Source organism: Molothrus ater, chromosome 9 (assembly GCF_012460135.2).
Source record: "Molothrus ater isolate BHLD 08-10-18 breed brown headed cowbird chromosome 9, BPBGC_Mater_1.1, whole genome shotgun sequence".
Lineage (NCBI taxonomy): Eukaryota > Metazoa > Chordata > Aves > Passeriformes > Icteridae > Molothrus > Molothrus ater.
In genome coordinates this window covers 12,790,400-12,862,488 of record NC_050486.2, presented here as the reverse complement: position 1 = coordinate 12,862,488, position 72,089 = coordinate 12,790,400, and the positions used below count along the sequence as shown (strand labels likewise).

The 72,089-nt window shown below is 39.7% G+C and overlaps 1 protein-coding gene and 1 long non-coding RNA gene across 2 annotated transcripts; one reads left to right on the top strand and one right to left on the bottom strand.

Annotated features, from left to right (window-relative positions):
* Window positions 1–20,257: 20,257 nt before the first annotated feature.
* Window positions 20,258–23,254, bottom strand: LOC129046767 (uncharacterized). The gene is made up of 2 exons (XR_008508529.1): window positions 23,161–23,254; window positions 20,258–22,312 (listed from the first exon to the last, which is right to left on the bottom strand). It is a non-coding gene; the product is annotated as an uncharacterized LOC129046767 (long non-coding RNA).
* A 16,982-nt stretch (window positions 23,255–40,236) lies between these two features.
* Window positions 40,237–70,299, top strand: SNX7 (sorting nexin 7). Its single transcript, XM_036387389.2, has 9 exons — window positions 40,237–41,166; window positions 47,112–47,294; window positions 49,105–49,215; window positions 49,619–49,783; window positions 50,754–50,955; window positions 52,858–53,057; window positions 56,415–56,501; window positions 61,998–62,150; window positions 69,910–70,299. The coding sequence occupies exons 1-9, from the start codon at window positions 40,993–40,995 to the stop codon at window positions 69,988–69,990; spliced, it is 1,356 nt and encodes a 451-aa protein (XP_036243282.1). The 5' UTR covers window positions 40,237–40,992; the 3' UTR covers window positions 69,991–70,299.
* Window positions 70,300–72,089: the final 1,790 nt, after the last annotated feature.

Here is a 72,089-nt window from a genome sequence, read left to right as displayed (position 1 = left end):
TTTCATTTAGCAGCACTTTCACGTCTAGATTATTTTTCTCAAACATGGAGTTCCTTGAATTTTCCACATCCAAATTACTAAGAAAATAAACAAATTATATCAGCAACTCTGTCTGTAAATAATACTAAGAAGGCAATTCCAAGATATCCATACAGGTGAAGGATCAAATCTTAGCATATGTCTAACAGACTTTCAAGAGATATGATTTGTGGCTTTGCTTGCGTTTCTGTTTTCCTTACCTACTGAGGCCATACACCCAGGCCATTTCCAACACTGCAGTGACAGTCCAGCTGCCCAGAGCAGTTTGCATAGCTCAGGACACTCTACTGCATCTGCCACAGCTGAGGGATGGGCAAGGACACAGTCTGCCTGGCACAGGAACAGGCACTGAGGGGTCACAGGCACAGAGACAGGCACTGGGGGGTCACGGGCACAGACACAGGCACTGAGGGGTCACGGGCACAGAGACAGGCACTGAGGGGTCACAGGCACAGAGACAGGCACTGAGGGGTCACAGGCACAGGAACAGGCACTGGGGGGTCACGGGCACAGAGACAGGCACTGAGGGGTCACGGGCACAGAGACAGGCACTGAGGGGTCATGGGCACAGGAAGAGGCACTGAGGGGTCACGGGCACAGAGACAGGCACTGAGGGGTCACAGGCACAGACACAGGCACTGAGGGGTCACGGGCACAGAGACAGGCACTGGGGGGTCACGGGCACAGACACAGGCACTGGGGGGTCACAGGCACAGGAACAGGCACTGGGGGGTCACGGGCACAGAGACAGGCACTGAGGGGTCACGGGCACAGAGACAGGCACTGAGGGGTCATGGGCACAGACACAGGCACTGAGGGGTCACAGGCACAGAGACAGGCACTGAGGGGTCACAGGCACAGGAACAGGCACTGGGGGGTCACGGGCACAGAGACAGGCACTGAGGGGTCACGGGCACAGAGACAGGCACTGAGGGGTCATGGGCACAGGAACAGGCACTGAGGGGTCACAGGCACAGGAACAGGCACTGGGGGGTCACGGGCACAGAGACAGGCACTGAGGGGTCACGGGCATAGAGACAGGCACTGGGGGGTCACGGGCACAGAGACAAGCACTGAGGGGCCACAGGCACAGGAAGAGGCACTGAGGGGTCATGGGCACAGACACAGGCACTGAGGGGTCATGGGCACAGAGACAGGCACTGAGGGGTCACAGGCACAGAGACAGGCACTGGGGGGTCACGGGCACAGAGACAAGCACTGAGGGGTCACGGGCACAGAGACAGGCACTGAGGGGTCACAGGCACAGGAACAGGCACTGAGGGGTCACAGGCACAGAGACAGGCACTGAGGGGTCACGGGCACAGAGACAGGCACTGAGGGGTCATGGGCACAGAGACAGGCACTGAGGGGTCACAGGCACAGAGACAGGCACTGAGGGGTCACGGGCATAGAGACAGGCACTGAGGGGTCACAGGCACAGGAACAGGCACTGAGGGGTCACAGGCACAGAGACAGGCACTGGGGGGTCACAGGCACAGAGACAGGCACTGAGGGGTCACGGGCACAGACACAGGCACTGAGGGGTCACAGGCACAGGAACAGGCACTGAGGGGTCACGGGCATAGAGACAGGCACTGGGGGGTCACGGGCACAGAGACAAGCACTGAGGGGCCACAGGCACAGGAAGAGGCACTGAGGGGCCACAGGCACAGAGACAGGCACTGAGGGGTCACGGGCACAGGAAGAGGCACTGAGGGGTCACGGGCACAGAGACAGGCACTGAGGGGTCACGGGCACAGGAAGAGGCACTGAGGGGCCACAGGCACAGAGACAGGCACTGAGGGGTCACGGGCACAGGAAGAGGCACTGAGGGGTCACGGGCACAGGAAGAGGCACTGAGGGGCCACAGGCACAGAGACAGGCACTGAGGGGTCACAGGCACAGAGACAGGCACTGAGGGGTCACGGGCACAGAGACAGGCACTGAGGGGTCATGGGCACAGACACAGGCACTGAGGGGTCATGGGCACAATGCCACTGTCTCCTCCCTCCTCCAGGAGCAGACTCAGCCAGCTCTACACCACCAGGAGGGCTGAAGGAGTAAGACAATAAAAGTAAAACAACGTGGCACTTCACCATCATCCATATTGTTCATCACCCAAATCCAAAGGTAATATCCAAAGTTATTATCTTGAACATGTCAGTCCCATGCGAAGGTTTACAGATATCTGCAAACATTCATACTTCAAGGAACACAACAGTTATGCACTTTGCTGGTGTGATATAAATTAGCAGTTTCCCACTCTTCATTGCCACAATAAATCGACACAGAAAGAACTGCTGGTATATACAACAACATCAAAGAGACTGGAATAGAAGTAGTGAATTGCAGTTATAAAAATAAATTCCTATAAAGAAGAGAGAAGTGAAAAGGAGACGAATGTTCTAATCTTACCTTCATCATAATCTTATTAGCATTTCTCAGTGAGTAGTTCAAGTATCAGTCTATACTCTTATGAATCTGTCTCATAAATATGTCAAGTGCAAAGTATAGTTATTTTAATAGTCTGTGTTGGTGGGCTATCATGGATTTAATTAAGAGACAACTAGTGTATGAAATATGACACAAAAGCACCAAACTAAATGGATAAATGTTTTACTGCAGATTTAAATCAGGGACACAGAAGTAAGGATGATCTGGCCTTACAAACCTACCTACATTTAATTAATGCAGACCAGCACAGACCTGTTCATATAGGGGAAAAAAAAGAGGCATTAAAAATAATGATTTAAGCTATAATATGTTATTTATAAAGACATTTGCATTATCTCCAACAGCATTATGTTATTCATAAATGTGTGTTGGTTTGTGGCTCTTAAATAAATTTCCAAAAGCTGGAAATGCTTCTCCAATAAGAATTAGTAAAATACTACTTTCAGCTATATGTTTTTCCAAAATGAAGCCTTTATTAAGCTTCCTGCCTTCCTTTGAAGGGTCTCAGAACACTCAAATCATTCTGTTACAAAATTGCCAATATTCTTCTAAGGTTGCAATGAAAACTGCTATTTTCCATCCAAATCTGCTCTTTCTCCATCTTTCTCCCATCTTTCCCCGTCTATTCAAAAAATGAGGGCATGCTCAGCACTGTGAGTATGCAGGATTAGATGTTTGAGCACTGCACAATCCTTCCTGCTATCATTTTGGTGCACTGCTTTGACTTGATAGGAGATTTGGCAAGATACACTAGTTTTAAGAAGCAGTGCAAGTGCATATATTTTCACGTTTAAATTCCTTAAATTCCTACTTACAAGTTTAACACTATTTTAGAAAGAAAGAATCCACTAATTCCCTGAAACCATTCCAGTATCTTGAACTGATCTTGCAAAATCATTGACTGCCAACAACATCAGCTGCACTGAAGTTGAAAGCAAGGCTTACTATTGATTTGTAAGGGCACAGAAGCAGACTCTGACAATAAACAGTTAAGAATTCGCCTGTCTGGCTGTAAGAGTAGATACCTGGGTCAACTACAGGAACCATATTTATACATGATTTTCATGTCTAGGACTGCTTTTTATTAACCTGATCCAACAGGTACTAGCCATTTCATGTTAACTTTTATCAATTCAAGTAGCTTCCAGTCATTTAGAATAGAATAACCTTTAATTGGTTGGTTGTTCTAACAGGCAGTTATAGTATTCAGTGATTTTATTAACCTTTTATTACTAGAGAAGAAAAAAGACAGTAGCCAGAAAGCATCATTAAGTGAACTTAGTCCTTATTTTTAGAAAACTTAGAACTGTGGACTCTAGATGCTCTCTAAACACCATAATTTGGACTGCCAGGAATGTAATAAAAACTGTAAAATGACACAAAAATGAAAGTACTTGGAAGAAAGAAATTAATAACTAATTTTATTTTTTGGTGAAGAAAACATCAAAGGTTTGCAAACTCAGCCTGGAAGGCAAAAATGGATAAAAGGACAGAGGCTATAGTTTCAAAATATTTTTCTCTTTAATGAACGGTAGAAAATATCTATAAATCTCTTCCATTATCACTGTATTTAAAAAGCAGTCAAATCTTTTGTGCCTGACATGTTTACAGTAAATCTATTATCATCTGTCATGTTTGCATAAATTGTCCAAAAGTTCATCCTGTCTTGGCTGTCTTTCAGTATTCATTAGTACTAAAGTAATTTTTGGAGTAAATGAAGGGAAAAATGCCCAGAAATTGAGATAATGCATAGAAAGAATGAGATTTCATATAACTAACAGGAACAAAGAGAGCTTTTTTCAGCTAAATTCACAGAAATTTGGTTTTTTATTGTATTTTTTTATTATTATTTTTTCTTTTATAACCAGTATATAAGTGTGTAATAAATAACCACAGACAATCAGGATGAAATTCTAAATAATATATGATAAGGTAGTAATATAGTCTCAAATAGGTATTTATATGGACACCTAACTTATCAAATGGCTCTTGTCACAGGTCTGCTGTGAGCTGTCACCTGAATTTAGCATACCTTTGCACCTTCTCTGATAGTAAGAATTACTGTGCAAAAACACAATGTGAGTCCCAGTCTTCCACCAGCTTCCTCAATTAAGAAGACAAATATAACAAAAATGGAGAAAACACTGACAAAGAGCTGCCATGGGGGTACAGCCTGAAACACGGGACTGGCTGAAGCTCTTGTCTGAGGGGGGGCACTGCACAGCTGAGGGCCCCTGGCTTCCCATGGGACAGAGGACTGGGGTGCCTCCAGCCTCCAGAGCGTATCCTGGCTTAGCCATCCGCTCCACCCAGGATGTTCCTCCGTGTATCCTGCCTTAGCCATCCACTCCATCCTGGATGTCCCCAGTGTGTCCTGGCTTAGCCATCCGTTCCATCCTGGATGTCCCCAGTGTGTCCTGCCTTAGCCATCCACTCCATCCTGGATGTCCCCAGTATGTCCTGGCTTAGCCATCCACTCCATCCTGGATGTCCCCAGTATGTCCTGGCTTAGCCATCCACTCCATCCTGGATGTCCCCAGTGTATCCTGCCTTAGCCATCCACTCCATCCTGGATGTCCCCAGTATGTCCTGGCTTAGCCATCCACTCCATCCTGGATGTCCCCAGTGTGTCCTGGCTTAGCCCTCTGCTCCATCCAGGATGTCCCCAGTGTGTCCTGCCTTAGCCATCCACTCCATCCTGGATGTCCCCAGTATGTCCTGGCTTAGCCATCCACTCCATCCTGGATGTCCCCAGTGTGTCCTGGCTTAGCCCTCTGCTCCATCCAGGATGTCCCCAGTGTGTCCTGGCTTAGCCATCCACTCCATCCTGGATGTCCCCAGTATGTCCTGGCTTAGCCATCCATTCCATCCTGGATGTCCCCAGTGTGTCCTGGCTTAGCCATCCACTCCATCCTGGATGTCCCCAGTGTGTCCTGGCTTAGCCCTCTGCTCCATCCAGGATGTCCCCAGTGTGTCCTGGCTTAGCCCTCTGCTCCATCCAGGATGTCCCCAGTGTGTCCTGGCTTAGCCATCCACTCCATCCTGGATGTCCCCAGTGTGTCCTGGCTTAGCCATCCACTCCATCCTGGATGTCCCCAGTGTGTCCTGGCTTAGCCATCCACTCCATCCTGGATGTCCCCAGTGTGTCCTGGCTTAGCCCTCTGCTCCATCCAGGATGTCCCCAGCACCCATGCCCTGCCTTGCAGTGCTTGGCTGTGCCATGGGTGTTTGCAGGAGGCAGCAGAAGCACAGCCCCCTTCCCATCAGGGAGGAAGGAACAAAAACAGAGCTTTCAGCTTCTCAACACACACTACCAAATTCAAGAGCTTCCTCTCAGGAATAATTAGAGGCACTTTGGGTGGCATTGTAACTGGAGCATCTAAACACCTTTTAGGTTCCCTGTAGCACAAGGTAGTGACTTGATAAAAAGGGCTGAAAATCAAGGACATAATCTTGCTGAATTATTCAGGTAATAAAGAGGTGAATAGGTAAGAAATAGCTGTATTGCTTCACTGCAACCAAAGGAACAAGGAAACCCAGAGCCTTCTAGTCTAGACTCCCATGGAATCAAACCCGAAGATGTGCAGGAAGAAATTTACCCTGGTCTACACTCCACACAATGTGTTCATTAGATTTTAAAATAATGGGGCACTATATCTCTTCGCCTCAGGGCACAGTTGCTTGTGATTTCCATTAAAAGTCTTGTTGACAGCAGGGTTTGTTCAATGAAGTGTGAACATAACAATGGTTTTACAGAGTTTTACAAAGTCACTTACATTCACGTAAAGCTCCCCACACCTCTGTATCAAAAACAATTTGTAGAATTAAATATTTAACAAACAAGTTTGAGATCTACAGTGATTAAATTAGTGAGATAATTAGCAAGATATTTAAGGTTAATGTTTACAAGTAGGTTAATTATATCCTTTCCCAAATCTCTGTTTTCATTTCATTTGACACATGTTGCAATAACAGTGAAAGTGAGGCCACACTTGCAGAGGTGGCAGGCAAGGCAGCATGTGTCACCAAAGGTGACTAAATGTACACTTCTGAGGGAACTTTTCTCCAATATACAGTCTTATAGCCTTATGTTCTTCATGTCCCAGCAATTCTCCATCTTTTAGGGTGAATTTGTTCGAATAACACTTCAGATCTGTATAAAGAAATGTTTTCTGCAGGACTTAAGGGATTTCATAGCTTCAAGGCTTCATATAGCTCTCTAATGTTAATTACAAAAGTGACAGCGTTTAATGTTCTGTGCTGAATTCAATCTACTTGAACAGATCCTGTGTACAAGACTGTAGACCCAAGGCAATGCAGAGAGCTGAAATTCCCTCTGACTGGATGTCAATGAGGTTACTTCACGTTTATTGTAATGAAAGTAAGAACAGAATCTGCTACAATGACCACCAAGTTGGTTGTAGAGAATCAAGAAGGGAATCAGGTGCTTCAATAAAGTTTTAAAAAACTATTTAGAAGGTATTGGTGCAGAGGCAACAGAACATGCCATCTGGATTAACTTACATAAAGCTATTCTGAAAACATGTCAAGTCACTGTGGCCGTGGGCTCTGAGAATCCAGGGAACACAGCCATACATGCAGTGAGCTCAGCTGCAAGCTGATGCTGTTGAAGGAAAAGGTGGTGAAGTTTTCCAGTAGCAGAAGAAACATTTTTCAAGCATCTGAGCACTGTTCCCTCTTCTTCCTGACGGAATGCATTTGTTGTCTTCTCAGCACACCAGAGCCCAGGACCAAACTTCCCAAACTCTGATGGGACTAAAATCTCACATACGAGGATGAGCCTCAAAATTTCCACCTCTAAAACAAGGTTAAGTCCAGAACCAGATATTGTCAAACATTACAATATTTGATATTCAGATCTTATTTAGACAGCACGTGATTTGTAACTACTACATGTGCCCCAGCACATTTTACAAGGTTTCCTCCTTGGTAAACATACAACATGTAGTCTGCTGAAGGCCTCTCAGTCCAGCCGCCCTCCTCCAGGCACTGGCAGCCTCAGAAAGAGTTCATTTTTCATTCATTGCCAGTTTTTGAGTCTTCAATCTGGAAAGACAGTTGCCTCTTCCATAGGGTCAGGGCTGCTGGGGGACCTGTTCTCACGAGCCATGGGATCCTGTCCTGCCCAGTCCCTCAGAGTGAGTGCTGTAGGCTGTCACTGCACAGCAAGGTGAGCTCCTGGAAAGGCTGAGTTACTTCTCATTCAACACAACTCCAGTGCTCCCATCCCCTGGAATCACACCCATTCCTCCCCAGGAAGAGGGTGCTTTCTGGCTGTTAATGACACCTGCTTTCCCTCATGGGGCTCATGGCCCAGCCTTCCCTTGGGAGCAGCACAGGCCCAGCCTGGCCCTCCCCTCCGGAGTGGGGTCATAAAGCTGTTATTGGGAAAGCAAAGTACACTCGCCATGGCCCAGGGGAGGAGGGAAGCCAGGACTGTGGCGCACAACTGGATAAAATCGTTTGTGTAAAACTTTCTCCAGCTACCATTTTACTGAGGAAAAGGATGGATCTGGAAATCTTATCCCTGTCTAGGGAGGATGTGTTTTCCTATACCTCTGCAGCTATAGGAACCAACCTTCTAAGCAAAAGGAGACACCTTTTAAACTAGAGGGAGCCACAGCAGTTGGTTCTTGGGTTCTGCATTCTAAGAAACTCACTGCACTATGTTGAAACTTTAATTGTTTTCTGAATTTTTTAAGCTGCAAAATTTTATTCAGTGTGGTTTTATTTGGTTTTATTTTTTATTTTTTTTTTGTTATATTCTAGTATGGTGCTGTTATTTGATATATTATTTTATCATTTTGCCATACCATTATAAAACATTAACATGCCCATGCCTGCTGGACACTGCTGATAAGGAGGCTCACAAGACAGGAGCTGGTGCAAATCAGTCTCTGTCCTTTTGAAAAATTAGTTGAAGTAATTTTACATTTTTACTTTCCCAAAGAGACACTGCAGCTATTTCTCTCCCTTTCAAATTATTGGTTCAAATCACTGCAATGTAAACATTTATTTCTCTACCCTACATTCCTACTGCCAGAGACAAGCCCTCACCTGCAGTATTTCAGGGGCAAGTACAGAGGTGGGGATGCTCTGGGCTGCACTGCATTTTCACAAGTGACTACTGTGAGTATACATGCAAGTAGAGCAAGGGATTTTTGAAAGGCAGTTAGATACCCAACCAGTAATTGTGTGCACAATTACTGTGATTACACATGTAATCATGGTCATTGTGCTTTTAAATGATGCATGTGCTATTGTAAAAATCCACTGCTGTATTACTAAAATTAATGGGAGCTTTGCCATCAATTTAAACTGATGGAGGATCAAACACTATGCATTGTGGCAATATCCAAGATATATTGAAGAGCAAATGCATTTTTTGCAACACAAATGCTAAATCCTCAGTATATTGAAACAGTAAAAGAGGGGTGGAGACATAGTTTTTTCGCATATGTAGGTATATATTCATTATGCATTCATTAATAAAGTATAATTTTTTAATAGAGTTCTGGATTTGATTCAAACTACACTGACATGAAGAGAAAACCATGGCTCTGGATCAAGGCTTCTTGCTCTAATGTTTCCAATTAGCTCAGGTTATAGAGCCGTGCATGCACTTGCTCATGACAAAATCTTTGGCTTTTGACTACCTTGTCTTTCAAGAGTTAAACAGGAGTTGCAGTGAAGATGCTGTGCAATACAGTAGGTATAGTGATATGTAGTATTTCACATCTAGTCTTTGTCCACGTTCTAACAATGTGCATTAAATGTGCTACTATTGTCTCTTTTTCCGATTAGTTTACAGCCCTGTAGTTCCAGCTGTTTTATTCTGAAACTCTAAAACCCTGTCACTAGGGAGTTCTGTGTAATTGCCCATAATATGCACCACATTATCCATTTCAGGAACTGTGCTGAAAGACAGCAGCAATAAGGGGTTTTCTAAAGGCAGTCTGGTTTACACTAATGGATCTAACAGGAAGGAAATGCAATTTGAAAGAAGCTGATGCATATGTTCTATTGTTGAATATAATGTTTGATTTAATTATTAACTGTCTGTGATGGAAAGTCAGATCCTGCTCAGTTCTGCTTACAGTTTGGTACTCTGCTACCAGTAAAAACAGATGAGATTCAGTCTTAGGATTTAAGAGTTCTTTGTAAAGTACTGACATTTAATTGTGCTTTTATAAAATATCAGCTGAGGAACTTCAATTGCACACTTCTTCCATGCAGACTGGCTTCCTTTTATCAAGCTAAATATACAATATAGAAGCCAACTCTCTTTCATTTTCCCTTGCATAAATCAGGAGATTCTCAAAGTTAACAATCTGCTGTAATTATTTAAATAAATATGATCCAAATTGAGTTCATATTCACTGCTGTTCATGACCTATTCATTTTTATTTTATTTTACTTTCATGTCATACACATAGCACTGCAGTCAATCTACTGTATCACTGAGAATGTTCACAATGGACCCAAGTGAATTTTTAGGAAGGAGTTAAAATGTGCTGGCATGACTATACCTATCCTTCTTTTATCAGGAACAGAGGATTTGGCAGCTCATTTCAGTCCAATTCTATAATTGGTGTTTTGTGATGTCTAGTAAATTGTTGCATTGTGTTACAAAGGTCCCTAATTCCATGGGTGGGTGTTAACATGCTGTAAGGAATGAATTCATTATGGAGAACTCTTACCTGAAATTCCATTATCCTTTCCTCACCATGGTGACTCCTATCAAACTCATTCATATAACGTAATCTGGAAAAAAATAGGTACTGATGCTAAAGCTGTATTTTCAGAGGAGCTTAAAGGTAAAAAAAATCACAGCTCTTCTGCATGATTCAGACAAAAACAGTGGTTTAACACCACTAGTAAACAAAATAATTGAGCAACGTAATTTCAGTTTTGTATTTTGCATCTGTCTGGTGAGATTATTATCTTTGAAACTATCTTAAACAGATGCCGAACTGGAACTGAAATTAAACAATAGTAATGACATTTGCAGTGCATCCAGAATGCAGCTTTTGTTAAACATACCTTTCTACAAGTATTGCACATAGCATTAGCTCTGTGGGATGCACCTTACTTTGCAAGCTCCAAAGAGATTGGTTAATTTTGTCAGGAGGGTAATAGAAAGAAATAAAGTTCCTAGGAAATACACCACCATGCCTCAGATCCCTAACTGATTTTGACAGCTTAAGAAGAAGTAGAGACCCTGTCCTTGGCATATTTGCGTTCTTGGTGTCAGTCAGTGAACTTCAGGCAAAGAGTATGAAAGAGCCATTAGAGCAAAATCCATCTCACATTTATCTGAAGAGTTTTCCTTGTAATCTGTTTTCTGCTGTAAGGATCTGAGGAGATTTTCTGAAAATCCAAAACATTTTGAATATTTTGTTTTAGAGAAATACCTAAGAGCTTTGATCAAAATATATCCACACACCTTTAGCCCATGGCTCCCATCACAGCAGATTTCTGCTGGATCTTTCCTAGATCAAGAACACCATAAAACCATTCATAGGCTGTTGCAGGACTCCTTTAAAGAACTTCTTCTGAAAAGCCTTGCCAGAAACCAACAAATGTCAAGGTGTGCAGCCTCTTTAAAAAAGTTAACAAACCCACAAAACAGGTATGAGCTGAGGTCAGCTCATCTTGCCTAAAGTTTTCCCTTAGTTTCACTGTTACTCCTACTCCCAATTAAAAGTTTATTGAAGCACTTTGCATACTCTAGTGTATTGAAGAAGCAATTGTTGGAGTGAAAAGGAAAACTGTCAGTTCTGAAAATAGCTTGGACTACTCATGTGTCATTCTCAGTGTATGCTGAAATATCCAGAAAAACGTGGCTCACACTGCGGATTGCATCAGATACCGACACATGTATAAGCAACTCTCTCCCCACTTTCTCCTCCTGAGGCTCATTTTTACAAAACACATGGTTAGAACTAAGCTGTGCTTTCTGCTATTGGAGTAAACTACAATGGAGCAGAGCACAAAGGAAATTCATTCCCCATGCGTGTGTAGGATCTGTCTGTAGAGCGCAGTGTGAGAATTAAGGCAGACACGTGTAACCAGCACACTGCAGGGGAGGGGGGAGACAGCCTACTTCATTCTCTTCAATCTCATGACCAGACCTCAGGTGAAACTCTGTATGTGCCAAGTGTCAGATCATTTGCAGTGACAAACACAAGGCTCTTGCGCAGGTCCTGGGAGCTCATCCTCCTATCTCAGCCATGCCAGAACCCATCTGGTCTGAGCATCCCCAGTGCACCCCCAATGCACCTGTGTGACCAATCCACCCACTGATTCCTGCTTCCCTTCTCAACATGCAGCACTCTGCACTGTTCGTGCTTTGTCTCCATCCCAAAGTACCTCTCTGTGTTTGCTGGCTTAGGCGTGTCCAAGAGGGGGATTGAAAAGGGTCTCAGTGGCTGCACAGAACAGCAATGGAATAAGGGTGGAAATCATATTCACAGGGAGACAGAACTGAACTCACGCAGGTGTTCCTCCATGTCTGCTGTGACTCCTTTAGGCAGCAAAACAGGTGAGTTTGCTGCATGCTAATCAGGAAAAAACCATCTGAAATATGCATCTGCACATGAGCATCTGTGCAGAGTTTCTCCAAACCAGTTCTCAAGTGCATTTTTTCCCTGTATGGGCCTCTTTTGTACTTTGTTGTGCCAAGAGGCTTATTTTGTATAGGTGGAGAGACCCCTACCCACCAGTCATCAGGGAGTGCTATTAATATGCAACATCTTGAATGCATGAGCTGAATGACAAGCTGGCAGTGTTTGAGAATGTGTGGTCCAAGTTTATGTCTCTCCCTGAAGAGGCAAAAAGCCCCTTCCCGAACTCTCTGCCAAACTGTGCAAGAGATGAAAGAAAGGAGAAGGGGCAACCTATTTTTTTTGCCTCCCTCTTCCTAATACCTTGACATTGTCGTTTCCTTCCTGTGGCCACAGTTACTGTGAATGGCCAATTTGAAATAGTTTGCTACTACTTTCAATGTTGAAAAAGAACAGGACAGCATAGCTGTTAATTTTTTTTTTCTTAAATGCTTGTGGAAGAAATTGGAAACATTTATTATTCTTTTTATACAAAAATTGTCTTTTGGATTCATATGTCATTATCGTGTCTGAAATGTCCCAACAAAAGTGAGTTAAATTGAGGTCCTGAATTTTAGGCATTTTTGCAATTTGCTTTTGGTCACACAATGTCACTATGCAAGCCTCAACTCAGCAAGTTTTTAAGCCTGGAAAAACTTGCTGAGTGTTTCATGTGCCTGAGTAGCAAGAAAGGATACCAGCATGTCTCATTATGGTTTAGCTACAGTTTGATCTAGGAAGAATAAATGGGTATTTCTTGTACTTCTGACCAAGAAGATGGGAAAGGATGCAGAGGGAAGAGGAAGAATCAGACAGTCACCATTCCTGGCCTCTGAACCAGCCTGTGGCTGTTCCCAGACATTCCATGGGGCTCAGGAGCTGGACTTTGCTTGTGCAATTTAGCTGCATCCTCTGAGATGTTCATCTAGGTCCTCCTGCACAAGAAATGTGCTGGATGCTGTTATGACATGACATGACAGAACCATGCTGTGGTTTGTTTGCAGCACTAGTTCCTTAAACGCGTATCTTTGGCCTTCACCAGCTGTTCAGCTTTGGGGTGATCAGAAAGAATTAGAGAAACAAAGGCCCATGGATTAAAACTTTGCTTCTGAGTCTTGTGATAGAAGAACCAGAAGTACCCATACATGCCCACCTATATCATATATATATACCATATATACCATGCTAGCAGAACTGAAACAAGCCCACCCCAGGGACCTTTCCTTGGTACAGTCACTCCCACTGAGTCCATGTGGTCAAGCAAGAAGCTGGTTTTACAGTTCTCCATGGCAATGTGGAGTTAGAACCTGGTTTTGCCGTACTCGATCCCAGCTGGCTGGGGCCTCCCAAGCCACGAGTTCCAGACCAGCATCTCCCCAGCAGTATCCTGGCTGGAGCCTGGCCTGATCAGCAAAGGGCTCCACCCCAGCCTCCAGGCAGAGCAGTAAGGGGAACAGCAAATTGGGCTTTTCAGACACCAGCTGTTTCCCTGGCATTGCTGCCTCCCTCTCTGCATGTGCCTTTGTCATTCCCTGAATCTCTGCCCGCTGCACAACTCTTGGAATCAGTTAAAATGACTTTTGGGATGTTTTCCTCTTGCCTTAAAGGACTCATGTGCTTTGTTTTTCCCTCAGTCACAGCAGAACATAGAAAATGGTCTACACGGAAAATGTGAAAGACGGTTTCTATGTAAATGCAAGGTAATGTCAGCCAAATTAATTTGTTCATTCAACGTCTATAAATAATTTTGTATTCTGCATTTACAAATTTATATTATTTCTTATAGGGAATCTATTTTCTACATATTCAATTCATTTTTTAACTGCTCCAACCATTTTTCACCATTCCATAAAGCAGGTTCATTTACAAATTATGCTTATCAATCATAAGGAAAATTACCTCTTTTACTTCTTATTATGAGATTGAAGTTCCATCCCTTTTTGGTGAAGATTTTGTAGTATCTTACCAAAAATTTTCAATTCAGGGAGCAGGGGAAGGTAGGGAAGGTCAGACAAATACTGCCAAAGGCTAGCTACAATTATCAGCTTGAGAAAAAACCAGCTACAGTTTGTAGAGTGACGTGGAACAAGTACAAATACATAATTTTATAATGTTATGACCTTCCTTAAAATTCATTAATGCAAATTGGTTAAAATTTAGATGAGTTATTAAGAACCCCATAAAACAGACAATCTATTAATGCAGAAGGAGCTACCAACATTGATACTTTAAATCTAGGAAACATGGATTTTTATCAGCTTGCCCTCAGAATGAGTGAAGAGATTTTCCAGGATAAGAGACATCTGAGTGATTTAAACTTTCAGGCTGACATAACTCTGTTGTTGAGTGCATGTAACCTCCCCAAGATCACAGACAGGTGCTAGGCACAGGTCTTCCACAGAAGAGAAAATCAAAGCTTTGAATCATACATTCAAGGGTTTCTCACTGAGACAGAAGCGAAATAATTTTAAACAAAATTCTGGATATTGAATAAACACCACAGCAGCACTGATGGTGGCAGCAGAAGCTGGAAGGGTACCTGGGCTGTTCCCCAGCTCTGGCCCTGGCTTTGCATAGTGCTGTGTCTGGGATTGGGGCAATTCCAGCTGTGCCAGAGCAGGTGTGGGAGTGTCCCCACAAGCAGATGGATGAGCCACCTCCTGTGTGAGCAGCACCAACCTCTGCCCACTGGAGAGGCCATGCCTGCAACGTCAAGCATTCTTTCTCGAGGCACACTGTGGTGCTTTCCAGTTACAACCCTTCTGTGTATGGCCAATATCCTTACAAACATCCTGTTCCTTCTGTGAGTCATAGTGGCTTTACTCCAGCAGGCAGCAGTGGAAAGAAAACATCTCAGAGTTAAAATGCACCACCTCAGCCTCCTGCTCTACTGCCCCCAGAAAATACAACACACTTGGGGCTGTTTTAATGACACCTGATAGACTCCACTTACCCTCCTAAGGGTATCCTCTGATGCCACTACAGTGAAGAATAACTTCTCCCTACACTGTCAACAGGACAAATGTGGATTTCTTCAAAATAATAGAGATCTGAAAATAAAAGAATATTGATTTAGGCCATGTTGTCAATCACAGGAAAGAACAGTCCAACAGGTATAGCAGAAAGGGAGTTTGTAACAAAATGTGCTTTTGTTTCTGAAGAACAGCAGATATACGTGGTTTTAATGTTCGTTGGATGGACTTTAAATTTCCAAGCATTTCCTCTGAGACAAAGTATTTTCCTGGAGACAAGCAAGACCAAGAGAATTTCCACTGGACCAAAAAAAAATTATTCAACTAACAACTTCATTAGCACCTTAGAAAGGCAACAGCAGGAAAATCTGTAGCTGAACTTGGCAAGCATCTGGTAACTCTCACCTTGTGCAGATCCCTCAGCCACTGTTGGTACTCATGTATTGCCCAGGTTCCTGATACCTGGCTGTCTTGAGGTGCTACTGACACAAAAGCCTCCACCATTTGGATCTTGCTGTGTTCCCCCTCATTCCCAGCAGGAAGGATGCTGCCAGCCTCGGGCATGCTGCTCCAGGCCGTGAGTAACCCCAGATCCTACGGTCAGCAGGCATTTGCTACTAAAATGCACAGGGAGGCAGCCCAGGGTCTGACTGCACAGGCCTGCACAGACAGACCCATGGCATGGGACACAGCCTTTATATTAAACAGAGCTTCAAAGCTGAAAAATATTAACAGACACCAAAAAATAGAAGCATAAAGGTCTTTAATAGCCCTATGCTGCTCTTGCCATGAGCTCAAGCGCTTAGTGAGGAAGTGACCTTTACAAAATTATTGTTTATGATCTCTGTGTGTGTGCCAGTATAGGCACAAAGAGTATTCCAATTTATTTAAAAGGTTACATATCAAAACTGAATATGCAGTACAACTGTGTTATCACACTGTATAGCTTTTACACAGGAAATCCAATCCTTGAGTATGACTTCTAGGCACTGGGGCCAGATTGTCTCTCACTATTCAAACTAGAGATGAAGATGCAATATAACAAAATAATTTATTCATCCTACATTTCTTGTTTATCTAAAAATCACTGAGAAATTTCACCCAATAATTCCTGGCTTTAAATTACTCACAAATTTCTTCCAATAAACAGTATTTTAGCTTGCAAAATATTTGAACATGGAATTCAAGGTACTCAATATCCTAACAAGCCAAGGCTGGTCATGCTGAAAAATTTGGTTGTCTCAGTTTCAGAACCTGATTCAATTTCTTTTGAGTTGTATGGTATCTCTTATGGTATCTTATGCATCATAAACAATTTCCCCTTCCCCTGCTGCTTGTTAGAGGCACTGGCTGTGCCTGATGAGGGAGACTGACCCAGTATTGCCTTACCTGCCCTCAAGCTGGCTCCAGTAACTAGGTGGGAAACCACTCCCCTGCTCCCAGGGAATACTTGTGTGTGTCTTTTTCCTTGCTCCACCAGTAAGAAAGTGCCTTGAATCAGCCATAGGGAATACTCTGTTCAGCTGCCAAGGTGAAAGATGAAATCACGACACATTTAGCCCAGCAAAATAAGTGATTACACTCCTGTGCATAACAATGGATGAACCCACAAAATAAAAACTAAACTGAAATTTAAAATTGCGTTCCTAGACTGCTGTTATTCATGAGGACCTCTCCCCCCATGTGAGACTGGTAGCACAGGGGCTGCTAAGGCCAGGTGCAAGCATTGCTCAGGCTGCTCCCCGTGAGCAGCCCCTTCCCCTTGTTTGAGCTGGGTGAGCTCACCTTCCTGGGCTGGCCCATGGGGTCCCGTGGTCACCTCTGCAGGCTGCCAGCAGCGTCTCCTCTTAGCCTCCCCACACATCACAGCTCTGGCCAGAACTGATCCTACTGCATCCATGGAGGTGTCAAGCATCGTTCCTGCTTCTTCTTGTTCCTAGGAACACAAAACTACCTGTGCCAAGCAGGCCCACACCCCATCCTCTCCTCTCACTTGCTGGTGTTGATTTCTCCTCCTGATATGGAAGACTTGCCAAACTAATTTCTCTTATGTCCCTAAGTAAGAATATTATTTTCACCATCAGTTCTTCCTGCAAGTCACTGGGCTCTAGATAATGTTTAAACTTTATACACCATAAGAACAGTTCTATACAAACACATTATTAGATCTAGGACTTCTTTTGTGAAGTCAGCTTCTAATTGAAACCACACATCCCATGTTGGAGCTCCAGTGACAGTCATTGCATGTACACCACTTTTTCTAAGGTACCCCAAACTATCAGCCATTCAATTTATCATGACTCTTGTCTTCAATGGTTAAAAATCCAAACAACCACTTCCTTAAAGTTATTCTGCTTGGACATAGTCACTGAACTTGGCCATGATCATGGCCTGACAGCACAAATGAGTAGAAATTGGCCTCCAAGATTCACTTCATGCTGAAGTTCAATATATTTTTTTTTAAATCCTCAAATGGAAATTGGAAATCTGCAGAGTTTTTTATTTTATTGTTTATTCTCATTTGTTTCTGCTTCTTGATGAATCCTGTAATTCACAAGGTAAAGGTTTTCCAAAGTGTTCCATCCAGCTAAAACCTTCCTGGAGGCCTTCAAATATGCAGTCCCACAGAACAGATCACAAATATCAGGCAGCATGAGATAAAATCCAAATCTCACAATTAAATATATCACTGAAAAATTATTTTCTGCAAGTATATGAAATATCTAATTGAAAATTTGCTTTTTCAAATATTCATGAAAGGTAATTTCAAGTGCAAGTATGCTCGTAGAAAGTAAATTCACAAAGTCATAGACAAGATCAATTTGGAGTTAATTTTTGAATTTAAATGAATATTCATAGACATTTTCAACTATTCGTTTAACTTCAATACAGACTCATCAGCACTCATTTGCACCTAGTTTTTATTAGTGCAAATCAGGATTAAAAACACTGAAATCAAAAGTTGAGCATGTCTGAAAAATCCTTAAAAATCACAATTAAAACAGCCTTTCTTATCTTCAGAATGGAATAAATCTAGCTCTCTTTTTCTAGCTTCCTTTTCTATCAAAATTTGAGAATGATTTGTTAACTTTTGAAGTTATTGTTCTGCTGTCAGCTAAAGCTATTTATATGCTTTGATACTAAACATTCCTTTACATAATGGTGTCTCTTCCTCCCAATTCCTTAAAAATTACTCATCTGCAATACTTTTTTTTCCAAATTTCCTAGGATTCAGTTTAAATGAAGTTTATAAAACTCTCATAAAATTTTCTATTTCAAGCTGATTTCAAAAGCTACCAAGTTCAATATTAAAAATTCTTCCACTTACAAAAAAAAAAATTGACAATATCAAGAAAAAGGAGGATTATATTTTAGGCAGTAAACCTAAGCAATGGGAGGTCAATGAATTATTGAACAATTTTCCTAGAGAGCAGCAATAGTCATGCTTAGGTTACCTACATGCTTTGTGTTCTCATGTGACTGAAGAACTAATAGGATATGATATTACAGTAAAATTGCATTGTTTGAAAAGCTTTAGTCATGAAACTTTTTTTTTCACATCGTATGATTTATTCTTTCTCAGTTTGATGAAAACTCAGCAGTTCCTTATTTTATATGTCTTCAATTTTATCTGGAAATGCTGGGATGACCCTGAAGCTGTTTAGAAAGATGGGACTATATTAAAGGTCATATTTTCAAAGATATTCTAGGTAAGTTAGAAGTGTAAAGGTCTATTCTCCTATAAGATTTAAAATGTCCTAGTCTCTTCTAGAAAGGGCATAAATCTGTGACTATTTGGCTCTTTTGACTGTCTCCCTAATGTTCCTTGATCAGAGCAATGCACAACAACACAGAGTTGCATCACAACAGCTAACAAATTACATTAGAGCTAATTGAGTTTGTGCTCTATGATATCAAACATAAGCCTTTGCAGAAAATCTAACAATGAACCTGATGCCCATCATTCTTGAAGACTAACCAATCCTTTTTTCCTCCTTTCTCCTGGAAAGACGAAGAACAGATGTAGAACAACATCTCTTAAGAATGTTATGGCACTTTCTGTATGTCACAAATGCAATATTTGCAGTTATAGTTTGGATTTATATGGAGCTAATTACTTCACTACAAAATAATTTTCTGGGAAGTATTTGCAACAAATGACAAACCTGAAAAAAAAAAAAAACAACAAAAAGAAAACAGTGTTCCCCTCCCCTTTTATTTTTGAACCATTTTTCTTAGATTATCCTAACATCTAAAATCAATATTTTTCCTTCTACTTATTTTCTTCAGAATCCAGCTTCTGGGCATGTTTTATACAAGGCAAAGTGAAAGGCTTAGCTTTGAAGTTACAGAAAATTCACTGGCCAAGTGTATCAACAATTCATTGCAATACATGTGAAGGCATAGAGCAGAGAACTGGTACAGATCAGAGAAACTAGCCAAGCTGCTGTATCAGTTCAGCTTCATTTATTAAAAGGAACTGACAAGATACTCTGTATAGGAGTCTCGGATATATCACTTACAGAACAACAGGTCAAACTTTATGAGAAATTTCTGGTGCTGCCTTTTGAGGATGCAAAGGTCTTACTGCAGGAGGATCATTTAACACCCCTGAGACAAGACATTCTCGTTCCATCCTCTTCACCTTTATTTCTTAGAGGATATTCACTCTTCTGCAATAATCAGTAATTATCTACAGTTCTGAAAATACAAACAAAACATGACATTTCCTTAAATCCTTTCCTATTATAAGAATACTGAGACAGTCAATGCTAATTGATTAGCTAAGACATGTCTTAGGGAAGGTAACTGGTTTAACACAGGTTTTTATTTCAATTGCAGAATTCTGCAGTATTCTTCCCCATTCAGCAGAAAGAATTTTCTTCCTTGTTCTCTTTGCTTTCTTATTCACCCCACAGTCATTTATTCAACTCTGTGGTTGTGAAGACTGCAGTAGCTGTTAGTCTACATGAAGAAACTGTTACAGGCACACCAAATAGATGATATGCAAATATACCATTGTGATTCATATGTTTCTTTAGGCTAATTTATATTTTAATGAATTTGGTCATTGGGAACTGAAGTACTTTAGCTTCAGAAATAGAGCTTGTTGAAAACCTTTCACTGAAATACATAAATTTCAAGGATGTTTTCAGCCAGCTCAAATCATTGTTGAGATCCTTTATTTAGTGAACCAACGCTTCAATAAATAAGACAGAGATACAACTTTTGTATAATAATCCATAATTTGATATATGAGAAATAGGGATAGCAGAGAAAGCCATGCCCACTGGGACAAGCTATTTCTGAAGTACAACACAGTTATAAACCACAATCTGAAAATTACTCTAAAATCACTTCGCCACTGTTTTGTGGCAGGTGTAGCTTCTTTCAGGAGATAATTCAAAGTAATTTGAAAGATGCCATCAAGATTGAATAGACAAGTTCTAGTCATAATTGGGAAACACAGGAGTGGCTCACGTGCCAGACAGGCAGGAATAGGCTGATGGGAGCACTCATAAGGTGGAAGTGGTCAGTGTTGCAGCCTTGTGCCACTAGAGCTGATCTGAGGAAGATCACCCACACCAAAACTCCCACAGATCTGAAAGAACTGTAAAACCAGCAAAGTTCTGACATTAGCATGCAACACAGAATTTTGGTGGGAAAATCCAGAACTCAGGTTGGTGAAGAGAATTCAGGTATTAATGAAACTGCTTTGGGAAGGGGTGCAACACACTTGCCCACACTGGGTGTCACACTGACTAGCCACTGCCTTCTGAATTAATATTGAAGCTTTAAGGCATGCATTTTCCTTGCAAAAAAAGCATTGAATTTGAATTTTACCTAGGCTGGATACAGTCCAACATCTGAAAAATGTAGACTTCCATTGTCAACACTCAGCTACAGAAAAATCTGAGCTTTTAAAGAAGCCCCTTGCACAACGGACATTTTGGAGCTCTGGCTCATTAGCTGTGGATTACTGAGCTCACTGCTGCTGGAAAGCCTGTGCTGTCATGGTCAAGCCAGAGTCATCTGTGGTGGCCACTGTTGGCTCTTTAAATAGATTACTTCAGTTTGGATGGGAAGAATATGCAGATCTAAGACCACAATCAGGAGGACAGGGAAAGACAGAGTGAGATTAGGAGAGATATCACTAGAAAACCTCACACGCTGAAAACAATGGCAGTAAAATCACAATGACAGAACAATCATTTATGTCATACCAGTTTGAGAGAACATCGATTTAAAAGGTGTAATCAGATACATTTATTGCAAGGACTAAAAAAATATGGAAACTGTGAAAGTGAATACAAATACATCCTTTGCTGTATTCAAACCAGTAGCATAGCTTTACCCAATTAGAATGAAATCCATCTTATAAGAAATATCTAATTAGATATGGTAAACTTATTTTATTTTAAAAGAAAGACATTGATGACTCCTAATTATACACATACATGTTCTCTAAGTAAATTACTCATTGTCTAAGGCATTACGCCCAACATGTCCTTATACAACAGTGGCATCTAGTGGCCAGCGGCCAGGCTCTGCTCCAGCTGGAAGAGGGAGACGGTCAAACGCTGGAGTAATGAAAAACAACACCGGGGTTTTTGTTTGTTTAATAGATCGCATTATTTCAGATAACGAAATACGATATGGATTATTATGCTCATGTTAATTACAGGCGCTTTAGCATCCTAGCAGAAGGCACGAACCGATTGATACTTGGACATTGGGAGAGGAAAGGGAAAGCCCATCCACTGCCAGTCCAATGGACACTAGGCTGTGCCAGGTGCTTTCTGCAATGCTAGCAACACCGACACATGTAGTCTCTTTCTGTACCTCCAGATTTGTTCCCTGTAGTCCATTTGGTCCAGGTTTATCATTCAAGTTGTGAGAATTTTTGCCGTCAACTGGGCGTTGAGCAGGGAGTGGATGAGACGGCCCCACAGCAGCACCGGCAGCAGCGGCAAGAGCGGCCCCGGGCGCCCCGGCAGCCCCGAGCCACCCCTGCATCCTCGCATCGAGCTGCTGTGCTCCATGGCCGCACCTCGGCTGCAGTCGGGAAAGCCTTCTGCAAGCCCCTTTGCTTCCTGTTAGCCACCCAACAGCACACCGGTGAGAATACAGCAGCATGGGCTGCCTCTGATTGCAGCACTAGAGATAAAACACCCACTGGAATAAATAATTACATTCTACAGACCCGCATCCTGGAAGTATCTGTAATTAATGAGAAACAGAAAAAAATAATGACAACATGTCCTAAAAGCAATGCATCACCATGACCCTGACTAACTTGCCATCAGCTGAGCGCTGCGTTTACCAGTAAATCTCATTTTATGAAAAATAAGAACTTTATATTCTAGAACTAGCTGTATGTTCTGGATAACAGCATTGTGAGTATACACTCTTGCTATAGATGACAACTACAGGCGTCAGTGAAAGCCGTGTTTTAAAAAGTATATGCCTCTGCGATCTTGTACTGATCTTATTGGTCAGACATGCAAACCCAAATAGTATTTCTCACTCCTCATTGTAACAGGCTACTCCTATTCCCAGAAAAGCCTTGGGGCTTGATACCAGAAGTCCTGAAACATCAGACATCATTCAATTGTCAGATTGGCAAGCTGTGATCTTGGTTATCTGTGATAACCAAATAAAATTCAGATTCCACCTCAACTCACAGGAATGCAGTACTATTTTTGAGAGTCTGTAAACTCAAACATATTCCTGGCAGATTTGAGCCCTTATTTCTTAACAAATAAATATCATAGTTGAGATAATTAAATAAATTTGGAATGTCTTTTTTTTGTGTGTTCTCAAAAAAAAATATATCACAATACATTAAACACGGATTTTCAGCATCATCCACTTATTACAACTAGTATCATCTTATATTTAATTTCTCCTGATCAATGACATTATGGAAAGTCAGAATATCTTGTAGAAATCAGCTGCTTTGTCCAGGTTTTTTGGAGGTAAAAGACAAGTCAAGGATTTCATGCACCAAACCTGATCTCTAACCAGTCTGGGATTTTCCCAATTCCCTGCTGCTGGGTCCCACTTACCCGGCTTTTCCTCTCAATCCAGCCATCCTGCGAAGGGCTGCACTAAGTCAGCATTCTTCGACTGGATTGTTCCAGTGATCAATAGAGAAAGGACAATGATTTATTTATAAAGCAGCAATGCAGCACTGCAAGAATTAGTTCTCTTCTGGAAACGTTTCCCATTTTACACATTTCCTACATAAAAGAATGCACAATAAACTTCAGCATGAATTGCAGTGCAAACCACATTTTAACTGTACTCCTTCATTTGCTTCTTTTTAGGAAGTATTGTGTGGTTTTGTTGTTTGGCTGGTGGGGTTTTTTAGGGGGGTGGCATAGGACTGTGTATTTATTTATTTATTGATTTATTTAAAGCTTGTTGTGTATTGATTTAGCAAGGAACAGGTAATAGCCATATCAATTTTCTCACAGTGAGATGTATTGGTAGAAAAACAATTTTATAACTAAACAGAAATGACTGATTTATTGGCTAGTATGAGCTATTCTATTATACATAGATTATAGAGCTGATTTATATAAATAACTTAAGCAAGGTCTGTATTTTAGATATGCTTCAACTAAGATAGGCAGTATTGTTAAAAGCAAAAGGGCCACATCAGCAGTATAACATACACTAGAAGCTGATATTTTGCATAGGAAATGGGATATATGTCTCTGAGTTCCTTATTATGTTGATTATTACATTTGGGAGAAATAACATTGAGTATTATTATGGCAGCTTGAGAAATAACAAGATATCCGAATCTGCAAAAAATACAGCTTGTAACAATCTGGGCACACACTCAGTGTTTCAGAAAAAGTAAATGTGATAGAAAGTACGTTTTATATCTTCAAGAAGAGATTTCCCCCCCACACCCCCCTTTTGGGTTGTATGTTTCTTCATAATCATCATTTTGCAATCTAATGTCAGAATGAAGCACAAAAGAGAATTTTTTTCCAACAATTGGAATTGCCATGGCAACACCCCAGATCTCAGATAAAGTTTGGTCCTGTACTGATAGTCACATTAGCATTTGTTTTTGTGCTAAGTGCAATACCGCATGTGAAAAGCACCTCAGTCTCTCTAGTTATGTATAAGAAGATGTAATTTGATTATTTCAGAAATGTGAAATATAAAATTTTGAAAGCTCCACAGAAAGCTTCACCCTTAAAATCATGTTTTTGAAATGACACAAATCATCAGAACATTAGGTACAGCTATCAATATTAAATGCATCTCTAGTCTCACTTATGATGAATCTGAGTAATTGTCCACTGTCCCCTTTCCAGCAGCTCTTAAGTTTCCCAAACATATTGATCTTCAGTCTTTGAATTCACATACATAGATAAAGAAACTGATGAATTTAAGCAATACCTACTAAAGAATCAAAGGAGACTATTTTACCAGACATATTTATAATTGCCTTACACTACTGCAAAAAATCAGCTGACGATAAAGACAGACATTTCTTTTCTGACACACAAAAATCCTATCCAAACTGTAAGGCAACTAAAAACCCTGAAATTACAAATATTCTATGCTGGCAAATCTACATATCTATAAAATATATACACGTGAAAACATTTAGGATGTATTCAGGAGGCTTTTGTTCTGTATCATTAATCTGCAGGTTTGTAGAACAACCTACCAGAAACAAAACACAGAGGGACAACCATGACCATTTGAGCTGAAATCTGATTCCTCCCCAAGCAGAAAACGAAACCAGGATATACTGTCTATCATGGTAGCATACAGTTCAGATTTCAATCACTGTTTTTTTCAAGTACTGTAGAGTCAAATGCTGTGTTTCAAAACAACATGATGGAAATATCTAGGAGATAACCATAATTGTTCCCAAATAAACTGCCTAACAAATAGACAGAGTGCCAAATCACTTATTATGAATTTTAACAGTTCTGATGACAAAATAAATAATAGAGAATGCAAGATGTGACTGAAATTCTGTTGCAATAATAAGCTTTGAGTGTAAATCATTGGGCAAATGTCATGTCACAATTTTTTAAAAAAGAAATTCAAGTATGTGGTTTTGGTATACTCAAGCAGGTACCACATATTCTGTAATAAATACAGCAAAGAATGTGCCACACTACATTTCCAGCTGGAGAGAGTAACTCAAATTCAGGATCTGTGTCTCCTTTCTCTTTAAGGGACAGAGAGGTAAACAGCATTGGCTAGGAAAGGATCTTTCAGAAGCCTGACATTAAACAAAGCAGTCATGGCTGTCATTGGAAAGACCCTAAATTCTAACATTTTATGAGTATACAGGGTCTGCCTGAAATACATGCTGGTGTTTGAAGTGTTACTAGTCTCCTGTTCATATTATAGATACAACTTCATGGATCCAGGATGACAAGCTTAGCTCCTCAAATGAAAAACCTGACAAGCTGCAAACTGTATTTAAGGGCAGAATAAGCTAATGACCAAAGCAGGAAGCTATGAAAATAAAAAAGCCTAGGACCAGATGCTGCTGGCTGTTGTGGGGCTCAGTTTCTAAGCACCCAGAAGAACTTTTAAATCCCCCTTTACTTGTCCCCAAGAAGCGTACATTATTCTTTACCGGGTATCTCAATACCTTCACTCAACAGCATCCCACCCTGACACACAAGCCCTTAGAGCAAGGTGAAGATTCCTGCACCACTTTTGAGATCAACAAACTCCACACTTGCAAACTCCTTGGCAGATAAATTCTGCATGTCCTGGATGAGGTCCTGAGAAGCCCGGAACACATGCTGCACCAAAGTCAACTTAAATTTGATTCCTTTTTAATATTTACTGTGGGATACTAGAGAAGAGAAGAGAAAGGAACATTATGCTACAATTCCTCAACATTGATTAACTTTTTTCTTTATCCTATTAATGTCTATCCTGCAGAACAGGCTGTGAACTTTACAATCATCATTTGGGTTTACCCCTGCTTTAATGCACAAATTCTAAATTAAGAGACCTTTGTTAGGGAATAGGCAAAGCATCTTGTTAATGCACATCATATTGCACTCTCCTAAGCAAAATGTTTACTTTGTGCAGGTAAAAATTGGGACCTTTTTTAAGACATAGGCATAGTTTGAATCAGCTTTTCCATATTTGACATCGTTAGGCATTCTCTGTGATGTGAGGCAAAAAAATAAGTTGAGCTATGAAAACTCAGTATTTTGGAGATCATGAGCTGAAAAAGAAAGCTGGGAGGGAGATGGGAAGACAGGCAGCAGTAAGACTACATCACTAAGCATCTGGTTTTTTCACACATTTCCTTGCTGCCCTGCAATTTTTCTAGTAGCTCCTCTTTGAAGGGAATAACACATAGGTAGCTGTGTCACTGCTGCAAGCATGCAGTTGTGATTTGCTTATGCAGTGCTGTGTTTTAGCAGCCATTTGAAAGCATGACTGAAATATCCTATTGCACATTATGATGCACCAGTAACTAAAGATGTAGTCCCCAGGAAGTGCCATTTGTGTCAGTGGAGCACAGCTGCTCTGGAGGAAAAAGCCTGGGGCACCAGCAGCAGCCATAGGGAAGCAAAGGGAACCAGCAGCTTTGCTCTGATTTGAAACAGGATTCACCTCCTTTAAAGTATTTATTTGCAAACACCTTGCCAAAATCTTTAGAGGAGTCTCCATTTTTTCTATTCTTACTTGTTTATTTCTTCAGGTGTTTAGATTATTTTGCTAATCCTTCTCCATGCAAATATATCTATTCCTTTTTATAAAGTCTATCAGTTCTTTTTTTAGCATCCAGTATGTTTATACATGGAAGTTACACATTGAAGAACATATGCCCCTTTTCAACTTGTTCTTGAGCTCTAATGGAGGAAAACCAGAAACCTTTGAAATGTCTTTCTTTCTTCCTATGAAAAAAGTTTTTTGGTTTTTTTTTTTGATTTTAGAAAAACATTACAAAATGACAATTGGAAGCAGTAGTTTCTGAAAACATTTCAAAGAGGTTTACAACAGCCACTGTATGTAGTTATAATTATTTTGGTAGAGAGGCACAAAAATGACAAAAATAAAATTCAAGACAATTCCAAGCTCCTCACCTCTTTCTAATAATCAGGACTACATTTCTGATGACTCCTTATTTAGTAGGCTGGGCTAGGAATCTGCTTCTCATGCTGTCAAACTCGTGTGTTGTGATATGGAACAGGTCACTCAATCTGTATCTGCTGCTCTCCTTCTCCCTTCCTTAGCTGTCTAATTTATACAGTGAAATATCAGGACAGACTACAACACTGCTGCCGACACAGCACACAGAAAAATGAGGCATGATCTTTTAAATATAGTATTCATTATAACACTGGCACTGGAAACACTTTACTCTTTTACAATGCAAATAAGCACATCTTAGTTATGGAGGTTACATATCCAGATGTCACAAAAGCACATTTAAAGACAGGCAAATATATGAAAAAATCCAGAAGAATCTGAATGAAGATTAAATTTCAGGGGGTAGAAATCTGATCATGAAGGACACTTTCTGCACAGTGCATAATGGAGGGTACAGTGTATTCTTTTTATATTCCTCAAATGTGTACATTTTCAGTGCATACAGTTTCAGTAATTAGAAAAGAAATTTGGATGTTAGAGTTTACATAAATAACAAAAACCATCAAGATGCCTTTTTCTTGTGATATTTTTTTCTTTTTATCTGCTTTATAATTTTTTAATTTCCTTTATACTATCTCAAGATATTAAAGTCCAAATCACCTAGCTATATCACTGGCAAAATAAGTCATATGTCATGCTCAATTTTAGAGTCATTAGCTATCTGTAGACACTCTCTTATGCAGTGGAGTTAAAAAACCTAAAGAGAGAAAGACAGAATATATCTGAGGGTAAAAAGCCTCTGTGGGTGTTGATGGGAGTATATGGAAGAAACCAGCAAGAACAGTGGATAATGGAAGATTGCTAGTGCAGGTAGTAGGCTTATCTATATGACAAATTGATGAAGAATGAGGAGGAAAACTATGTTGATTTAATGCTGGCAATTTGAAGCATAGGCTGCACAGCTGTTTCAGACAGAAATACTAAGATAAATTCAGAAGCAACCCCTGCTCTGACAGATTAATAAAAGACCAGGAATTATTTGAGCTTCTTAGAGGAAGGGATCACTAAAGAGCCCTTCAAATACCCAAGATATTGCACATAAGAATAGAAGAACAGCTCATCCAGCCCTTGCCTGTTATCAAGAACAGGCTTTAAACTGAGAGTCAAGCTTTTCCAGCAGCCATGAAAAAATACATACTACAAGTGAAAAAGTAAAGAACAAAGTGAACACTTGCTACTGATACAATTTTAGGAAAAAAAGTCATTGGTAGAACCTTCAAACAGGCTACCTAAAAAAAGGCTTACCTAACATAAATTTTTTAAAAAGCTGTACTGGGTCTTCTGTTTCACCTTGTTTCTTAAAATCATTGCTAGCAATATGACCATTTATCCAGGTGAAGATACAGACTTTTTGCACTTCAAAAGTCAGACAAACCAACTCCATGTAAACATTTTCCCCAGTGCTTTAAACACACCTGTGGACACTGAGCCCTCCATTCTCTGGTCAAACACAAAAGGGCTCCTTCCCCTGGCTCTGCATGCTCACTGCTGGCAATGTAAGCCCACACAGTCATTTCAAACATATTTTAGTACATTTTACGAAACAGCCAGCCATGCTTCTTAGCTGAATTTCTGACAGTTTGATTTACTGGCATTATTGTCCAGTTCCAGAAAACCCAGCACTATCAGAAAGGTTATACTGCATCAGCAGCCTTCCACTGCTCTGAGCCAGAACCCTTTGGAAAAATTATATGGACTAATTCACAAACCAAAGGATCAGAACTGAGAGTTAGCTCTATGTTAGGAGAGAAGGTGCCTGTGGAAGAATACTTCAGAAGTGTTAAGACTGCAAGGTAGCACTTAAAAAAGCAAAAAACAAAAAAAAACCCAAACCAAAAGTAAGTAGCTTTGGTATCCCTCCTTTGCTCCCTCAAAAGAAGGGAATACTTCAGTATGATGGCTCACTAATGAATTATTCACAGAAAGGTAGGGCTTTCTTTCCCAGAGGTTACAGCAATGTCAAGTGAAAACATGTCAGTCTGCCAAGAAACACCAATGGTGTGGAATATTTCAACAGAAGGTGACACAATCACCCCGCTAATGATGTGAGCTCTTTTGGTGAGTGTATCTGAATTACATTCCTATAAAGGATGCCAGACATTACCAATAATTTCATATTTAATTTTGGGAAAATTTAAAGATTAACAAGCTCCTCTGAACAAATTCTAAAGCCAGGTTTTATTTTTAATTTATCAGCATTGCCTAAGCTTATTATTCATCACACAGTCCTCTTCCAGCACTCTTCATAAAGAATAAGCACTCTAAGTAATAATTTTAATACTAAAATTACCTAATGTAAAAATGCCCACCACTATCTCATCTCATCTCAGTTCTGGAAAGAACTTCTCAAACTTCAGTTCAACAGGCAGTCTTAAACTGTGGGGAAGACCCACAAAATGTGACTTTATCCCTGATATTTGGGTTAAGCCTATTTTTCTTACAGTCTCTGTAGATATGGTAGAGGAAATGTGGTATTTAGGATGCTTTTTGTCAAGCTGTTAGTTCTGATGGCCAAGAAGAAAATTCCTTTGTCAGGAAACCTATTGGCAAAAGATCTGTGGGTCTTTTCACCTCTTAAATGCAATTTAGAAATAAATTTAATTTTTCTGAACAGATTACAATTCACAATTTATGCCTAGTGCTAATAAGAGGTCTAAAGCCCTTATGGGACAAAATTTGAAATTCATCCAGTGTTCTTGAATCTTATGGGAAAATATTTGTAGACTCAAGTGTGTTCTTCACAATCTCTCTCATCCTCAAGAAGAAAGTTAAGATCATTTCACAGAGTTCACTGCACTCATAAGTCAGTGGGAGGGGAATCTCACAAAAACTCCACGATCTCTGTTCTGCACCTATATTAAGTTTTGGTACATTGTATGAGACAATTTTAGCCTATAACTGAAATTCATGTTTATGCAAATCTGCCCAGTATGCATGAAAATTAAGTTACAGGCAAGGAATCAAGAATAATTTCTAGACTGAGCCATGTTCAGGCACTTAAAAAAAAAAAGTCTAATACTACTTAAAGATCCAAATTGTACAGAAGTGTTCCAGCCCAAAGCTGGGGTAAAGTGGCCCCTAAGAACATGCGGTGTCTGAGGAGGCGTGTGTGTGTGCACTGCCTGCAGCGCTGCCGTCCTGTGACAGCCCACGCTCACAACCAAAGCTGGAATCAGTCAAGCATTTATTTGCAGGTACAGGAAGGATTTCCTTTAAAAGTTGTTCTCAAGCCTCAAGGTAGGACTAATGCACCCATAACCAATTGGGTGATAATTCCTGCTCCCTAATCACTGTGTATTAGCTGCCATATGGTCAGATATGAGACTTCACGAGCCAGTATCTTTCTGGCCAAGGAACTGTTGGTCACCACCCTTCACCAAACTGCTTGAATCTCAGTTGCAATGTTTTTTATTAAGATTGTGGACTTACTCCTACTATGCAACCTCCATTTCTCACCACAATCAGCACCAATGCCTCTAATGAAGACAGAATAAAATATTTCTTTTTTTTTAGGGCAATACATTTAATCCCTGAACAGTGACTACATGTTGTTCTTAGGAGTTTGTTTCTAAAACTGCTTGCTTAAGGCTGATTACTTTTATCATGTTTAATATCCAGTGCAAGGTCTAGCTCTGCTTGACTTTAATTCACCTTACTCCTATCTTTCTCTAACTCTTTTGCATACACTTCTATGCCTGTCAGTCCTTTCTGCAATCTTTTTACATTCTGCTAATTTACTTTTGATTATGTGGCTATTGATCCAGTTACATTATTTCTAGAATGCTTCTTTCTTTTTTCCAGGTATTAATGCCATAGAGTGTTAAAGCTTTTGAATAAGAAAGTTCCAGACCTTTTCCATGTTTAAGTTTCAAGGCTTCTTTGGTAGATTGATTCACATCTGTAGAGTATTGAGCTTTGAAATCCTCAGTTACATACAAATTTCTTTTCCTCTTGTCATTTAATTTTATCCAAATCACACATCATACATTCCTCAATCAGCTCATCTAGAATATCTTCATTACTTAAATGAAACCTTATTGATGAAATGAAAAAACTGTCAGCTATTATCAGCAGAAATAACCAGTACTATCAGCATTTGTTCTCCAAGCTATTCTGAAGAAGTTAAATACTTCCATATGCAGGGCTGCCCACCCATCTGGTCACAACTCCTAGTAGTACTTAAAAGCTTTAACCACGCACAGAATGTTAAAACATAAAATGCTTTAAAAAGATCCCTTTTAATATGCAAATTCAACCCTACAATATCCTACAGACTCACCAAACTAATAGACTTTTGCTATCATTCTCTGATTTTGAGGTTTTTTGATTCAAAAGACATAGCTACACAAGAGCTATTGACAAGAATTTGTGCAATTCTACCTTCTGTGATTACCACATCAGATTTCTCACCTGTTGTTCCACTACATGCCTGCAATCCGTCTAACCTAGAATCATTAAGGTTGGAAAAAACCTCCAAGATCATCTAGTCCAGCCTTTGACCTAATGCACCATGCCCAATAAAGCCTATCTCAGTGCCACATCCCCTCACTTTTTGAACTGTTTCTGCTCATTGTCAGCTCCATCATCATTGGAAAACACTTGAACTGTTAACAGAAGTTAACTTGGGCAGTCCAAAAATCTGTTTTACCCTGTTTCTTGGCTTCAGACCCATTATGTCCATCATGCCAACCTCAGCCCCCAGAGGCAGATTACCAAAGCTATTTCCTGTTTCCAGCTTCTTCAGTATGCAGCAGTACATACCATCATCTACCAGAGAATTTGTATCCATTCTGCTCTGCATTGTGGTTACCTAAAAACTGACCGATTCACTTTTTAAATAGACATAATTTTGTTTAAGAATCATTTGCATTTCAGGCCATACTTTTACTGGAGACTCATTCCTCCAGTAACATGCTGATCTGCATGTTACTACATTACCTGGCTTTTCTGTACTAAAAATAATGAGCAAAAAATTATTAATTAATTAGATTATACATTTAAATAAATCTCATAAACATGGGATTGTTGAAAACTTTTTTCATCTGGGTTTAAGTTCATAACTTCCATGTTTGCTTTTATTGTGTCCTTTCACCTCCTTTCCTTACTCCTATCAGGCATGTTTCTGTGTTCCAGTGTGCAAGTAAAATTGAAGTTAAAGCATCCTAAAAGCAGTAGCATCTTTTCATGGAAACCTTCAGCTAATTTGTGGTCTCATGAATAATCTGAATTGGTTCTGCTAAAGCACAGGAATTAGGAATCTTCTTGGGGGATGCTCTTAAAGCTCTCAAAAGGCACAGAGATATCAAAGGAGATTTGCTCCAATCTACTCAATGACTCTTTTTAGCAGAGGGAATAGCTGGAGGCAAGAATGGCTGCAGCACTATATACAAAACCTTCTGTATTGCCTTATCAGCATAGGGCTTCAAACAGAATCCATACAGCTTATAGGAAATTATATGAGATATTTTTGGTGGAGTGGGAGCCAAATATAAGTCTTCCAAGCCTTGTATCATTCCTCCTGGTGGCCTGAAGGGCTTTCTGAAACACAGAGATACAAATTCACATGAAGGCACTCCTAAAGTATTCCAGCCTTCTAAAGAGCTGGAGTAATTCCCAGCTAGTTCAAAACCAGAGGAGTTTACCACTGAGACCCTTCCCCCTACACTCAGCTACTGAGTCTGGCCTCAACAAAATTTGCCCATCTAAGATATAGTCTCAAAGGTGCTAGAATGGTTAAACTGGAATGTCTCTTGAGCAAAACCAAAGGTGCTTTCAGAGATGTTGCACATGGAAAATGTACCCTTTCCAATAGTTGTGCTCTGTTCGTTGCTTTTTTCCCTCATGTGTATCACATGAGAACAGAAAAATCTAAAATTCTAGTCTGTTTCAATAGTTTCATATACAGTTTAGAAATGTGAACAATTTGGTAGCATAAATCATTAAGTCAGTTTGAAGAGAAATTTTTACAGAACACCAAAACAACTATTATGGTATATGTGGCCACAGGCTGAGAAATGCAATCTAGCAGATGGTCATTTGCTGCCTTAAGTGATAGGGCATATAGAAAAGAAAATATTATTCTGTTAATGCCTCAGAAGCTCAACAAAGCCAAAAATAGCATGCAACCTGGTTTCATGGATTAAAAAAAAGCACAATTACATACTTATGGCAGAAGGAACTGACGTCTCTGATTTCTGAACTTTTTCAGAGTATGGAGTAGGTAAAGTGTAAATATTGTGGTAAATGCCTCTTAAGTTCTCATATAGTCCTTCCTACAGTCTTCCTTTTTGAAGTCTACAGCACCCTTCTAGCAATTGCTTATTGGAAAGATGAATAAAAAAGAGAAATTTAATGTATTTAAGCTTTCATGTAATATGATAGGGATTAATTCCTAGGAGCTGGGGAGGTACACCTACTCTCCCCTGCAGTTTCATCTTGCCTTACAGCTTTTCTCTTTCTCTCAGTGGTAAACAAGTACCAGTGCTAGCTACAGAGCTCACTGCAACTCACCAGAACACAATATTTCAATGCCACAGTCTATCCACCAAGCTCATTTCAAACAGAAGTTCTCTTGCAAATCCACAGGGTCAACATCATCAGTGCCTTGCTATCACATCATCCCTAAGTGAAAAATCTGCTGGATGTAATAATGACCTAATTAATCCCATTGTTTTCCCTCTAAGACACAGACCAATCTGGTCTCTTTCATTTGCTCACAAAAGAGAAAACTGCAGGAAGCAAATGACTGCTTGTGTTGCCACTGTAAATCACATCTGCTGGAATACTTCCTTCCCATCTGATCTAGAGCTCTTGCAGCTGCAGTCTGACCATACTGTCCAAAGTCACTCTATTCTTGGACTACATCATGGTATAAAGTCTTGAAATTTGTTTCCCCTGCTATTCTTTTCTAGAATTTGGCAATAGGTCTTAGTATCTGAAGACAATTCTCAGTTTTCAAAATTGTACACATTGCAAACACACTACGATATGCTAAGACGAAATTAAAAAACTCCAATCTACAAAATTACTGAAGTCTGCTCCCCTGTGCACTTGTGCTCATGCACACATTTGCTATATAGCATTCCCACCAGATACACCAAAAACCTTAGCTAATTCCAAGCATGTCATGCAGTGGTGAGGGAACAGACAGTAGCTGGTTTGTTGCTTTTTATGTGTTCTGAGCAATGGGAAATACTCTGTCACTTGACTGTCCACCAGCAGCAACAGATATTTTTAAATCGTGAAGACATTTGGGGGGGTTAAATATAAAGTTAGGGCACATGAGTAGAACAGTTATCTACTATACTGCCAGTTTTATATGTGTGTATCCTGGCAGAAAAATTTTGAGGTTTCCTGTTAAGTTTTACCTAAGGGGTAAGAGATTTACCTAAGGCACAGTGTAAAAAACATTAATTCTTCTATAAATCTATCTTAGCTCTTTTTTCAGATTTAGGCATCTCTTTTAACAGTGTTGAAACTATTTTGAGCTGTTTAGCAACTTTTTAACAAATAAAGTTAGGAGAGGAAGAGGATGTCAAAGGGAAGAAGAATCTTAGACCAACTGCCAAGTTTTCCCACAAGGGCTTTTCCACATTAATCTTTGATAAGAAAACTATCCTCAAATAGTGCGAACACAGCTGTTCCCATTTAAAGCTTGACAACTTCTATGCTGGGTAAGCTCAGTCCTCACAAAGGACCCCAATATTACTCCTTTGTATTTTTAAATTATTCATATGCCTGCTTCCCATACCAATCAGATTGTCTGATAAGATACATTGTTCTTTGGTCACTTCGGAGTGACCAGTTTCCAGACTTTTAAAACAACCTCCACTATTAACTAAAATGCATCATTTGTTTGCCAGGACCTAGAAACAGCTCTTCATACAGTGAGAACAGTTTTTCCCTTACAGATTACAAAAAATAAAAACCAAAAAACCAACAAACATTTACAGTCTGTGCAAATGACAAGAAAGCTATCCAAGAAGTAAATTCAGAATTTATAACTGAAGACACTTCAGGTACCCTGTCAGGCTGTGTGGATTTTCTTCCAGCTCTGGCAGAGTGTAATTGTTTACTTAACCTGGATATTGATTGTAGTTAGACTGCTGGCTCACTTCCTTCAGCTGCAATTCTCATTTTGGCAGTTTCACATACATCACTTAGAATTCCTCTCTGCAGCCATGCTGTTCACATTCTTTCCCCTGGGCCATAATCTAGTAACATGATCATACTTTTATTTCTGCATTATGATGATGGGGCTTTTTAAAAATTTTCTGATCTCTGTAGAACAAAAAGTGGAAGCTTTTAGCAAGAATGACCTTGAGTCACTGTCCTTTACAATTAGTATTATACTACAGAGTTTTATGGAAAGAGCTCAGATAAAATGGAGAGATTCTCCAGCAGTATAGCTGCAATATGAATTTTCTACATGTTTATGAATACCAATATACATGTCACTTTCTATCAATTAGTACGAAATTGTTAATTAGGTTGCGTGCTGTTCGAAATTTTATGTCAGTAGTTCAGATGTGAATTTGAGGACTAAAAAAAATCTCTTATATAAAACTTTCTTAGTAGTCATCCTGGTAGTAATAAACTAAGGCAAAAGGCACATAAATTTGCTATCTAAAAAATAAATCTATTAAAACATTATGAATATGGAGTGTTAATTCAACCACGGTGCATCTTCTGTATTGGTTTAAGTACTCTCACCTACTACAAACATACTTAGGCTTACCTACTACTAAAAAGTTTTGAGGGTCACTGAAAGCATGTGCAAACATTAAGGATTGCTAAATCCATACCAAGCAATTCTGTAAGGGCTAATTAACCTTGAAATGGTGGCAAAACCTGTGCCTAAAGGTCAAAAAATGATCACCAGTTTGCACAGTGTTTTCAGAGCCATTACACTGCACCAGCTGAAATACACAATCCTTCAAGTGAAATGGATTATAAACAGACATGAGAAAAATTAAAACCAGAGAGAATTCCAACTCCTGTATCAAATTACTTCAATAAGCCTTGATATGTATTTAATGTATGAATATTTTTGCATACTTTCTGACTAGGAGATACTCTAGTATTTCATGCCATACAGTAAAGATTGCTAAATATACAGTTCCTCAAAAAACTAGGACAGCAGCATTTATTTGAAAACAGGAAACCATTTTTTCAGCAGAAAAAACAATGCTATATTAGAACAGATAGACTCTATTTCACAACAATGCAAAGTATTACACCCCTTCACCCCACCCTCCCCAAAAAATGATGCTTTCATATCTAATGAAGCATGATAACTGGTTCTAGATATTGTAAAATATATGTGATACAGTGCTTCACCTGGAATATTTTCATGTCTAAAATTTGACAGTAACATAGCTTAAAAGGATAGCATGTCTCCAGATATTGATCAGGGGTTTGTACAGCTGCAATGCCTTAAAAATCATCTGCAGCTATAAAAGAGATAATGTGATTATGAGTACACTACATTGTAATTTCCTTTGGGCAGTCAGAAAGGAAAAACAGTCTGATAGTCTCTGGAAAAAAATAAGCTTGCAGGATATCCACCATCTGACAGATGAATCATTTTACAATATTCCAATTAAAGAATCTTCCAAATTTAAATTAACAACAACAAAAATATCACAATAACTTAACAATTACCTTTCAACCACAAATCAAAAGGCAAGTTGAAAAGCTAAGCAGCTCACAATGTAGAGAGTTTTAATGTTCCAACTTCCTTGTGAGTCCAGGCATGGAACATAAATAGTTAACCTTATTCTAAGCCATTAAATGGAGCTTACTAAAAAGCTTGCTCTAATAAATGGTATGATATGAAGGTCAGCCCTTAATTCACCATCAAAATATCTTCTGGGTGTAAACATAATGACTTCTGCTTATGCACTACACAACCCTGACAAGAATGCTACTTGACAATCCATTTCAGAGCTAGAAAAACGTTCTCATTTGCGTCTAGGTGCTGAATGTCAGCAGATTCACTAACACGCTTATTTGCACTGCAGTGGTGGAACAGAGTAAAACACCAGGAGCCCTCCATGCCCCGCTGCTGCATGGCTAGAGAGATGGTGAAATAAAACAAGATTTAATCCTGTCCATATCACTGTGCAGTTGGTGAAACTTGACAAGTCAACATTAAGTATTCAACGTGGTATTGTGGCCTAAAGGGATAACATGCAGCCTGCACATAAGAGTAAAGGAATAGCTTGGTTCTGCTTCGGTGTTTGTAAATTTAATTTGTTCAAGGAAAAGCAACTCTGGGATTACTAGCTAAGATCAACACTCTTACCAAAGAAAAAGAGAAAATGCAAGTAGGAATAATATTGACGTTTTTGTAATACAAAATAGCTTTTTGGATTTAAGTGAATAAATAAAATTTGGAGGTGATTGCAGCTCAACCCCAGCATATGAGAATATTCCACTTACTGTTCCTGAGTAGGAGTGCCTGGGAAGGTAGAGTATTTCATGAAAATTGCATAGGAATTTAGGAAAAAAACCCATATTTTGCAAAATGTTACAATTTCTTTAGCAAAATATTGTCAAGTATTGTTTCAGTGCAATACCTATTTCTTTAGATAAGTGGGGCAACAATACTCACGGTACAACATCTAATATATTGACTTAATTATTGCCAAGATCTCATTCCACAGGTTCAGTAAAGGTTATCTGCAGTAAAATGTGTAAATCCCTGGTGCCCAGGAAACATGGAGCCTGTGAATATACACACATGGAAATAAAGAAAAAACAAGATCTACAGCAATGTAATTCTGAAATAAAAGTTCAAGAGAAACCTGCAAATCCCCTTTGCTAAGCGTAGCTCTGTATTTACGCTATCTGCAATATCTTTGAATAGAACAACTATTCAACTATTTTAAGTCATCAAAAGGCATGAACCTGTGGTCCTACAGCAGGAAATGAGCACAAAATCCCTGAGTCTGTAAAATGCTCTCTTTGCTAAACAATGCAGGGGAGAGGTGCTGGCAAGCCCCTAGGACTCAGCTTGGGTGGGAAGGTGCCCTGAAGATGCATTTGCTTACTCAGCCCTTTTAACAGAAATTAGGGACAACTGGCATAGAGGGTGGGGTAGGGAGCTGAAAGTAATCACAGAACAGTCTCCTATTTTGTTTTAGCGGGGGTCCTTTTGATGATTAAACCTCCAACTGACTGTTAAATGCAATGCATATTTTTTCTAGAGTGAAGGACAATGAATACCTTTTCCTTACAGACTGATACTTCAAATATGAAGCACAGAAAGATAAGCACTGCCAGCAAGGAATCTAAAAATATTCTTAAGCTTGATTAATGAGCTAATAAAAAGCTATAGTAAGAAAAAAGTCCAATTAAAGCATCTTGCAATATTTCTCTCAAACAGAAATAAAAAACTCCAAGAGCACGGTAAAACTTTGGAAAATTAGTATGACTCAGACAACAGCCTTAATATTCAAGCCTACAGTACATCAATTTTATCCTTTCTTTGACTGGCTGTCCTTTATTTACCATCTCTGATGTGTGTTGTCTGAAATTGAGGTCCTTGAGTTTGTTATTGCCTCACAAGTATATAATCTAAATTTAAATACAGACATATTAAAAACTTGGGCATTATACAGGTTGTAGGTACTTATTCTATTCAGAAAACCTGCAGGCCTATAGCAGAACATGTGGAAATAAGGGCAAAGCCACTGGAAACTATATACTATCAGCTATAGACAAAGTCAGAAAACAAAGTAGCTACACTTCTCACAGATGGACAGGAGACAGAGTAGAAAATTTATATTGTAATAGTCACTTTTCATCAGTCTTTGGTACCTGAAGGTAATCAGAGGGGACAGGAGCAGCGACGACACTAGAAAGGAGCCGTAAAAGACACAGAGGTAGGAAGAGCCGGAGATTTGACACCAGACGAGAAGCACCTGCACCACAAGGAGCCCCAGCAGGGCCCTTGCAGCACCTGGAGGCGAGCAGCGCTCACCTGGAGGGGAGCAGCGCTCAGGCCAGAGCCCGTGGCAGGCTGCGAGGAACGCAGCGCCCCAAAGAAACCCCCGGGCCCCTCAGGGGTGCAGAGCGGAGGCACAGCAAAGAGCAATAGGGCAGGGACAGTCTACACAGGGTGGGAAAGAAAAGAAGCCTGGGCATCTCGTACCAGGGGCAGTTGTTATTTTAATGCTACAGGAACCGTTTATCTGCACTTACTGAAAGGTCCTCAGGCATCGGCGGGTGTGCGAGGCTCCAGGACGGGCGCATCCCACCTCCCTCTGCCGGCGGCTCCGGGCGAGACCCCTGCAGCAAACGCTGCTGGCACCTGAGGCGTGGAGCGGGCCACTGCCCCCGTCTCCTCGTGAATTTTAGGGTATTTTTAAACAAAAATTAAAATGTCTCAGTAAACACTCTCTAATTAGGCAGACGTAGTCTTTGTCTCTTTTCACAGTTCAGTGAATATTTGGTGGTTTTTATTTTAATCCCTTTATTTCAAATTGTGGTTCAAGACTTCGCCGAAAACATGAAATATCAAATGTATTTCCTCATCAGCTGCCTGCAGCGCTTCACGAAGGAATACTTTTCAAAATACTTTCATTTGATTACGGGGTTTGCCTTTTCTAATTTGACAGCAAGGGAATCAAGATACACAAAGACAATGTTGTATCTGCCTGTTTAAGAACCCGCCCACGACTCCTGAAATTTACATTAACAACAAAGTTGACTTCAGCTATTTCAGGCGGCGCCTAGAGAGATGTGCCCTGTTCCACACTGAGCAAACGCGGGCCCGGCCCAGCAGCGGCGCTCCCGACTCCGGCCCAGGGTCGGTGCCAGGGAGGCGCTGAAGCCCAGGGCAGGTCAGGGCTGTCTTCCCCGCCCGCCGCCTCCCTGCTCGGCCCTGGCTCCGGCAACGAACGGCGCCGGCCATTACTTCCAGTTCAATACTTCCAACTTCGAAATCCCACAATTCCGATGGTTTTACTTTACAAAAAAAGGACAGCTTTGCGCTTTTAAACGTTTGGTGTCTCCCCGCTGCTTTTCTGATGTAATGTGCCGTCACTTTGTTCTCACAAGCACATTTCTGACACCAAGGAGTCCCTGGCCCCAGCATTAGGACACACGCCTGACCTCACGGCGAAGGGGTCCAGCTACGAGCGACAGAGCGGCTGCTCAAGAGAAGCTGTACGAGAGGCAAGAGGCAAAGCAGCAACGCGTGGGTTTTGCCTGTTGCCCCGGTGCGGCACCTGAGTGCCAGCCAGGAGGGAAGAAAGTCCAACCCGGAGAGCGCAGGAAAGCAAGCCTGGGTACGCCCCTGCCGGGCCCGGGGGCTGCCGAGGGCAGAGCAGGCGGCTGCCTGGGAGCGCACGGAGCTCTCCCGACCGAGACACTGCACACTCTTTCCAGCGGCTGCGGCCAGCGGCACCCCGTGGGCACCGTCACCCAGTCCCCTGGCAGCCCCGGGGGCGACCAGGGCGGCGTCCCCCGCGCCGCTACGAACACGCCTGTGGGCGTTGAGCCGCCCCGTCCCGCCTCCGCAGAGGCCGCAGCCGCAGTCCCCGCTGTCTGGGCCTGCCGGCAGGCTCGAGACCCCCCGGCCCCGCTCCCTCCCAGCCCTAGCCCGGCAGCGCGGCCCTCCTGCCGCCGCTTCCACTCCTGCGCACTGGGGCGGGCGGGGGAGCCGCCAGTTGCGGTCCCGCGGAGAGCGGCTGTGGTGCGGCCGCCGCCCGCGCTCGTAGGGCAGGATGGAGACTGAGGGCCGGGTAGCGGGGTCGGCGCTCCCCGCCGGCGGGGAAGGGCCCGGAGCCGATTCGCATCTCGCTGCGGGTGTCCTCGGCACGGCCCGGGGGCCGGTGCTTGCCGCCGCCGAGGTGCTGGCCCTGGACGATGAGGAAGACGACCTGGAGGTGTTCAGCAAGGTACGGCAGCACCCTCCGCGCCGGGGGCGGCCGGGCGGGCTCGCCGGTACTTTGCCCCAGCCGGCGTCGGGCGAGTCGGGGTGGCGCGACGGGACGGGACGGGACGGGAGGGGATGGCTCCGCCCCGGGCGGCGATCGCGGCCTCTGCCCGCTCGCCCCTCGCACGCACGGCGCTCCCCGGTGCCACCGGGGCTCCGTGACAGGCCGGGCTGCCCGAGGGCGCGGGGCTAACACGGGCAGCGATCAGGCGGTCCCGGGTGACTTCTCGGGCACGAAACGCGGAGTCGCTGCTTCAGACCAGCAGTGTGAGTCATGACTGCGCTTACCTTACATGTGCCATCTAATCTGGACTCGCTGTACCATTACCATCACTTAGGCTCGTCAGGTGCCACATATGTATCTGTAAATTAAATAAACAGTCGTGTTTAGTAATTGCACTTGTGTTTGAGTGTAAATAAATGTTTCCAAGTTTCAGTTTGAGTTTTCTTTTAAAAGATGAAGTATCATACCTTCAGATGGGAGATTTGAGAAGATAATAGCTGAATTTTGATGAAGGTAATCAAATGAACGTAACTGATAATGTATCAGTGTCCACCTTCAGAGAGCACACAGACAGGTAGATGCGTACCCATCTGGCTGATCGTGCTGGTTTTAATTAAACCAGCGGAGGGGGGGTATGGCTTCCACGTGTATCGTTTCTCATTTAGTACTGATTTAGTACAGGTGAAGACAAGACTTACCTCTGTCTCCTTAGTAGTTAAAGAAGAGGGCATGCCACGGATTTATTTGCCTTATCAAGGCAGCATCTAAAATATAAATGCATACAGAGAAGTAGGGTGGAGAAAATGTGTATGGGGCTAGGGTGTCGTTCACCATCTGAGACTTGCAGACTGCTGTGATAGGATGTGTGGTGTGCCATGGGAGAGAAATAGCAGTTACATTTACAATTTGAAAAAGGACAATGTATTTCTGTTCAGTAGGACAGATTGTCACAGGCAGTAAATGTGTGTTTTTTATATTTCTGTAGGTGAGAAACACTGTTGTGGTATGAATGAATACTACTATTGGGATAAGGACTTCCTTCTTAGGAGCTATGTATTTAAACTCTGTAATAGAATTTATGTATGTATTGCTGTGTATTTAAACTATAATAGAATTCTTGAAACTCATGGCTTTTAAGGCCAGAAGGGACTTTTAGGTGATTTAATAGTCTGTAACATGCAAGAGATTAGGCTAAATTTCACCAAGTTACCTGTATTTTTCTGAAGCATAACTAGGGTCGAGCTGAATTATATTTTCTTGGAAAGCACGAGTCCTGATTTTACTTAAAAAGATGAATGATTCACTGAACTTGTGTGCAGAAACAGTGCTAAAATATCATTTTAGTTGTTGATGCTCACTTTGCATCCATTTCATTTTATGAGTGAAGTTCAGGCAGTTCTGCATGAAGGTATCTGCTTGTCAACACAGTGTATTGATGCTTATGCTGCTTCCTTATCAAGAGCAATTCTCCTTGGGAATAAGAAATAAAACCAAGTGGAGTTGATACAAGTTACTGCTGCTTTATGGCAAATATTGAGATCTTTAAATTTCTACCTGGATTCATGCCAAATATTTTTTACATATATGAAATCTTATCTACTGTTAATACATGCTACATGATAAGTTATTCCTGCAAACAAGAAAATTTGTCATATTATATGAAAATACAGCTTTCTGTCCAAAGCTTGGATACCTGCATGTAGTGGTTGTATATATCAACCAGAAATTCATTATTTGTTTTCAAGTGCAATTTGAAATCTGATCTTTTGAGCTGATGAAAATCTGTGACGTTGGTTGGGCTTTGCACCCTATTTATTCATGTTCCATATATTCAGAGAAATCTGACAGGCTAAATGTAGCTTACAACTAAGTTTTGTAAAACCAATTTTTCCATAACATAGTGTTCCAGGACTGCCTTGTTTTAAATTGCACCTTAATGGGGTTCCTCATGCAGTGTCTGTAAGGCAGTGGTGTAGCCTTTGCAGGCCAAGGGGGATGGCAGCAGCCGTGCAGAGCTCGCTGCCTGCCACTCTCGTCAGCTTCATCTTTCTCAGTCTAGGCAGTGCAATGTGCCAGCTAACAAAATGGTGAAAAATGAGGTTCTTAAAAATTGTCAACCTCAATACCCTGAGTTATTACTCAGAATGTAAACACTGGGCTTTTATTTTATGAAAATCCATAGACATTTAACCTGATAGTGCTATAAACCATTGACCTGGTATCCTCTGACATATCTCAAATATTACAGACCAGCATCTTCAGCAGCTCTGATAAAGCATTTCATGATGTGATATGCATTTCACTTTATCCTAGTTTCCACTGCCACTGAAAAAGTTTGTGATTCTTTTCAGCTGAGACAAATTCTGGGAGCTGAGTTATGAGTCAGACAGATGGAATGTTTTCAACCTGCTTTCTTCCCTTAGCTTCAAAGTATAGAGTACTGCCTGTATCACAAATACCCATTCAGTTATCTTTTGCATTCTTTGATTACTGATACGTAGCATTGACAAAGCTGTCAGCAGTTTGGTTAATATTTAAAATCTTTAGCACCTCTGCTTTCAAATTCTGTTTTACAGTGGTTGTCTGCATTTCATAATTACAGAAAACTTAATGATATTTCTGAAAAACATGTATATACCACTTCAGAACTGTATAAAAACAAATTTTTCTTCAAGATTTTTCTTCAAGTTCATCAAGGATTTGAGACAGTTACAGAAGAACAGAATAGTTCCTTGGCCAAAAAATGCACTTATAAATCAGTCCTCCTCAATCTCTTTGCTCTTTGAAGAATGCTCCAACAACCAAGTTATTCACTTCTAAGATAAACTCTGCCCCATGTCCTTTATCTCAAGCTCTGGATCCTTGCTGGATTGGATGGATGGATGGATGGATGGATGGATGGATGGATGGATGGATGGATGGATGGATGGATGGATGGATGGATGGATGGATGGATGGATGGATGGATGGATGGATGGATGGATGGATGGATGGATGGATGGATGGATCGATGGATGGATGGATGGATGGATGGATGGATGGATGGATGGATGGATGGATGGATGGATGGATGGATGGATGGATGGATGGATGGATCGATGGATGGATGGATGGATGGATGGATGGATGGATGGATGGAGCACAGAGGTAACCTTGGGTCAAGGACCTATGCTGTGGGAGGGAGCATTGTTTAGACAAACCCCCAGGCTTCGTGTTGTCTCCAAAGAGCTGCAGTCTCAGCTCTGGGTGTAGCCTGTTTTAAGGCTGCTCTGGCTGCAGGAGTGTTTTCTTCCCTGATGTATTTTGGACTGCAACTGACCAGTTGCAGTCAAATGTGAGACTGAGATAGGTAACTGCAAGTGTTAGAGAAAGGAGTCACCGAAAAAGGCCCTCATGCTGTGAGGAGCTCATTGATTTTCCATGGCTTTGGTCTCTTGGCCAGTAAATCAAAAGGCATGAACCTGTTTGTGGACTGGCACACTTAGCTCTGCCAACTGCTCTGTCAGGAGGGAAGGGGCTTGGAAAGAGAAGGGGTACTGCAGGTAGGTGGGGTTGGGGGAGGTGTGGGAAAGGACATAATTTTCTGGGACAGGGCCTTGATGTTCTTGGCATGGATGAGGAGGAAGAAGGTTACACGACCCGAGAGCTGTCTGTTTTTCCTGTGCTACAAAACTCCTGCCCTCATCTGTATGCACACAAAAACATAGTTCCAGCCACAAAATTACAGCTGTATAGAAAATTATCATGGGTTTTTTTAAATGTGTTTCTGTGATGACGTCAGGCTTAGGTCACACGAACTTCAAGAATTACTGGAAGTAAAACTGAACTATCATGAGGATAAAGAGACAGATGCTTCTTTAAAACTCAGGTGTATTCATTCTGGTGCACGTGAATACTAGAGCTATATGAAACAAAACCAGAGACTTGCCTATTCTGTGGATTTTTGTTGCCCATATTTTGTTTCTCAAATCACATATTCATAAGCCCTTCCACATAAACATATATTTTCATACCTCCATGAATAGAACAATTTTTAGTAGCAACCTAGAAGAAGGAAGGAAACATTATGACATTTATGCTCCATGTAAAATGAGAAAATATGAAACACATTTACCTTGATCCAGTTTAGGCTTTGCAGAATCATTACTGCTCAAATTATATGGCCATTCAAGTCCCTTACTTGCTCACATCCATTTTTCTTTCTGTAGAAATTTCCCATTGCCTCAGCGCTTTGAATTGCATGGGCTGCTCTGAGCTAGCAGTCCTCATTCTTCATCTAGACCATGGGCAGCCAGTGCTAGCAGGCTCTGGGAACAGCTCTGTTTATTCTGCACGACTCAGGATAGTGCTGGCTGTATAGAAGTTGTGTAGCAACACACTGAGAAAAAGTAAAATGACTGACAGGGATACAAGGAGGCCCCTGTGTAATATTTAAAGTGTTGTCTTCAGTCTTCTGTGTTGCTTTTGTCTCCCTGTTCAAAGAACTGCATGTAAGTGAGGGGAGGAGAGCTAGTACATAAGCACTTTCTGGGCATAATTCCTGGTATAAATGTCTCTTCCATATTTGTAGGAGTACACTGATAAATCCAAAGCAGAAGAACAAGATAAGGTGTTTAGAAAGTTTTGATCCAGTTGAATTCAAAGGACAAAAAGCAACTCTGACACAGTTCAGCAGTACAGTCGGGTTCCCTTCATTCCTGTGAGATCAGCCTTGGGATGATGCCATGACTCCAGTTAGTGTGTACTCACACTATTCCAGTCCTGGCATTTGAGCAGTTTTCTCTTTAACTGCATCCCTGTTCTCCTTCCTCCATAATTAACAAGGCATTGGAGAGGGGAACTCTTTGCTACTCATAGTTGGTGTAGTCTAACAGCCCTTTTAGAAAACTTCTAGGAAATAAAGTTTGTTATGAAGATAATTCTTTATATTGCATATATTAAAAAACATATACAGTATTTGATATTTAAAATATAATGATTGGTTTCAATTTCTGTTATCTCTAATGATTTATTTATTTGTTATGCTCTTTTATGAAGTTAGTGAATTCAATTTCTTTTCATGGTGACTGTATCCTTCAAGATCTAGATTAGTAGATCTCACCCAGACTTGTAACTAAGGAAGAAAATGAGATTTCTGGCCCATTTCCAGTTTCCACCTTGTTTCTCAGCAGATGAGTGAGCACCACTGAATGTACTAGCAGAAGCAGCTGCTATGGGGACATATTCTTATTGAGTTGTGTGGAAGTGGTCAATGGTATCAAAAAGAGGTTTTTCACTTCACCAAAACAGTGGTTTGACTTTTTTTTTTAGAAATTAAGCAGCTAATTTGTACTGCATCCTTATTTACTGTTTTCCTTAAGAAAAAAAATAATTTATGTACTTTTAATTGTTTTCCATTTCAAATATTATTTAAAATAAATGCAACTGAAATATCCACTTCCAGTAAAAATTCTGATTTGGATTTTGCCTTGTTTTTTTGAATCATCATTTTTTTATCCATTCTGTTCAGGTAATTAGAGATAATTCAAACATCATAAATCCTCAATAATTGGCTGCTAACAATTTTAATAAAACTGGTAAGTACCCTACACAATTAATGGGTGCTTGGTTCATAACTAATTTTATTATTCATAGGCAAGTACTCTTTCTACCTACACATAACATTGTCTCAAATGGTAGTATTTTGATCTTTCATCCATTTTAGAATAAATCTCATTTCTTACATTTTCACCAAAGCAAATACTGAAAAGGATACCAGATTTGCTATGTACTACATAATTCTTTCATTTGCTCTGAGTTTTACCTGTTCTATCAGATTATTTTAAAGCTTGCCATTTTAGCATCAGAGACATGTTTGTATACAAAGATTACTGATTATGGGTGTCCTCATGTCTTATCTGCAGGATACATCTCTGACTGAGGTAAACTCATTCAGTCCTTCAGTGCCAATATCCCCCTCATCAATGATAAACCAGTATAAATTTGAAGATGGGCCTGAATTAAGAGATCTCTTCATTACAGTCGATGATCCTGAAAGCCACATTACAGCCATTGAAACATTTATCACATACAGAGTAGTCACAAAGGTGAGTATCTATTTGTGGTTTAATGGCTTGCTTTGATAACAACTGGCATTTTCACTCTTCCCGCACACCATTCTCTGGCCTATTGCTAAATTTAAACTTTAATTTTGCCAGGAGTTATAGACAACTAAAACTGCATGAAACTGTGCTATGTAATGGAAAAAATTCAGTGTGAGTCTGTACACACACGTGCTTAGATTCTTTATGTTGAGAAAGTAGTTAATAATTCTTCAATGGCAAAATGAGTGCTGTGAGGCAATAACATTTTCTGTTGTGATCTCCAGCAGGAACAGGAAACAGCCAAAGGACTGATCTGCTTTGAAGACACTGTATTAGCACAAGTATTGATGACTTTTGGATAACTTACAGGCTACCAATCTTACATTTTGCATAAACATTACCTTCTACAGTCTTTCAGTTCCATTCTTTTCTAATTGCATCCATTAACACATGGGTGTTTGCTTCCCATGTACAGTTGCATGTGATTTCTGGGGAAACTGCCACAATTCTCTAATGAAAAAGTAGTATTAGGAAACAATTAAGTGTATTTTTAGTTGTCCTGAATGCAACTTATTTACAGAAAATAAGGAAGAAAGTCAGCCTTGTGAGACCAGCCAGATCTTATGAGATTACCAGTAAATATTCTGCTGGCTGCATTTTGAGAATTGCACTGTTAATTTATTTTACTTTGAGTTCTTTTTAAAATATTCATTTAAAAGCATATTTTCAAATGGGAATTATTCATCTTTAAATAAGATATATCAATTCCTCATAAAATATTTAATGAGTAGGAAGAGAGCTATCTTTGTTATGTTGCTAGCAATAATTTTCACTTTATGCCTCCTTCTATAGAGGAAAGAACATTTTTTTCTTCAGGCAAGTATGAAAGGGCTGTAAGTTGCATTGGTCTTGCTTTTTTTATCTCTTCTTTCTTATCATATTTAATTTGGAGTGCTGGTTGTTGATGATAAAGTAATAGCATCCCTCCCACACACCTTGAAAAATTTTTATTCAACCCTCAAAAATGTTTGGATTACCAAGCATCTTGTGAGGTTTTTAGAATTTACTTGCATCGCGTTATATATCTCTGTGCAACAAAGAATGCTAAAAAGCACATGTAAATGAAAACATGGGCTCTTTGTGGCTTGCCTCCAGAAGACAGAGCAGTGGTAAAATAAATCTCAGGGTCTAACAATTTTTTAATCTGTAATAAGCATTTTTTGTAGGCATTAAAGGTTTGATGGCAAATTCTAACAGGGGGCTGTGAAACTGGAATCAATGATAGGCTGCAGAATCCATTAAGAGGTGCAGGAAGTGTTATTGCTGTGATATGCTGAAGTTTTCATGTTTTGAATGTGGGGATTATTGAGTAATGTCACAAGGATGTGTGTCAGCTCTTTGGGCTTTGTTCAGAGTGCTATAAAATGGACTTTCCTCACTTGTATATTACTAATCACTTTAAGAGAAGTGCCCAAAGTAACAAACATAACTGTGATTGCTGAAAGAAAAATGCCACACTAAAGTAATTATTGCAATAATTTGGAAACATTGTGGTAAGATAACCATTATATGTCACTGCACAAAGTGCAGCTTAGTGCTTTTTTTTTCCCCAATAGAACTTTGATTTCTTGCTGAAATAGGATGTGTTAACTCTTCAAGGAGTTGATCATTGTTCTTTAACATAACAGCAAAGCAGTAACAGGGACCAAATAGAATGTATGCATTCCCTCAAGTACTCAGTTTTCTCCAAAATCTAAAACTTTTTTTTCTGGTATTCTAACCTAAGCCTGTTTTTTCTGCTTTTGGTTTTCAGACAACCCGTGGTGAATTTGACTCCAGTGAATATGAAGTCCAAAGACGATACCAGGATTTCCTGTGGTTGAAGAGCAAACTTGAAGAAGCACATCCAACACTGATCATTCCTGTTTGTTTGCTAAAACTTAAGTTATTTTTCTTTGTTTATAAGATGGCTCCAGTTTTATACAGAGATGTTTGAGGTCTTTCTTCAGCTTCTGAAATTTCGCAAATATTAAGCCAACCTATTTTCCTTAGCTTTACATATATGTGACAAAAATCACATAAAGGTATTTCTTAGGTTAATTTGCAGTAATTTATGTCCTTTCCTAGTTGTACTTGTGTTCTTCTGCACTGTATATTACAAGAAAAATGGTATACCTTAGTTGAATACGATAACTTTATAGAGCTTTTGGGTTGTTGCATGGTGGATTTTACAATGTATACCTGTTTTTTAGTAAGCAGAAGAACTGTTACAATACTCCAAATATTATGCTATTTATACAATATATTTCTTCTTTTTTTTTACTTAGCCGTTGCCTGAAAAATTCATAATGAAGGGAATGGTGGAACGATTTAGTGATGAATTCATTGAGACTCGAAGAAAAGCTTTACATAAATTTTTGAACCGTATTGCTGATCATCCAACTTTAACTTTTAATGAGGACTTCAAAATTTTTCTTACTGCTCAAGCCTGGGTAAAATGACTTTGTTGTTATTTACAGTTACGTGAAGTCACATGTTATGTTAGATGGGTATATCAGGAGCTTCCCTGGTTCAGTATTCAGCAGTGTCATCCCATGGCTTGTTACAGAAGTGGCAGAAGCAGGCGGGGATTTGTGGAATATTCATAACTTCAGATAACCTTTTCTGTTGGTTTTGATAATCATGTGGTTCTGTGGTCTTGATAATCATGACCATAAATGGTGCTGTACTGTCCAAAGTTGCTTTTGTTACTGCATTTTGGATTTTTGTGGCAAATTCATAGTATTTCAACTCTGCATATTTTTTGGTACACACATAAGTTTCCAAGATTATGAGTAAAACAGTGGTATTAATTAATTATTTTGGCATGGCAATGTCTTTTCCTTCTTTTTTTTTAAGTTTTACTAATCTCATAAAAGAAAAATACAGGATTTTCCTGTTGCATTGTTGCAACATTGTGTCCAGTTGGAAATAGGAGTTTTGTACTCAGAAAAGCCTGCTTGTGAATTTCAGCAAAGGTTATTCTAGCAATGTATTAAAAAAGTTAAAAAAAATAGATGGATTGCTTCCTCCAGTAGGAGCATTATCTGCTTTTCTCAAAGACTTATTTCTTCAATCATTACCTTTGCTTTCCTGTTCAAAAAGCTAAATTGTAAACTAGCTAACTCACCCTGAGGAGCAAAGGGGTGAAGGTTCTCTGCCATCTTCAACCATTCTTGCAACACTGTCGCACAATAGCATGCTTGTGTTTGCTCAGAAATGCTTACCTAATACATGCACAAGACAGGGATGGTTCTGACACTGGTCTAATAATGATAAGATTTATATACTAAAAAGACAGAGGTTTATGTATGTAGTTTTTGGGTTTTTTTAAAAAAAGAAAAATTTAAGCGCGCTTTTATTTATAATTTTCAGAGAATTAACAAAAGTACCTGGAGTAAAGAGAGCTTGTTCTGTCTTTAGGAACTCTCCTCCCACAAGAAGCAAGGTCCTGGTTTGCTGAGCAGGATGGGACGGACCGTCAGAGCTGTAGCATCCTCAGTAAGAGGAGCAGTTAAAAATCGTCCTGAAATGTTTACACAAATGAACGATTACATGGAAACATTTAGTCAGAAAATAAACTTACTAGATAAAATAGCTCATAGGATTTACAAGGAAGAAAGGGGTAAGTAGAAAACATGTATCAGTTTTACTGATTTAAGACATTTAAAAGTAAATTAGTTTTCATTGTGGCAGGCAAAATACTCTCCAGGAAAAAGGGAGATGTTTTTATTATGTTTTTCTTTCTGGTCATGTTTTTGACAGACCTTCAAGTTTGAATAATTTTTAATAGGAAGAGTTTTAACATGTCATTCAGCTACTTATAAGGAACTTAGAAGAATATTTTAAGATGTGCTTTTTGGAAAGCAGCATGACCTTTGGTTTTTAAATTTCAAGGGAATGTACAGTTTTCTGTGCAATCTCATGGTGACATGAGGCTGTCTTGATTCTAGGTCTCTAAACTTTGTTTAGTTTTGTTCTGCATCTTTTTTCCATTGACAAAGTAGATTTTAATTTTTTAATAGCTTTACTGTTGGCCATAATTTTTTCTCATGATAAGCTGTGCCTACTAGAGTTTTCTCAAGAGGATGGGTTAATCTGAATTTTTTCCTTAAGTAAGAGCAGTTCACACATCTAGTTGGAATGCTAAGTTACTGACTTTCCTGAGATTCTGAGATGATCCTGATCTCAGACTATGCCTGTTCAGTAGAATTTCCACTGGGCAGCACTTAAAGTATTTACTTGTCTATATAATATAATTTGAAGAGCTGCATTGTGTTAATAACTGAGTCCTAGAGCTTTCTTGTGCAGTACCAGATCTCAGTGTGTCCTCACTGAAGATCTCAGTGTGTCCTCACTGAAAGGGTGTTACAAAAGAAAAATACATGTTGGTGAAAAGAGTAGGAACTCTTTCACTGGAGGGAACAATTGACATTGTTCCCTCCAGTGAATGTAGCTGTCTGAGCTCTGTAGGTTCAAGGTATCAGTGCCAAAGTATTTCTTGGAAAAGCTTAAGAATTTTGACATGCTCCCAAATGTTGTAGGTTATATCTTCTTTCTAGATTTTCCAAACAACACTTGTGTCAGAACAGTTGTGTGCAGGGCCACACTGTTGTGAATAGGAATTGTTGATAGCTGTGATACAGAGAACATTCCTGCTTGCAGTACCTTAACATGGGCTTCTTGATTACATCTTCCATAGAGGATGTAATTTTTTGTCCAAATAATCTCAAAATATACATTACACTCTTTATGCCACATAACTGCTTTTTTCTCTCTTAGGACATTTCTTCATTATAAATCTAGTAGTGACAAAATTGCATTTTCAATGCATGACCAATGTGTTCACAGTCTCTCCTCCTGTGAACTGCAGCTTGCCCATGTTTAGCCCTACCAAATGGCACGGTGATTTGTGGGCCTTCTCTGTTTATGGATTATCACTTGGTCTAGAAAATTACTTCTCTTATGTCTTCTACATAAGAGAAGTAATTAATAAGATATCTCTGTATTTAAATTAATAAAAACTACTGAAGGAGATACCTGTCGAGCAGGAGTGAACTTCAGTGCTTCTTCTGAAGCTTTTGTGACATAACAAAGCTTCTAGTTTCAATAACTGAGACTGTATTTGGAACATTACTGTTACAAAGAAGCAGAGGAATTCAGAGCAGTAGAAGTCAGCAAGTCAGACCAATTGCCGTGACTCCTGTTGCTCTGTATGAAGACAGTGTAAGGTAATGCAGGTCATTGGTGGCTGAATGCAGCTCTTCAGATCTGCCTCAATATTTGTGTCATTGTGAAATGTCTGGGGCACTTTTGCTGATAAATTTCTCAAAGCTACTTAATTACAATAAATTAATTGATTAGTTTACTCATAAACAGTGAACTGGAGTTTACTTATTTTGGTCATTCGAGCAAATTTAAAATTAGCGTCAGTCTCTTGCTTGGTTCACAGTAAGTACATAGTTGGAATTAGTATCACTTAGATCTCTATTAATGAAAAGTAATAGGTGTATATGTTCCTTTTAAGACTACTGTAATGAAATGAAGGAGTATGGCCCCATCCACACTCTGTGGTCGGCGTCAGAGGAAGCCATAGGCGACTCCCTGAAGGGCCTGGCCGGCTGCATCGACCGCTGCTGCAGGGCCACGGAGAGGAGAATGGCGGGGCTCTCAGAGCACCTGCTGCCCATGCTGCATGAGTACGTTCTCTACAGTGAAATTCTCATGGTAAGCTTTCCTGAAGGACTCCTTATGGCTCAGTATAAAATTTGGCTTAGCCCAGCAACCATGTCCAGGAGAGAATTTGTAGCTGATGAAAATGACTTCACAGTCCCTGTATTTACTCAGTACAAAGCATGCACAGCATATGATACCTGTCCTTTACTGGGGAATCTGATTGGTCCTGTTTCTCTTACTAATCAAGTAGGAGGTGCCCCTTCCAAATAAGAAGAGCCTGATAGTTTTGCCTGGCAGGCAGCTATGGGTAGCTGTGCTAGGGTGTCTAGTTTTGTCATCTTCAGTGAGTGCTGCATTGTAGCAGGGAGGGTTTGGGAACAGCAGTTGAGAAAGACCTTCCCTGACACTGCCAAAATATGAACTCATTGAGTAACAGATTGTGTGTGGGAAAAGGAGTGGGGAGGTTTTTCCCTTTCTAGGAGCTCTTCCTAAGTATGTTTTCTTTTTCCTGAACAGCTGGGAACTTCCAGTCCCTGCACCATTATATAAGCATGTGTTAGTCTTTGCCATAAACTACTGCTCTCAGTTCCCTTTATGTATGTATTTTGCTTACACTCGGAGAGTATGTAAAAAATCAGACTCCAGAGTTGATACAGTCAGTGCTGGTGGATAATCAACATAATAAAGTAACTGAATTCAGTGTGTTATAATTTCTGTAGGCACTTTGCTGCCTACAGAAAGCAGAACATGTGTACAAACCCCTCTTTGTCTAGGTTTTGAGCAATGCCAGCTGCAGAATCTGTTGTGTTACTGCTGGGAACCCAGCTCCTGCTGAAGTGGTTTCTGGATAGGGGCTGCATGAGTCTTACAGTCCATAGGTAGAGCAAGACCCAAATTAACTGAGCCTTTGGTGGCACTCAGCAGGGTATTGCCACTTTCTCAGTAAGGCTTAGCTACTAAGAGTTAGGAATTCCTGCTGCAATGACTGCTGTCTTTAAAACAAGCTTCACAGAAAAGGGGCCATACAAAATGTCCTGTATCTCACAGTCCTCATTATTTTCTGGTAGATGGAGGTAGGTACTGCTTTGCTTAAAGATCTGAAGAGATTACTGCCCTAGCAGGTCATCTTCTCCCCCACTTCCAATCTTATTTTTGAGAATTTCTATGTTACCCATAAGCAATTGTAGTCTTTATGCTACTGAGGAGATGCTGCCTACACATTGCCTTCTATTTAGCAGCCTGACTCACCCTCACCCTTTCTCAGGCGTTCTGCTTTGTGCAGAGCACAGAAAGATTTCTGGGGACAAGCCCCAGGATGATTACCTGGCTCTTCCTGCACACCTTACTGGTTTTTTTCTGCTTGTAGCTTTCTTGATGCAGCACTTGCAACACAGTATTAGGCTGCCCTGAGGTCCTGTCCAGGGGAGAAGTCTTCCTTCAGGAGCTCATTCCTGTTCCACAACTGTTCCTTTCCCTTCATTCACCATGGATTTTTATTTTACTTACTGCTTATTTCCCTATTGCACTTTGAAGAGGGAAATGCTAGCCACTAAAATAAAATACCCAAAAATACCCGTGGAAGTCACCCACTAGCAAGCCTTTCAGAGGTGTGTTTAACCCCTCATCACAGGGACCTTGGTGCAATGCTGCCAAGATCACTTGCAAATGTGCAGAACATTTGCAGAAGGTGTGATCGATACAATGCAATCCTTGTATTTTCCAGTGTTGAAAGTTCAGCCTGTAACTAGGAAAGGAGTTGGATTCATAACTAAAATATTTACATCAGGACCAACCCCTTCCTAACTAACCCACAGAACAAATCTGCTGTCCCTCAGGGTAAAAATTACAGCGTTAATTAGTTATGGGTCCACATAAAATTATTTGTGGGTTTTGTGGCAAGGTACCATTAAGTATTGTACAAAAACCTGCAGAAGTATAATAATATGTTTTAAAAGGATAGTGCCTTTGTTTGCAATTAGAAGTCAGCACTTGTCCATGTAGCACCTTAATGTTAATTGGTTTTGTCTTGTAATTTAAAGTATATGTGTGATAAATGTTGCCAAGCTGTCATTAAAAGTTTTAAAAGAGGCAAAAGAAATAGGAAAAAAGAGAAAACATTTGTATTATGAAGAAAAGCTGTTCCAGACTTTTTCTTTTTGCTTCTGTGCTTCCAGATAAACATTTTCTGTATTTATCTAACTAAAAGATTCCAAGGTATTGATGAGCATTCATCTCTGTTGCTGATCTATTGCTCAGAAAAGCCCAAAGTCAGATTTACCAGGTTTTTATAGTGATTACCTGTTCAAAAAGAAAGAGTGAAAAATTACTTGAAATTTAAGCTCTTAAATTATTCTATCATGTTTGATAAAGTGTCAAGATTTCAGAGAGAACTCAGTCAAATAAGAGAGCTAGAGAAGGCAGAGCTGCTTGTGCCCTGTGCTGTTTCAACATGCTCTATGCTAGAGGTGAATACTGAACATCTCTGCAGAAGAAGCAGTAAAACCAGTTATGGCAAGGTAATGTAAAAGAAGGTTTTGAGATTTGTAATTATATATGTCCTGCTTCTGATTTTTTTTCAAAAATACTAAAGCCTTGCAACATTTCTGCAACATAAGCATACCTGAGTGTGCTTTTACAGATGAGGAAGCTAAGACAAAGAGACATTTGTAAGGCTTCATCAAGGTCTCAGAGCAAATGAGCATTGGAAATGCTGTTCATGTTTTGTAGCTTAACAAGTAATATTGCTTCCCCTTTCTAATTATTTTTTGATACTATGCTAAAAATCCAATACCTGATAAGATAGTTTCAAAGGAGGTAAAAATTATATATTTTGAAAATAAGCACATATATTAATGGTAGAAAAGCTTTCGTTCCTATGATAATTTTATCTGATTTTTCTGATATTTTTTTTCTGATTTGCCAGAACTGTATTTGGGACTTACAAAATAATATTAAAGGTTAAAGTCACAATTTCAATAATGCCTTGTATACTATTTCTAGTCATTCTACTTTATTTTGTAAATTTTACTCAAGATGCTTCTGTTCATGAGATTTGGCAAACTCATGTTGCTGTTTTTAAATGAATATATTGTAAGTTAAGTTGATACCAAGTAAACTCCTGTAACAGTTCTGCTCATACAGCTGGCAGTAATATTGTGTATGGCAGATTCTTGTGGCACTGATTTTGGATTTAGTAAGATTAGTGAAAAACCTGTAAGATAAAATACAGGTATGGAAAAATAAGTCTTCATTATTTAAATTTTTTTTTTGATAAAACATATGTCAAAATTATTAAATGGTATCGTTCTGTGGTCTTGTTTATCAAATAGCCAACTTGTTTGATGGTTTTCTGAAAGAGCTAAAATTTGGTGCAGTTTACTTCTTTTTTTCTTTTCCTTCCCTACTAAGGGTGTTTTGAAAAGGAGAGACCAAATTCAAGGCGAGCTGGATTCCAAAGTTGATGCTTTAGCCAATAAAAAGACAGAGAAGGATCTGGTAAGTGTTTTCAGAAGGCTGGACTCTTCCAGGCCGTGTTGTAGCAGCAGGAGAGGGGCAGAAGGACGCTGTCCTCTGAGGCCAGGGGCTGGGACTGGGGGCTGTCCCCACCTCTGGCAGCTCTTGTGCCAGGCAAAGGCCATCACCAGCAAGAAGCAGCACTGAGTAGCTGGGCTGCTGGTCATGGTGGGCAACCACTGGCCTTTGTCAACACACACTGGACCACAGCTTATTTTTAGCTTTTATATCCCACACTCGGAGTTAAAAGAAAGTAACAGCAGACAGTTAAAAGAAAGTTGCTGCAGTGCTCTCGTAGCTGCTGCTTCAGTGATGTAGGAGAGGTGGAGGAGGAGATTACAATCAGCAAAACTGTTCATTAAACTTATTTAAAGCAAAATGTTCTGCATTCTGTTCTTACAAGTTTCTGTTTTTTCCAGTTGGGCCCAGGGATATATTTTTTTGCTTCCATTATGAAACTTTCATTCATTCCAGTGAAGTCAGACTCTAACTGGTACCCCATGGGGGCAGGCATCCCCAAACCAGCAGCAAGGCTCAGCAGCCAATTAAAAACAACCTCTGGGATGAGAATTGGCATTTTTGAAATTTTTGATTGTTAAACTCTCCAGTCTAAATAATTTTCTTTTAGCACAATATTAACACCAAATGTTATACAGCGTAAATAATATGTAAAAATGACTAATACCATTTTAGTACTTCAGAGATATTTAACATTTCAGATGCTTTTTATTGGGCTTGTTCTAATTAGTTTCCATGTAAAGATGAGCTGTTTAGATAGTTTTTGGCACTTGAAATGCATATTTTCATTTGATTTTTTTGGCACTGAGATGAATAAATAAGAATATATTGCTGAACTCTGATATCTACAATGGCTATGGTATATTATATAACAATTTGCCTCTGTGTACTGCAGTGGGACATTAAGTAAATATCTCTGTTTTGGGGTTTTTTTTCCTGAAGCAGAAATTTTGTGTTCTGTAATTTGTTTAAAGCCTGAAGCTCTTATAAAATGCTCAGAGGATGGTAAGCTGGAGAAGCCCCCTATGCTGGGAGTTGGGTAGCCATGGCAGGTGCATTCAGAGATAAATTCAGCTCCATACAGCTTGTTTAGCAGCCAGACTCGTTGTTGTTTACTGCAGAAAAGACACCACAGCCTAACAGGACGTGCTATCTTTTCAAGATGCATTTCCTGTTATAATCTGATGGAGCTCTCAGACAGTGTGCATGCTCTTCCTTTTCCTGAACTGTTACAAATAAAAAAGGGATATTTTTACTTTACCACAGTACTGATCATACCATGTTGATTTGATATTGACAATGGTTTACTCCATCATGAGATGTTTGTACATGCTTCCAGGAGGATTTTGAAATCAGTTTGCCCAAACTTACTATTTTCACTGTGTACATGTTTCCATATCTGCATTTACAGTTTGGTAAAGGCTTTGGACACTCTGATTCCCCAGGTGTTCAGATCTTTGCTTTATCTTTCCAACCCCTCTATTTCTTACTAATTTCAGAGAATCCTGTTTTTGAGAGTCTGGTTCTTCTTGCAGTCTCAGAAGAGCAGTAAAACAGATGTCTGTTAGTCTAATCTGATAATAAAATCCTGTGTTCTCTAATTGAGTGGCAGCTGTATCCTGAAGACTTTTTCTTAATTAGAAGCTGAAGCCTTTTTCTAGTAAGGATAGTTTGGCAACAAAGAATGGTGTACTGCTATTTTTAACCATTCAAGTGACTTAACTATTTTCTTGGTCATTTTTTTACTATGTTTTCCATTTTTATTATGTGTTGAAATATTTTTCTACCACTTCTAACCAGACTTATTTCTTATAAAGGTGGTCATAAAACAGGTATATTGTTGGAACAGGTCTCAGACACCAAGTTCGGGTATATTTGCAGATATCTATTCCTAAGCAGAACTCCTGTAGTTTCTAATGATCTCATAGATGTCAGATTGAACTTGTCAGTGCAATCTAGTAGCCAGAAATTCTGCTGACAATGAGTGGCATGAACCCTAATCTCATTTGAAGTACATTTCCACCACAGATAAGGAGTCTCAGACTGTCATTAGAGCTGATAAAAGGCTGTGAGATATTTAGCATTGGTCGTGGCAAACATTAAATGATTTAACAAACACAAGGTTGTGCAGCAGAAGAATGTAAAACATCCCTAAGGTCAGTGCAGATGAAATAGGCTGAAATTGCAAATTAAACCTTATGGGACATTAGTCTAATCAGCTGGGAAAAAAATGTTTTCTTGAGCTGTGTTAGAAACCAGCTGCTTCTGGTGCTGGTACAAAAGCCAGAACCTTGGTTTCTACTCCAAAATTTGGTCCACAAAGGAGGCTGTTATTCAGGGTATGGATGGTTTGAAGACTGTGATTTTGGATGCAGGCTCTGACAGAGATTGGGCCTGACTTTGGTACCCTTCTGCTTAACTAGACATTTCTTACCTCCAGAGCTGTGGCTGAAAAGATAGTAGAATATGCTGCTCCATGGTTTTCTCAGTCCATCCAGATTCCACACAATGCTGGTGCATCCCTCTATGGTTTGGGCATTTTTAACGGCTTTAGTCTTGCCACTAGGGCTGATAATAATTCTGAAAAAAAAGGTTGGTATTAATGTGCTCTGACAGAGCAAGATAAGCATGAAATGCCAACTTAAGGATTCTAGTGTTCAGGCTTGAAACTGAGTAGTAAAGGGATGAAATGCTGAATCTATTACATTCTGAATATATTTTGTGTTTTAAGTCCAGGCTAAAAAGGGGTTAGTATCACCAAGCTGTAGGATTAATTCACATAGCAGGTAGAAATTTGTGCTATTTTGCTTAGTGAGATTGTGTAAAAGACTGTCACCATGTAATTTGGCTATTGGTCCATGTCTCCTTGGCTACAGTCACACAGTCCATGTCTGGCAGCACCCTGCCCTAGCAATGCCTGGCTCCCACCTTCCTGAGCTCTGGACCCATGGCTGATTAGTGCTGTGCTGGCCTCTGGCCATCACTGGGGGGAGATTTCATTTCTCACACTGGCTGCCTCAGTGAGATCCATGTAAGAAAATGGATTCAGAATCCTGTTTAATTTGCAGGATCAATTGTAACAATTTACACCTTGTAAATGAGGAACACACTAGGTGTGGTTTGGTTTGGACTTAACAAAAACTACATGTTTTTGGTTAACTCCAAGCCATTCTTCTTCAATTTCTGCTGTCATGGCAGCTAAAGAGAGTAGCATTGTTGAGTTTTTTCAGTTTTGAAGAAGTAGACTTTGAACATGTCTACTTGACATGGTGACATGTGGCATAATCCTGGCTTTAGACTGTAAGTCCAACCCCTGCTTAATACAACACGTGGTTTCTTTGGGGCTTTAGAGTGGGATGTTTAAACTGCATATCCAGGCAGAGTTGTATAACAGTCAGCCTGTCCATATCATGTTCTGACTACAGTATGGAAGAAGTTTGTAGTTCCTAGAAAAAGCTAGACAAAAACAAACTGTAAAATAACTTAAAGTTATAAAGTTGTAAAGACCGAGGTAAGGGGAAGCTGCTGCAGCCAGGAATTCTAAGTCAGAGAAGTTCTTTATGTGTGTAGACTAGTGTATTCCTACATAGGAACTTTTTTTTTTTTTGGCAAAAGCAGAGAATGGATTCAACTGCCTTTCCTGCTCTAAATCATCTTTAAAATGTCATCATTTTCAGTATTCTGTGCACATTCATTTTTTGGTATTTGAAGGAAAGGCAATTAGCATGGAACATGGTCAAAATACCAAATCCAGTTGTCTGTAATTCCTTTAAAGGTAATCTCCCCCCCATTTAAGCTTTGGATTAGCCTTTTCATTTTGAATGCAGTGTTAATAGTTGAAATTATTCTTGTCTGTAGCTTGATTAGTGGTTTGACCAGATAACTGAACTTGGGCTTTTCAGTAAAGTAGAAATACTTTTTTTTTTCATTTTGTTCCTCATTAATAACCAGTATGTCATTAACCTAGAAGTGTGCAAAGAAAATCAGTGTGGAAATCAAATCTAACTAAAAATGTTTGTTATTGACTGTGGATAACATCGATTCAGATTAAATTTTCAGTTTTACTAGCTAAGGAGTTCTTGGCTTTTTCAAGAGCTAAATGGGATTCAGGTTCTGTGACCCTTTCAGGCAGTGTTTGATGATTCAGTTTGTGTCTGATGGCAGCATCACTGCTGTTGCACTCAGTCACTGTTCTCCCCTGCACCTGCATGGTCCAAGCTGGAGGCTGTGCACCCAGGCTTTCCATGTCTTGCTCTGAGTTCTGATGCTTCTGTGTTCTACCAGGAGCATAAGCATTCCTTTAAAATCCTGGAAGTTAGGCCTGGAATCCTGAACTTCCTATCAATGAAAACACCAGCTCTGCAGAAAGTAAAATAGCTATCCAACTTCACACAGGTGTGGTGTAAGGAGGAAACTATTTGCTTTATGGCAGAACATAAGGATGAAGAAGAAATGTATGGAACCTGAGTTGCAATGGAAGTAATCCAAGGAATTAAGTTTTCCTGCTTTTGATGTTCCTTATTTTGGTGGTGTTTGTGCCTGCATTCCCTCCTGCTGCAGACAGTGGCTCTGCAGTCCCAGCAGGGGATTTTGCACTGCAGCCACAGGAGATGTGACAGCAGATGTGACAGGAGATGTGACAGGAGATGTGACAGGAGATGTTCTGTGACCTGGTGCCAGCCAGAACAGACACAGCTGATGAGTAAATGACAATAGGTAACCAAATTACTGAGAAGAGCAGAAAAACTCATTAAAGAGAGAGCTGCTGTCCACTTACTCCCATTAGCTGGCAAGTCAGCTTGAGCATCCACAGGAATTAGAAGCAAGTAATGTCTGTAGAGTAGCCCTCAAAGTTTTGGGTCCTGGATTGCTGTGAAGGAGTTTCTTCTCTGTAGAAGTCCTTTCATTTAATTTCTTTCTCTGCTTCTGTATTTCTTTTTCCCTCATATGGTCACACACAGTTCTGCAAGAAAAGATGGTAATGTGACAGGCAAGAAATCAGAAAGTTTGTGATTTTGATTTCTGCTGTCTTTTCCCCATTCTGTTTTCTCCTGTTATCAAAGATTCTGACAGGATTTTCTCAGTTTTCCTTGCCAAATCTAATTTGTACAATTGATTCTGCTTCAGTAAAGTCCTCTATATATTTCTTTTTTGATGCATTAATGTCAAGTGCTAGTGAAGAGGTGCCAGAGTCTGTTATTCTCTCAGTGAAAAAATATATCTCCAGGAACACTTTCATTCTGGTCTATATCTTCTGTTATTAATATTTCAGAAATTGCAGTGAGTTATTTATTAAGAATTAATTTTAAATTTATCCTTGGGGAAAGACTTTTTTTTGCTAAGTTAAATACCAACCTTGGTTCCGCAGTTCTCTTCGTCTCCACTACAGTCAATTGATTTAAATAATTTTGGAAATGGTGATTTTCCTAATATTTTTCAATGTTTAAAATTAATATTTAGTTCTCAGAAGAGATTGGGAAACTTGAAGACAAAGTTGAACGTGCCAATAATGCTCTGAAAGCGGACTGGGACAGATGGAAGCAGAACATGCAGTGGGATATGAGATCAACATTCACAAATGTGGCTGAGAATAATCTCCGTTACTATGAAGAGGTAAAACTCTTTCTCACAAAAATGTTATTTTTTCATTATTTCAGAGAAGAAGTCCATGGGTTCTTTGTAAGAGGATTTTTCTATAGTTCAAATATTTGGTAACTTTGGAATTAGTTTCTGTGGGAATAGTGGGGCAGTTATGCTTAATTTGACAGATTTTAAGCAGATTCTATTTTATTGTGCCCAAGTCGTTGATCCTGAGTTCCTCATCGACAGAGGGCACTCTTGTTTTACTAACCACAACGACTTGGAACATGATTTTTGGTTCAGTGTCAGCTGCTATATTTCAGTTTGGAAACATTTTGCTGTGAGAGCATGAAGGCTCAGATCTGTATGAGGAAAACATTTAAGTGTGATTCCATCAGATTTTTATTTTCAGCTCAAATGCCTCAGGTAATATTCTTGGTAAGAATTTCCAAGAATATATGCTAGGAAGGAGAATTTGAAAACATATAACAAAATACATTAAGCGTTCTGTGAAGTTTCCTCATGGGGAACACCATGTTGATTGAAATGCGCATTTTGAAAATATCCCAGATGTCTTGAAGTTTTTAAAATAATTTCTCCTTACTTTTGGGAAAGAAATGGAATGCACTGAGCCATCTATTAATCATAAATTAGTCATTTTCACAGATATATTTTGGTATGTGTAACTTCAGTCCTGTAGTCTGAGCCTTTTATGGATTGCACATTAGCCAATGGCAGTGCTCTGACTTTACAAATCATTTTGTTAAAACATAATTGAAAAGACAGAGCTCTTGATCATCAAGTCTAATTAATTAACATGCAGTCTGTGAGATGCATGGACATTGACAATCTGTTGTTACATATTAAGATCAAAATATTTTCAGAAATCAGGCAGCAAGCTTTTGGCTTCCTCTAACATTGTCTTCATTTATTGATGGTCTCTGACTTCTATAGCAGCAATATGTATGTTAAAACAATGCTGAATATATTAGAATATTTTCTTTGAGAATGATTAGGTAAAATATAAAAATAATTATTTGGTTCTTTTTCCTGTCTAGAAATGCTTTTTGCTGAATTAGAAGTTTAATCCAGAGCAGCAAAGCACATATTGTACATTAAACTACTGTTCTAAACCACAAATGGTAGAAAATTGTTCAGCTGTCTCTGCAACTGCCAGAGGTTCTTAAATAGCCTCTGAAATACCAAACAAGTTGGTTTATACTGAGGCACAATCTTTTGTTGGTGCTTTTCTTGAATAATGAAATCTTCATTAAATGGTTTTGCTGTTACATCTTTGTAGATCTACATTTTAGAAAAAACACCTTATCTTACTACAGCAGTTACAAGAATAAGTAACATTGTGCTAACTCTATCACTCCTTGTTTGAAAAGTAAGAGCTTACCAATTCCTTTCTGTTTTATCAGAAAATCATTATCTAATCATGATATTCAAAAGAACTTGATAAAGTTAATATTTTGATTGGGAGTTTTCACCTAAAATTTGTTTATTTAAGACCCGTGGTTAAGGGTGATGGTTAATTAGAGAAGTGATTACTGTCAGAGGCCTGAGTATCTCAAACTACAAGAGTGTACTTCAGAAAGCAGCAGGAAAAACAGCTCTGGCATCTGCTCCTGCTGTTTGGAAGTGAAACTTCAGGAAGAGAGTCTCAGAAACCTGAGAAGCAGAATATTATTTTTATGCTTTCAGTAGGAAAGAGAATCCAACCTTAAATGTAATAGTTTGAGTCTGACTCATTACACTCATGCACAAACTCTTGCACTGTCTCTTAACAGTGTTTTTCACTTGTTCAGTTATTACTCGCTTCATTAGCATTCTTTCACATGTCTGAAGTTACTCATTCAGACTTTTGATGCACCATTTGATGCTTACTAAGCCTTTTCTTGCTGTAACATCCCTCATGTTATTTCCTGCCTTTTCTCTTCCCCAAAGCATGATCTGTGCATTTTCCCAGGCACCATGGATGCTACGACTGTGATTCAGTCACCCAGTTCTTCTGTCCAGCTCCTATAAGGAATCATCTCCTGCTTTCTAACTTAGTCACTACCTGCTTCTCATCCTTCCCACAACTTCCCCCACCCCTCAGTTAAACTATCTGTGCCTCTCCACAAGCAGTGTCCCATTCTGTTCTCTACAGCAGCATTTCACTGTGCTTCTCATTACTCCCCTTGCTGACTGCATTTCCCAGGCACACAACCAAAGAAGGAGTCATTTCTGTTCACAGTCATTCTCTGCAGCCCTTAAATTTTGGGAACCACAAAGTACTGAGACACAGGCATCTTGTATTTTCTGATGGCTGCTGCAGTAGAGAATGCAGCCCTTCAAAACTATAAACCCAAGCCAGTGTGGTCAAACACAACACAGCAGCATGTCAAAGTACACTAGAATTTCCAAAATGTTATTTCATCTTTGTCGCAATGGGCAGAGAATATGACCTTACATTTGTTTGGGTTTTACCTTAATTGTAGTTGCCTCCTAAGGATTCTGCTGTCAACTTGTTGAGCATCACTTAGCTAGCATAAAAGAGTATCTCTTCCTTAAGCTGAATTAATGTTCACATGAATTAAATGTTACTCCAAAGTGTTACCTGTAATTATGTTTCTCCAGATTTACAGTTTAGAAGTTATTCCTGTAGTCTTCCAGTTCACTGGCTATCTGCATTTATTAAACTTGAATAAGAAGTGTTCCTTTGTTTCCACAGCTGTTTTGTGTCTCTCAATGCTGTGGTAACAAAGAGGTGAATAAAATCCCAGTGTTGCAGATTTACAGGGTGCTCCTGTGCAGGCCTGTGAATGAAAGCTTCAATTGATAATGTGCAAGCTTTGTTATAATATATTTAAAATCATTTAGGAGCCAAGAATTATCATGACTGACCAATCATTTGGTATTCCTGTAGCTGGTCTCAGTGCTTCATACAGTTCTGTACTTCCTTTTCTCTGGAAAAGAGTTGAAAACATCCTTAAGTCTCTCTGTATTCCACAAAGTCTTAAATCCAAAATAATATTGTACTTACAATGACAGTAAATGCATTGCTAGAATAAGGAGGACTTTCTGAAACAAAATGAAAAGGTTTTAGTTTTTAAAAGTTCATTAATTTACTTCTATTTCTGAAGTAAATAACATTGATTCAGCAGGTGTTAACACCATACCATTTATTTTGTTCCTTTTCATGAGGCCTTAGGCATGACACCATTGTCTGACAGCTTAGTCCAGAAGAGGTATCTGCCAAACAGCTGGAATCACAAACTATCCACAGGGTGGAGCTTTCATCTGAGAAACTGAGTGTCACCATGAGTACTTTCATAAATTTAGAAATAGATATTCTAAAGATGCAGCATCACTAAATCCAAAGCAGGATACAGAGTTAGTGGTGGTGCTGGCAGTGTTACTTAGCTGGCAGGTTTGAAGTGTTGCTGCTGCAGACTAACAGAACCAAACCAGGCACTGTTGAACTCTGGCTTCAAAGAATAGAAGCAATTCAACATATGCTAAATTTTTCATTTTTTCTTATGTGTTTAGTATAGATAGTACATATGCAGCCAATGAATTTTGGCAACCTAATCTTTTTAGGAAAACCACCAGAATAAGTGGCTAGGTTACAGCCCAACCCGAAGACTAGTTATAGATTGCAAATCCAGAAAATATACCAGAGTTTTGTTTCCACTGCTTGTTGGGTACTCCAGGAAATGCAGACAGATTGGTGTTTTTTCCTAATCTGGGATGATAGTTAGTTTTGGCATTGAAAGAATGTGTTTTTTCTTGAGCATGGATGAACCTTTGTTTTAAAGCATAGCAATTGATTTTACTTATTGCATGGGAAATTAATCCTATTAAACCCTTGCATCTTAATCAGATAATCAGTTACCTTTGATATAGTCAGATTCTGTGTTGGTATTGGCACACCTTACTATTTTTCAAAAAAATAATTTCCTGATTTTCTTCAGTGTTTCAAGCACAATTTTTTCTACAGACATGAATTGATCCAAAAAATGCATTAGGGCAAAGCAGTACTTGTTCTCCATTACAGCAAACTTCCCTCTAACTCCAAAGCCCTTATGTACCTCTCAGTCTTGTAAAAGTTATAGAAAAATAGATGAGATTTTTTTATTTGCCCTATAGGCCTCTGTAGTGATGCATTTAAGCAGTCATTTGGTCGTGTAGCAGGAAGTTGGCTGCTCCTGCGTCTTGATCACGTCCTACCTTAGCCATGCCTGGGAGTTCAGCTACCAAACTTCATGAGATTTTCAAAAGCCTCCCTCATCTGTTTGTCCCTGTTGCTTCAAAGACAGATCCATCTTTGAACCCTCATTCACTTCAGCCTTTAAACTTTTCTTAAAATAATTTCAGGAAGATTTTTTTGGAGTGAGAATTACTATTTCTGTGCAGTTTAGTTTTTGTTCCCCTGGACACAGAAATCATGAAAATACTTTCAGACACAAACAAGACTTCATTGTCAGATTCTACTTCAAAAAATTCCATCATAATTGCTATTTTTAAGGTATCAGCCACGGATAACTGGGAACTGGAACAGAAACACACATGGCATGTGACACACTGCTTCTGCTAGCATCCTTACTACATGTTCAATTTTTATATCTCCTTTTTCATTGTAAATGCAATTATACTATATGAAAAACTTTTTGCTGCTTTTTCTAAGAATGATGTTGCAGAATAGATATGTGTTCTCCAGTAGTAATCAGAATATTTTAGGTAAAGAAGCCTTATTTAAGTTCTTGCTATTTCATTTTGTGTATTTAGGCTTTTTTATGTTTTCCATTGGGCTTTTACGAGTAATTGGATTATGAATTTCAATCCTGTGCAAACGCATTTAATTTCCTCAGTTTAGATGTTCTGGGGTTTTTTTTCATTTCTGTCTCCTTTGTGAAAACTGGCTGATCCTCTATTTTGATCTACATTTTCAACCTCCCAGGAGAATGGAGTAAAATCATTTGGTAATAATGTTGAAGTATACATCACTAACAAAATGTCGTTTATGCAGTTCATGCTTCACAATGTGAAAAGCTTGAGCCTAAGGCACAGGGACCTAGATTTGTTTTGGTGTGGTTAATTATAAAATTTGTCAGCTGTAGGAGCACTGTGATGTCTGACAGTGAAATGAGCCACCATTGCTCTTACATTTTGAAAAATTTGTTTTGGTTATATAAACAGGGATAAATTATAAGCTGACTAACTTGTGTGAAAAAAATGCTTTGCATCTTTGTCTTGACAGACTTCAGTAGATCATATCTGTTTGGTCAAGCAATGTATTATGATTGCATTTTAACATGTGCAGCTTGGCTCAGTGTTGCAAAGATAACACAAAGCAATTTTTACATTGCAGCCAATGCTGATACATGTATTTTAATTCACATCACTGAAATTATGGAATAACAAAACTTGGACTTATGTGGTAATTCAATCAAACTGTAGTTCAGAAAAAAAAATCTGTCATTGCCAATGAAAGAAAAAGTGATGTTTCCTTGTACCACAGCTAGAAAAAGCTTAGAAAAACAGCTGTGCCTTGCAGCTTTCTAGGATGGTGATCCAGGCTGGGCTCTAACAAACACAAGTTGATGAGTTTGAGTGCCACAGTGAAGACACATTGCTAGCAGCTGCCTCACTGACATTTCAAAACCAAGAGGCCACATTCCAGCTCAGGCCTCTCAGATAGACTCAGCTGCCACAGTGTCACATGAAGTAGGGAAGAATCTAATGATCAAACTTTAAGGCTTTATAAGAAAGGTCAAAAGACCTTTTAAATCAGAAATCAGTTTTCAACACTTGTAGTTCACTGTTCAGGCTGGCAGTATATTCACTGTTTCTCCCTGGTGTACCATTTCAAAATAACATTTCTCCAAAAAGTCAATGAAGAAAGCAGATTTCCACATGAATCTTATCCTGTTAGTCCTCTCTTTTCACAGTAATTCAGACCTTAGATACACTCTGAACAGTAGCATAATGTTCTTGTATGCAAGAGCAGCAGAAGTTACGTGGGGCTTTTGTCACCAAGATCTGAAGAGAAAGACTGGGGCAGTAAATTCATGGTATCCATAGTGTAGGGGACAAAATGTGAATAACAGGAATGTTCTCGTGCCTGATAAAAGCCAAAAAACCTGTGCAAAAATAAGCTCATGCTTTTCCTTTGTGATCTTTTAGTTCAGTTGGCTTGGGGTTTTAACTGCTCTCATTTTCCTGAAGACCCACTTGTTCTACTTTCTTACGTCTTTAGAGACAAAGCTACTGCTTTTTTTTCTTTTTCTTGTTATTTTTGTCAGCTTTAACTTTATGGGTATCCCTGGTTCTGTATCCTTGAATCATCATGGATTCCCCCAGCTCCAGTCATCCTGTGTGTATTCTTTGTTTTTCTCTTCGAGCTTATATTTAACATTATCAGATCCTCCCACTCATCTGCTTACACACAGACATGCAGTTATACCAGGACCTGGCTCTTCAGTGTAGTATGATTAAATCTCCATATTTCATGGCAGAGTTTGGAAGTCATTCACAAGAAATGTCTAATGGAGTTAGGTTGCTGCAAATTCAAGCAGGGTGATTTTCATGTCTCCTAAGCAATGACTGATGGATACAAGGTGTTTCAATGAGCTGGGCTTAGCTGGGCTTGAATAGTTGATGGCAAAGGATTTCAGTTAGGAAATAACACTGTTTTCAGGATACTGATTTAATTCAAAGTTCAGGTAAATGGAGTGTGCTGTCCAGGTTTTAATATATATTTCCTGGGAAATTTCAATAGACTTATTTATGGTGCATTTCAATAGACTTATTTATGGTGCATTTACTACTTCCTGTGTAGAGGAAGTAGTAAATCAGCTGCATTGTCAAGAACAATAGGTATGAATGTATAAGTCAAAAATTTTTAAGAACATTTCCATTTCAAGGGCTTTTTTTCAATAGCATCAGAAGAAGGAAATTACTGCAGCAATTTGTCTGTCCTGTCCTACTGACAGACTTGAAATAGTAGAAACCTGGTGCTTTGGGTAACAAGCATCAACTCACTGCAGGTTACCTTGTGACAGCTTTGCCATGGCTCTCAACAATAATTTCTGATTTAGAATGGCTTGCCAAGCTGCCAACACTCATTTAAGCTAAATTGAACCAAAGTAATTGGGGGGTTTTGTTGGTTTTCTGATTTTTTTCATTTTACTGCCTGCAGAATTGATGCTTCAGATAAAAAAAATAGTTTTTACAATTGTAAATACATTTTTCCATAAGCCGACAAATACCACTTATAAGGATAACAATTTCCCTACTCCCAGTCTCTGCCTTTCTGGTTCTATTTTTTTCCCATTACTCTGGGGGAAAATGAATTCTCTCCTTATTTAGAAAAAAAAAATGGTTTAATTTAACTTGGAAGGAAAATTGGGTATACATTAGGAATCCACAGAGATTACAAGGGAACAGTGCCTGACAATGTGCTTTCTGTTTGGAAGAGATCTTTGCCTGTAACTAAAGGAAGAGATTAAAGAAGAGCATAATTAATGTTAGCATCTTCCATGCTACAACATACAATTACAGTGCTCACTGTGTGTGCCTGTCATTATGTAAAATTGACCTTTACAGCTCACTCAGCATGTTAGTTAACATTTTGCATTTTGAGCTGCCTAGGAAACCGTATTTTACTCTTACCATGATCCTACAAAAGCAGCTTGTGACAATGTGTGTGTATTCTGCTATTTTTTTTATTCTTTTTCTCCTTGGCTAACAGTTCACAGAAATCCCTCTGCTGTACTCCCATGTATGTCTTTGGTTTTTTCAGTGCCTTGCTACGTGGGAGTCCTTCCTAGCATCTCAAACAGTGGATCTTCATGTGGATGAAGATTCTGAAGACAGGCCTTGAGAAATATTTCTGCTTGATCTCTGCCTTTTCCATGCAGTTTCTCCCAACCAAAGTGCTTGATATGAGATCAGATACATTATTAAATTTAACTATTAAAATCAGTGAAATGCAGGAAACCAGCTTATTGCACACTCAGGTATTCTAATCCTGAAATACATTTTGAAACATGCTTTATATTGCTTAGCTCTGATTTTACATATTTTTATGCATTTGCATACAATTGTTTTCATAAATATTGTGTAATTTTGATATAAAGTATTTAAAATATGTAAAAATAGCTCCATTTTAATAAAAAGTTGACTAAGGAAAGTTTGTCATCAGCCTGTATCCTTGTCTTTTTAGAAGTATTTTCGTATTTTAGCATGCTTCTTAGATTCTCTTTCTTGAGTAATTTCTTGTACTTACAGAATTATGTCATGTAGTCCTCAAGGACTAGTACTTTAGTATTATTTCAATAGATCTTTCTAGTTGCCCAATGGCAGCATAGGATATAAAGATGCCAGACATGTTCTGTGAGATTAATGCTGCTTTAAAGTGTTGATAATTTAGTTTTCAGTTTGCATTATTTACATGTTTGTTAGACATCTTCAGTTTGACATTTTTTAAAGGATAAAGAAAAAAGTGACAGTTCATGAAACACTGTTTGTACAGTGATACCATTAGTCACAGCACTGATCCTGCCAACACAAGAACTTCCATTTGGAGTTTGCAGGGTAAAACCTGCTCCCGTGGCTGACATTCCTGTAATCATCAACTTCTTTCCTCTTTGGATAGTCAGTGTGGAAGAGGAGGGGTTAAGAAAATAAGAGGTTTGCATTTAAATGATCAGCTGATTCACTTATGCAATATGCATTAAAGTCTTCCAGTCACTGAATTATTCCAACCAGAAGGTCCTCCAGTCTGCAGCCGTAGTTTCTGCAGTTCTCCCTGGTGGTTAAGGTCTGAGCAAGCCACAGGCTTTCTATGGAAAGAATGAGGTCCAGGGATCAGAGACAGCCTAACCAGGGCTCTGGCCTTGCAGAAGAGCAGGGCTTCAGCCATCACCTGCACCTTTTGTGGTGGCATTTTGTGAGCTTGCTCTGTTCAGTCTCCTAATGGCTGCAGGGGACAATTCCAGAGCACATGGTTGCTGCTGCTGGGTGGCTGTGGAGCTGTCTAAGCTGGGCAAGGATTTTGTGGCTTTGATCTTAAAAAATGCATATTGCAAGTAAGACCTGGACTACCAGCATGACCTTTTCAGCAATGCTAGGAAAAGTCCTCTCATGCTGCCCCCATGAAGTGGTAGTGAAAGCTCAGCTCTTTTTTTTTCATCTATGAACTGTCAGTTAAGGTGCTCCTGAAATCCTGCAGGGAGCATCAATCTCTCCCAAAGCGAACAATTCCCTGTGCAGAGGTGAGTCTGTGCACAGAGGGCAGTGCAGTGCTGAAGGGCTGTGCCTCACAGGCTCTTCTCCAGCCATGCTGGCAGTGGATCCTTGCAGGAGGAAGGGAAGAACAATGTGGCTGGACTGTGCTCTTTCCCCACTGTACCTTCCTGAGGATTTTTTAACACCAGAGCTTCTATCAATATGCTTAATGGCTTTCCCTTTCTTTTTTTTTTTCTAAATTCATAGGATTTACCATGATGAATGTCAATGAATTCCACAACTTAATATGTAGGAAAAATAAATTAATTTTGTGATCTAAACCAGCTGCCCAACAACTTCAGGTAACACCTTCTGCCTGTTAAATTGTGGGAAGAGATGAACAACTCTTTCCTATTTGTTTTCCCTGTGCCACTCAAGAATTTACAGACCTCTAGCATGTTTTCCAAGTACTGCCTGTATTCCCAGAGGAAAAGCCATAGCTTAATACCATATTGTACAAAAGGCACTTCACATCAGTGCTCATTGTTACTGCTTTTCTCTGTATTTTTAGTTCCACTGCAACCAGTGATCAAAATGCAGACACACCAAAAATGTACATGTTGTCGTAATTATGCTTGGATTTTTGTCATCATATTCCTAATTTATTTTTTGAAGTACCACTGAATGCTGAGCTGCCATTCCACAGAACTGTCCACAGAGCTATTCTGAAGGTTACTGAATAATTTAATATCC

Coding starts and splice junctions, on each gene's coding strand:
- SNX7 (XM_036387389.2), top strand. CDS start 40,993: ATGGAGACTGAGGGCCGGGTAGCGGGGTCGGCGCTCCCCGCCGGCGGG. Junction 50,956..52,857: donor GATTTACAAGGAAGAAAGGG/GTAAGTAGAAAA, acceptor GTTCCTTTTAAG/ACTACTGTAATGAAATGAAG. Junction 62,151..69,909: donor ATCTCCGTTACTATGAAGAG/GTAAAACTCTTT, acceptor TGGTTTTTTCAG/TGCCTTGCTACGTGGGAGTC.